The sequence below is a fragment of the Paramacrobiotus metropolitanus genome, unplaced genomic scaffold, assembly GCF_019649055.1.
Source record: "Paramacrobiotus metropolitanus isolate TYO unplaced genomic scaffold, Prichtersi_v1.0 Parri_scaffold0000176, whole genome shotgun sequence".
NCBI lineage: Eukaryota > Metazoa > Tardigrada > Eutardigrada > Parachela > Macrobiotidae > Paramacrobiotus > Paramacrobiotus metropolitanus.
This window is the reverse complement of record NW_026570396.1, coordinates 127,204-196,317: the sequence shown is the minus strand read 5'-3', so window position 1 is coordinate 196,317 and position 69,114 is coordinate 127,204. Positions and strand designations below refer to the sequence as shown.

The 69,114-nt window shown below is 44.2% G+C and overlaps 9 protein-coding genes across 11 annotated transcripts; 4 read left to right on the top strand and 5 right to left on the bottom strand.

The window, feature by feature from the left end:
* Positions 1–11,428: 11,428 nt before the first annotated feature.
* Positions 11,429–12,940, bottom strand: LOC129600424 (uncharacterized). The gene is made up of 2 exons (XM_055498921.1): positions 12,553–12,940; positions 11,429–12,220 (listed from the first exon to the last, which is right to left on the bottom strand). The coding sequence occupies exons 1-2, from the start codon at positions 12,662–12,664 to the stop codon at positions 11,754–11,756; spliced, it is 579 nt and encodes a 192-aa protein (XP_055354896.1). The 5' UTR covers positions 12,665–12,940; the 3' UTR covers positions 11,429–11,753.
* A 665-nt stretch (positions 12,941–13,605) lies between these two features.
* Positions 13,606–15,314, bottom strand: LOC129600422 (uncharacterized). The gene is made up of 2 exons (XM_055498919.1): positions 15,070–15,314; positions 13,606–14,362 (listed from the first exon to the last, which is right to left on the bottom strand). The coding sequence occupies exons 1-2, from the start codon at positions 15,176–15,178 to the stop codon at positions 13,896–13,898; spliced, it is 576 nt and encodes a 191-aa protein (XP_055354894.1). The 5' UTR covers positions 15,179–15,314; the 3' UTR covers positions 13,606–13,895.
* A 473-nt stretch (positions 15,315–15,787) lies between these two features.
* Positions 15,788–17,703, bottom strand: LOC129600419 (uncharacterized). The gene is made up of 2 exons (XM_055498917.1): positions 17,421–17,703; positions 15,788–16,635 (listed from the first exon to the last, which is right to left on the bottom strand). The coding sequence occupies exons 1-2, from the start codon at positions 17,530–17,532 to the stop codon at positions 16,130–16,132; spliced, it is 618 nt and encodes a 205-aa protein (XP_055354892.1). The 5' UTR covers positions 17,533–17,703; the 3' UTR covers positions 15,788–16,129.
* Positions 17,704–17,979: 276 nt separating this feature from the next.
* On the bottom strand, positions 17,980–19,735 carry LOC129600412 (uncharacterized). 2 transcript variants are annotated; one of them, XM_055498908.1, is made up of 2 exons: positions 19,400–19,735; positions 17,980–18,949 (listed from the first exon to the last, which is right to left on the bottom strand). In XM_055498908.1, the coding sequence occupies exons 1-2, from the start codon at positions 19,545–19,547 to the stop codon at positions 18,441–18,443; spliced, it is 657 nt and encodes a 218-aa protein (XP_055354883.1). In that variant the 5' UTR covers positions 19,548–19,735; the 3' UTR covers positions 17,980–18,440. The 2 variants fall into 2 exon arrangements, with proteins under 2 accessions (XP_055354883.1, XP_055354884.1); XM_055498909.1 differs by having other exon boundaries at positions 17,984–18,949; positions 19,415–19,735.
* Positions 19,736–24,227: 4,492 nt separating this feature from the next.
* Positions 24,228–27,014, bottom strand: LOC129600410 (uncharacterized). 2 transcript variants are annotated; one of them, XM_055498905.1, is made up of 2 exons: positions 26,737–27,014; positions 24,228–25,192 (listed from the first exon to the last, which is right to left on the bottom strand). In XM_055498905.1, exons 1-2 carry the CDS (start codon positions 26,873–26,875, stop codon positions 24,648–24,650), a joined length of 684 nt encoding a protein of 227 aa, XP_055354880.1. In that variant the 5' UTR covers positions 26,876–27,014; the 3' UTR covers positions 24,228–24,647. The 2 variants fall into 2 exon arrangements, with proteins under 2 accessions (XP_055354880.1, XP_055354881.1); XM_055498906.1 differs by having other exon boundaries at positions 24,234–25,192; positions 26,764–27,014.
* An 873-nt stretch (positions 27,015–27,887) lies between these two features.
* On the top strand, positions 27,888–29,237 carry LOC129600409 (uncharacterized). The gene is made up of 3 exons (XM_055498904.1): positions 27,888–28,154; positions 28,231–28,495; positions 28,618–29,237. Exons 1-3 carry the CDS (start codon positions 28,050–28,052, stop codon positions 28,944–28,946), a joined length of 699 nt encoding a protein of 232 aa, XP_055354879.1. The 5' UTR covers positions 27,888–28,049; the 3' UTR covers positions 28,947–29,237.
* A 689-nt stretch (positions 29,238–29,926) lies between these two features.
* LOC129600413 (uncharacterized) lies at positions 29,927–31,846 on the top strand. Its single transcript, XM_055498910.1, has 2 exons — positions 29,927–30,358; positions 31,001–31,846. The coding sequence occupies exons 1-2, from the start codon at positions 30,250–30,252 to the stop codon at positions 31,528–31,530; spliced, it is 639 nt and encodes a 212-aa protein (XP_055354885.1). The 5' UTR covers positions 29,927–30,249; the 3' UTR covers positions 31,531–31,846.
* A 1,079-nt stretch (positions 31,847–32,925) lies between these two features.
* On the top strand, positions 32,926–34,353 carry LOC129600408 (speckle-type POZ protein-like). The gene is made up of 2 exons (XM_055498903.1): positions 32,926–33,037; positions 33,426–34,353. Exons 1-2 carry the CDS (start codon positions 32,934–32,936, stop codon positions 34,240–34,242), a joined length of 921 nt encoding a protein of 306 aa, XP_055354878.1. The 5' UTR covers positions 32,926–32,933; the 3' UTR covers positions 34,243–34,353.
* A 10,267-nt stretch (positions 34,354–44,620) lies between these two features.
* LOC129600418 (uncharacterized) lies at positions 44,621–46,655 on the top strand. Its single transcript, XM_055498916.1, has 2 exons — positions 44,621–45,294; positions 45,806–46,655. The coding sequence occupies exon 2, from the start codon at positions 45,853–45,855 to the stop codon at positions 46,438–46,440; it is 588 nt and encodes a 195-aa protein (XP_055354891.1). The 5' UTR covers positions 44,621–45,294; positions 45,806–45,852; the 3' UTR covers positions 46,441–46,655.
* The last annotated feature ends 22,459 nt before the right edge of the window (positions 46,656–69,114 follow it).

The window sequence follows — 69,114 nt, the reverse complement described above, 5'->3', positions numbered from 1 at the left end:
GTTACTCCGAGCCGGCCCATTGTTGGGTGGCGTCGAGTTTAGCGACTGGCGGGACGGCAACGGTTCTCTGTATGCCGGGGAACCTTGTTGGTTCCCGCCGCTATTGTTGCGGTTTCCGCCATTCCCCCGCCCGGGCGACCGGTTTCCATTGCCGGGACTGCCCGAGCCACCAGCCTGTTGCTGGCGAAGACGTGGCGGTGGCACGATGTCCTTCCAGAAGGGATTCACCGAGCCTACCGGGCCATTCGTCGAGTATCGGCGGTACCAGTCGTCGTACCACCGAAGGTTCGGATTGTTATCCGAGCCATAGATGCAGCGCGACTCGTCATGGTTATTGAACATGCAGTGCCTGCACCGGAAGGTCTTATCCTTCGTCCACTGGAAGAAGGCCGCTTCCATCTTATCGACGTACGATGTTCCTTGCCGAGCACTTTGTTGTGCCTGGGGAGGTCGGTTGCCTTGTGGGCCGCCGCCTCCGCCGCGGTTAGAAGTTCCCACGGCCGCGATTCCCGCCGCCGCGCCCTTTTCCGCGACCATAACCTCCGCCGCCGTATCCTTGTGGGGATACTGTCCGTATGCGGAGTACCCCTGGTTCGAAGTTCTGCCCGTAACCAAAACCTGTGTTGTTTTGGTTACCGCCCGAACTATAACCTGGGCCGCCGTAGTTGTTAACGGGGGCTCCAACTCCAGGTGCTGGGGGGTTCAGGTTCGCTGCTGCCGCGCCTGCCCACGTCTGTTGCTGGACTGGTGCTTGTTGCACCGGTGGCGTCGGGGCCGGACTTAGTTGTCCGTACTGTGCCGTTGAGTCTGGTATCCCGGCATCATGTGGCTGATATCCGGTCTGTTGTGGTATCGCCGGAGGTGGAGTCGGGACAGGTGCAGGTGTTGCTGCCCGAACTCTAGCGTAGTCGCTGTCACGCGACTTGCGTACCTCGTACATTTCCTTGCCGTTGACGAAGTCCCGTAAATAGTCGCGGAACTCGATCGGCGTTGACGGCATCCTGATTTCCAGGGCCGCCCGCAGTTGGGGCTCATGAACGTTCTCCTTAAGGTGGTACAGTATGATTTGGTCTGTGACCGTCGGGACTTGGGACTTCATGAACATCATTGCGTCGTAGTATTGTTCCGGCGTTTCTTCGCCGAAACGGAATATCCGTTTGTTAATCCTGGATATCATGTTCACTTCTTTGTTTTTGTCCGCAAATCTCTGCTCGAATTTGGTCAGCCATAAGTTGACTGGCCATCCGCCGAGTGGTTCTCCGGCGGCTTCGAGAGTATGCCATTCTTTCGCTTGGCCGTCCAGTTCGGCTATCAAGTCGGACATGAAGGTCTGATCGTCTTCATACCATCGTTGGGCTTGACGATACAGGCTTCGGATTTGCTTAAGCCACCCATGAAGTTTGGTGTGGTCCCCGTCGAACGGTGGTAAGGGTTGCCGACGTCCGTGGGCTATTGCTCGTACCAAAGCAACGTGTGCTGGGTTTTGCTCCAGGGGGATTGGGTGTGCCGCCGGCGCAGCTTGTTGTGCAGCCGGGGCGGGTGGTGGATTGACGTATGGCATGTGACCTTGTTGGTCTTCGTACGCCTCCTGTTGGTAGGCATCGTCGTCATGGCCTTCGTATCCGTCCTGTTGCGGATGCCGAGCCTGAGCCTGGTCTGCGTGGCGAGGCTGTTGCGGCTGTCCTCCATACTGTTGTGGAAGGGGCGCTCGATTTTGTCTCGGCGCCGGCGGATAAAATCCGCTCGGTTGATCGTAGACTCTTCCGTACCGGTCGGGCTGTGTTCCTTGAGCTGGCATCCGACTCTGTGTAAGTCGGTTTGGAGGCCTCCGGCCTTGTTGGTCGGAGCTGTCTTCTCCGTTTCGTCCGTCCTGCTGCTGGTCGGCCGTGTTGAATGACCGAGCTCGCCCGCGTTCAAGGTCGAACTGCGGGTTCTGGCGGAGCAAGTTCGGGTTGGAATTCGTCCGTGGTGGCCGGTATGCCTCCATGCCAGGTCTTGGTGGCTGGATTGGGAGGCGTTCGGCGTCCGTTGTCCAGTCTCTCCTGGCGTTAGGTACCGGCGCGTACATTGTTGTCCGCGTCGCGTACGAGGTGCTGGTATACGCACCGGCCGACGTCGTTGTCGCCACGTTCGTCGTTGGCACTCGTGGTGCCGCAGTCGACGTGTTGTGTTCCGGTTCCGGAGCACTCGGTACTGCTGGTGGTTGTGGGATTGTTCCCACACTCGGGTCGGTTGTTACGACTCCGACGAAGTAGGAGGTGTTGTTCTCCTTCTTCACCATTTCCTGGGTCGGGTTAATTCCCCACAGGATGTCACTTGATTGTTCGTGACGGCTGTTGATCCTGTGCCATGGACGTCCGGTATGAGGGCGGTTCAACCCGACTATGTTCCTGGTATGGGGGAAGTTCGACCTGGCTTTGTTCCAGGTGTTTCTTTTCTTCCCTCAGACATCTTGTTTCGATGTCCATTTCGTCCATTTGCCGCATCATATCTGTGAGATTGCGGGCGGCCTGTTCGCCGAAGTCGTACAGTTCGACTTCACGGGCCTCCAGGTAAAGGATGCGACTGTGTTGCGCCTCGTTTACCTTTTGGGCCTCGTTCAGGTTGTACTCGAGTTGAGCTCGGAGTTTCTGTTCCTCCTTAAGGACTTGGTTCAGTCCATGGACCTGGTCGGCTAGCTGGGCGTTTGCTTCCACCAGGTCGACGTCGGCTGTCCTTTGGTTAGGAAAGCCCATGTCCCGAGCGTTCGCGTCGATGAACCGTCGTCCCATTCAAGTGAAGACAAGTTCGATTTCCGACTCGAGCTCGTCGACTCTGTGTGTTAGGCGGTCGATCTCGTCGTCGGCCTTCTTCAGTTCCACCACGTATCTATCGACTTCGTTTCGATAGACCTCGGCTTCTTCGTTGGCCGTGTTGAGTTGCTGGTGGAACGCTCCAGCTGCCTGCTCCGACTCGACCAGTGCGGTCTGTACGTCGGCCAGGTCTTTTTGGGCTTCTTCGAGCGCTTTGTTCGCTTCGGCGAGTTCTCGGTTCAGCTCGTGAACCGCATCCATGGATCGATCCAACATGCCCTTGAGTGTAGTGGCTTCGTCGATGTCATGCCGACACGGTTGGTCGGTACGCTTCAGTATGGCATTGAGCCGATCGATCTCGCGTTGCTGAATGGCAATGCCTTTGTTGGCATCAGCCATATCTCGTTCCCACTTTCTTCGTTCGAGTTTGTGGGTATCTGCCGAGTTGCGAAGCGATCCTTCCGTCGAGTTTACAATTTGGTCTGCCAAAGCGATCTGTGTGATCAGCTTACGGCATCTCGCACGGAGTAGGTCGACATCTTCGATCTTCTCGGGCGGTGTTGCCGCTATCCACTTCTTCGCCGTGTATTCGAGTGCACTGGCCTGGTAGGTGAGGTCATCCTGGTTGGACTTCACCGGTGTTGTGAAGAATCCGTCCGCACTGTTCGGTCTTGACACCTTTGTCGTGTCGAAGACTTCGTCATTCGGTGTCGGGGTTCTCTCACTACCAAGTTCGCCAGGTTCGAACATCAACGGTGAAGGTCGGATCTTCAGGTCGACAGGTCGGCTTTGTGTCGCCTTAGTCGGCTTCGCCGTTTGTTGAGCTTCAGTTACTCGAGTCGACTCGCTTCCTGTTGGCGAAGGTCGGCTCAACGGTGAAATGATCCGTTCGATAGGCGCCGGTATGCTGGTCGGTGATCCAGCTGGGCGAAGGCCGCTTCGTGGTGGTACCTCGGAATCTTCTGTTCGAGTTGGTAGTTTAGTCGGCTGGACGGCCACATCCGACTTTGTGTCGGTTGGTTGCCGTCCCAGGGAAGTCGGTTGCTTATTGCCGACTTCCTTTTCTTCGACCTCTGAGGTCGGCATCTGTTGACCGTCCTTCAAGGTCGGCGAGATCCTTCCGACCTGTGTGGTCGGTTGGACTTTGCCAACTTCTGATATCAGTTTTTCCATTCCGGTCGAGGTCGGTTGTTCGACCTCCGAAGCTGCTGGTAGGTCGACCTTCTGTTGGTCGACTTCCCTACTCGGAGATTTTCGCTCGGCCTGTGTGGTCGGCGATTTCCTTCCGACTTGGTTAGTCGGTATGTCCATGTTGGACGAGGTCGGTTTCGGCACTTCTTCCGTCCTGTTGGGTGATTGCCGTCCGAGCTCGGTGGCTTCTGTAGCCGTTACCGAGTCTTGGGCTCTTTGTGAGCTCTGCTCCGAGTTGGCATGAGACAATGTGGTCTCTGCCTGCAGCTGTTCCGCATCCCCCTCGGTCGGGTGGGACGGGGCTGCTACGTCCAGGAATGTTTTATCCCTGGCGTCCTCAAAACTGTCATCCGAGGTCGGATTCGAGTCGGCTAGGAGGATCCGTTCGTTACGTCGCTCCCTTGCCTCGGCCGACTTAGTCGAGTCGGTTGAGGACGGTTGACTTTTGTCCTGGCCGGCGTACCTGAGTGAGTACTTTCCGGTCGTGTTCGCACGCCGAGAGTAGTCCTTGTTGAACTTCTTGGCGTATTCGTTCTCTCGGGAGTTCGACATTGTTGTCGACTCAGGTCGGCTCTGGTGGAGCCTTAAAGGTTTAATAGGATAGAAAGAGAAAATCGAACAATCTTCTATGTGAAGATGTTCGGTAAAAATAAAAAAGACCAGGAACGTCTTTTTGTTCAGGAACTTCCAAGGGTCAGGAACGTCCGGTGAAATGTTGTTGTTGCTGATGTGTCTGTTGGTGACTCAGTACACAGGGTATTAATATACAGTACGATGGTACAGTACAGTACGTAATAGTAGTACGGTGTAGTACGTCCTATGTTACTGTGCTGACCAGTGTGACGTAACAGGTTAAGTGGTCTTGCACTTCTGCCTACGTCACAGAATGCGAGCCGCGTGCAAAATTTGCAAAAAACGATGAATCACGCCTATGTTAAGCTATGGGAACTTTCCCCTGCACGCTGATTGGCTGCCTCTTAAGTACTGATAAGCGGTCGTTATGACGTCACAAGGAAGTTCGAGAATTTTCGCGCTATTTCCCGCGAGAAAAACAAATTATTTTAGGTCGGCTAGAAAGTTTATCTAGTCGGATTTTGAAGTTTTTAACCGTTAGAAATTAATTTTATTAATTAAGAAAATTTTCTGGTGGTCGAAACACCGTTAGAAATCAAAATGAAGAGAATTTCCGACCTGTTGCCGGTTAGCCTTTGTCTAACTGTCTAGACAGGTTCGTTGACCTAGCAGGTCGGTTCTCGACCAAAAGCAAAATTCCGAGTCGGTTTCTCCGTCGAAAATTACTTTTTAACCGTTAGAAATTTAGATCTACGGCTAGAAATAGTTTTCTACCGCTAGAAAATGAAAAGCCGACCTAGTTTCGGCTGAAATCGACCTACAACCGTGACTTTACCAGTGTCGGTGTCGGTGTCGGTTCCACTCGATTTCCTCCGTCCGAGGTCGGAAATCCGTCGTTTCCGAGCTGAAATCCGCGAGTAAAGTTGCGGGTCGCTGTTCAAAGCGAAGGTCCCCGTATGATTGGAGTAATCCTATCGCGCTGCAGACTCTCGTTCGAGTCTGATCCGTCAGTTGGGAGAAGAAAAGTCCGTGCTGTTGGGAAATGAGATTCCGCTCTTCAATGTGGAAGAGACCAAGGAACTGTGCTCACCAGCTGGGCAAGAATCACTTCAGTGATCCTCGTTTTCCTCAGCTGTAAGACGATGCGATCAATCCGATCAAAGTCAAGGGCAGAGATTGCTTCAGCAATCTATCTGACAGTGACTTTCAGGTTCCTCACAATTTCTCCGTGAATTGAGCCTTCACCGTCTCCTCAAAGGGTCCGTTGAAAGAAAACCAAACGATTCTGCTTACCATGTAACAGGCAAGCGCGAGGAGATCACGAGTGATGCTTTATTGTACAAATAAAGGAACAAAACTGCGTAATAGCAGGGAATGCAAGAACAAAGCACTGATGGCTAAACAAGCAAGTGAATGCTAGAAGAGCTCTTGAGCGTTCGCCAAGGCGTGAAAGAAGCAACTGGCGGCAAGCACGTGCTGTGTGCCATCAGCTGTGTGATGATGCGCAGACTGGACTCAATCCAACGCGAGCGTATGAACGCTGAGTCATACTGCGAAAGAGGGACGAGAGAGCAAGTATGCTCAGTGTGTGCGCCGCGTATATCCGCTTCAGCGGATATGAGTGCAGTGCAGCAGCACACGTACGTACAGCGAGAGAGGCGATATGGCAAGCATGAGTGCAAATACGTCCATGGTGGGCCGTATGCACCAGGCGCAGTCCTGTGCCTCTGACAGCAGTTTGTATTAACGCTTTTTAGGTACAAAAATTTATTATAAGCAAATAGGATTAATTTTGCGTGGGACCGTCAATGTTTTTCGAGACCATATCAAACCTTTCCCCCAATTTACGCTGCACTGAAAGAATCAGTCTGATTTTTCCAATACAGCATGTACTGGGTCACAATGTAGTAAAATTCGCAGTAAATCCCAACGTCACGGTAAAGTGCACCACCGGGCACTAGCAGAGGAAAAAGAAACGCAAGAAATGCACATTTCTCCGCCTAAGGTGGAAAGACAAGCCTGTGATTAGTCAGGAGTGGCGCGAAGATCGCCGATAGAAATTGTTGTATAGACAATTTCTACTGTATAGAAAAGTAGTAGACGGTCACAATTCTTCGATTATTCAATCTATCACGCAGCACGCGATTAAGGTAGAAGCACTAAACTAACATGAAATTACTCGCCCAGAAGACATGCAACTGTTCTCCCAGAAAATATTTGCGCCACTCGCGGACAAACGAAAAGATCGCTGAATACATCAGATGAACTAAATTCATGAATTCATCGTTACGAATCGATCGGTTCCATACTGCAACCGGTTTAATCGCGTTCCTCCTTCCAGCCTTCGATGACCTTCCTCTCTTTGCTTAACGGTAACATTGATCGGCAATTTCGTCGGCGTTGTTCTCAGTTTCCCGTTTATGCAAATAGTCAACAGTATATAACTATCCAAACACAGCGGCACAGCATGCATGACAGGAATAGAAAAGTGTTGTACATGCGGATCACCTTTACTGACTTGCACGACGGCCACCGGTTTTTCACGCTATGTTCTTACGATACATCAATCGAGTATGCTTTTGCTATGAGCTGCATGATGACATGATTCAAGACATGCCGCATGATAAATGAGATGCCAGCCCTATCTGAAAATTGAACAGCAAACAACACGTAACTAAATTATTGCCGTTTCAAAATCGTGGTCTTTAACTAGCGAATCAAATTACCAGGAAACGTTTTCTCTTATGGAAAAACTAATTTTTTCTCCTGTTTTGTATTCTCCGTTTCAAACATGGAACATTTTATTGCAGTACGCAATACCGGCAGCAAGCTAAGAAAGTCGGATGTCACGAGGCGATGGCTCCGCTTCTGGATCGGAAAAGAATGACGAAAGCGTGCTCCCCATAATTCATGCGGTATATGTGCTATCCTGAAATCCAGTACCATGAAAAGCTTCTCAATTTAGTTGCGTAGAATGATAAAATCGAGCAGTGCATTCCAAAATCTCCTGACACGGACTTTTAATGGCGTACACTGCCTGGCGAGAGCATGTGTCGGGTCCCTAACACCAAGCAGACTGTAAAGGAAGAAATGCACAGTTTTCTTTGTTACAGATTCCGTAGCAAGTCGTGGGTGTATTAAGGCACATGGGTGTGTTGTACGACTACATGTCCGGAAAACGAATTTTTTTGCGGGAAACACTGTTTCATCGGGCGACATGCACTGGCTGATTGGGTGATGTAAACTTATCACATTAAATAAGAGGCGAGACTAAAGTACATACAGATACTACGGTACTTCTAGAAAACAACCAAGCTTATCGGAGCTGGAGGGAGTGATCTATGGCTGCACAATAAAATACACTACTCTGTATAGTACAGGTACCTAAACCGGGCTGTTTTCTTGTACATACTGTACGAGCCGATACTAATGAGTACTGACTACTCCACCACAAGCTGCATTATTAATAATGCAGCTTATCGTTTTCCTACGTCGTTTTCCTAACGGACTACCGTAACCAACCACTGTAACAGGCATATGTAGCACATAACGGCAATCCCGGAGCAATACGGCGACGAAATAGCGATACATAACAATGCGCTATGTTCGTACTTTCCATACGGTATCCTTACAGAACTTACTTGATCCCAGCAGTTGTAGTCTACAGGCATAGCAGTAACTGCCTTGAGTACTAGTAATCGTATATTTTATTATGTATGACATTACGTACGAACGTAATGTCATATAAAACGTTCGTTCTCAACATCCGTATGGTACACATAACTAACCAGGTATGGTAAGAGTGGTATACGCGATAATGATAATGAGCATTTACTCTGAATCAATTTCATGATCACATTGTCGAATCGTCGAACGTTCCGTCTCTAAAACTAAAGATGCAAAAAGGTGCAGAAGTGAAGTGATTTATTAACACTGCTGAAAGATGCACACGTTGCACAGCGCAAACATAGGAATGGTAATAATGGGCTTGTTTAATGCAACATTGACAGTCCCATGGTCATCACCCTTATGGCATAGGTCACTTTCGCAATCCTGAGTCGTTGAAGTTTTTCGTTTTCCTAACTGAAACGGGTATGGAATTTAGCGTTTCTCGGCCTAGCTTGCAGCGATGAAGTGCATCAGGGGATTGAATACAGAATATGAACACATCGGTGTCATGCTACCACAATTTTGGTCGCGCTGTTTCTTGCGATCGATGATCGCCGTTCTCTTCTTGGTGATGATACCGAGAGAGCTCATGAACGAATTCCATTTGCGTTAAGCTCTCACTTTCAGTTTGAACAAATAGTTTACATAATTATTGACACAGGATCGCAATGGAGGGTGGCCAACTTGCCAAGTGGTTTGGACGTTGTCATTGTATACTTTTCGATGTTGCCATGTGCACAAAACGCACTGGGACGTTGGTGCAACCAGGAACGTAATCAACTTATTAAGAAATCCATTACTGAAATGATCGTCACGTATTTGTTGTTGTTTATGGCATTGTTTATTGTGCCGGAAAATATTGAAACGCCACTGTAAATTGTACAACATTAAACGGATAATATGTGCAGTTTCATATCGCGCCCTAGCGAGTTCTATGCCGCTGCAGCTCATCGCGATCACACTATCTTTCGCCTGGAGTCCCTAGCACTGTATCGTGAAGCATCTCATGTGTACAAGTCCGCAGTCGATGTGTCGATAGATTTTGCGATAGTATATTTCAAAAACTGTTGCTGGTGTCACGTGGTGATGGAGGTTGAAACTTGAACGCAGGCTGAAATCTGAGATACTGGCATTTTTGGTTATCTCTTGTTCCTCATTTTCAGTATCACGTAGCGTAAACAGGTTCTATTGGCTTATGCTAAAATATTATTGGATCCTTTTGGATATTGGACCGCGTACCCGCGATGGATCTCCATACTTCGCTGGGGCATCCCGATATACCATTATATAAAAGCAAAGAATGCGCCTGATGCCCTGTTATTCCAGCCGCTAGGATCGAATAACGGTTATTGCGAGCAAGTTCATAACGTTATGACCTACTCCCAATACCCTTTATTTCATTAACGGAGCACATACAGGCGAAAGTTAAACTGTGATGTCACCGGGAGAACGAGTGGGTCACGGGCAACCGGGCACAAGAAAATTATTAAAAGAGATGGGCAGGAGCGATGTGCATGTATTTCAGGTGCAACCTTTCAGCGGATGAACTCCGTATAAGAAACTAAATCGGGATAAATTTCTGGAGATAGGTTGTCAGCGGCCGGCCGCATTTGAATCAGTTCTGTGTTACGGTCTGCATTACCTCTCGTCCACACTCAACAGCGCACACACCGGTCGTAACGGTACCAACTAATGCATTTTTTTTAGTACTCGTCGAAATCTAATCGGTAAATCTACTCTAATTGTTGCTACATGCTGCTGAGCCTTTTATCGTGTTATCCGATGACAAGTTGTGCGAATGTCGAAACTGCTTTTCTACAGTTTCGCGATGAAGAAAATTTTCAGGATATTCAGCTACAGTGCCGTCACGACAAAACACGGTGCTGGATGATTGAGAATCGGGAAAATGATTCAGAATCATGGATTTCAGTTTAATGATTGTCAATTAATGATTTACTGCTGGATACTCCCGCGATGACGAAGGCAGCAGAGTCTGGTGCCCTTGCAAAGTCAGCACCGGAAGCTGGCATTTGGTTGTATTCCTCTCCCCAGCCACACTTTTTTGATGACTGATACGGTCAAGATATCAGTCGGCCAGCGACTGGGCGCAACCATCTGTGAGCCACATCCGTGTGCAAAGTGCCAAAAGCCTGATGATGCGTATGGCCATCACGGTTTGTTGTGTCCTTTTTCCGCTGGACGACATCCCCGCCATGACGGCCTGAACAGTATAGTGTGCCGAGTCGAGTCCCGACCGTTAGTATCCACAGGCATCCTGCAAAATCCCATACTTCAGGCCATCGTCTGGATGGGTGCACCACTTTTGCTTGGAAGCGCGGTCTGTGCTTGGCCTGAGACTTTAGCAGTGTGGACACTCTTGCTCTGTCCCACCGGAAATTCAAGTTAGTTTCTTGCGTGATCCGCCGCCGCGCAAGTGGAGGATGAAAAGGCCCGACTGTATTCGTAGGTCCGCTACCAATAACTGCAACATGCCCACATCTAATGCACCAGCGCAGCATCACGAATCATCAAAATAAATCGGGTTTAACTAACACTAAATTCAGTCATGTATAATTAACAAAATGTGTACCAATGCCCAGGTATTAACAACAACAGGACTCAACAAAAGCAACACTACCAACTGGCGCGCTCCCATACCCAATATTCCCTATGTATGTGGCGCATTACACTGTACGACTGAAGTTGCACATATATAGGGGGCAAAACTAGGCATCCTCCACAGTCCCCCTGTACTGCTGCCGTCACCCGACTGGGGTTTGACGTTGTGGCTGAACATGGCGCTTACGTACCGCGTCAGATTTAACTATATGTACTGCCGTAACGTCACACCAGGCAGCAGTACAGGGGAACGGTGGAAGGCGCCTAAATTTGCCCCTTATATTGATCAGCGATTTGAACTAGGTATGGGTCAGAACAACCAACGCGGGACCATTTCGTGTTACACTGCAAATATGTTGAACCCAACAGACAACACTGCTTCCGCTTTAATATGCCGTTTCACCTTAGCTTTGATTAAGGGATATGAATAATGTGTTTAGGGCGCGGTATACCATAGTAGTACCACTAGCAGATTTCTCTGCCAGCGCAGGCCAGGGTACGCATAATGTTTACCACGGAACAAACAAACCTTGAAGCATAGCCTAATTAATCTGAATTTGATTTACGTATCACACAGACCAGACCAGCCACACGGCACGTATTGATTATTAATGCAAGGAAAACCACAAAACAGGTTAATAACAATACGAAAATAACGTGCCAGGCACATTAGTGACACCTTGACAAGCGCGTTTTGCCGGGACCTGCTAAAAAGATTGGATATAGCTGTATGGCTGAGGTTATTGAAACACAAACCAAACGAAATATATAATTAGGATATTAAAGACAAACAGGGAGAAACTCAATGTCTATATTCTGATTATTCATTAACATAATCGATATTCGTGTTCGCTTTTTTCGATTGTACGTCTTCGCAAGCCGGTTGGGAACAGTGTGTATCTATAGGTGTCAGTGGAATGCGATTTTCTGCGGCCGTTTCCGTTTCCTTTTCTTCCTTTCGGCGACCGTTTGCTGGGGCTCAGCGGCCCTTTCCAAAGCATTTTCCATTTCAATAGTCGTATAAAAGCGTACGAGCGCCAGTATGACGTCGTACGAGATGCGTATAATCAGAAAATCTGCGGCAAGCGGAATTAGACCGTATGCACGCAGAATTTCTGCCGGCACAAGCTTTTCTTGGCTAAGGGTCATCCAGCCCAGGCCAGCTACAATCCACAACGCCTCCATTCTGGCCAGCGCTAGTAGGACAACATTCAGCAGAAGGACCCACAGGAACATGGCAGGCTGTGATGGTCCGAACAGGAATCGCCGGATGCCGAAGTGTCGAAGAATACCCGAGCAGAGTAGAATGATTGCAGCAATGAGCTCGAGGGCCCTGGACATCACAAAGCGGAGATCAGGCTGGCTGCCATAACCTACTGCAAATAAATTTGAACATTGTAGCCGGCGTTTCAAAGTGAAAATAGCGTAAAATACGGTATACGTTACAACTTATTAGTTTGCTACTCTTTTATAAATCTATCGGTTCCCTCTTAGTAACAATTAAATATTTCAACGTTAACACCACAGTAATTTTGGAAAGCTTCTGTTAACAAAGAAGACCATAAAGACAATACGAACTGTCTGGAACAGCCAGAAATAAAACCAATTTTGCTAGACTTGTCGTTATAAAAAAAATAAACGCTGAAAAATCGCACGGCTTTGTACAAATTAAGCTGCAAAATGAATAAAGAGACCGTCAGTTTCTTACGTGTTAACTTCCACACAGTGAAGCCGATTAAATAACATCCCAGTAAAATTTCCACAATGAATATGCAGAGGAGCTTCGAGATTTCCAGCACAGTCAGCCATTTTCCCTCCATAACGAGCCTTATCGAAAACCAAAACTTGGTATACGGGTGAGCTGCCGAAGAGCGTGTCTGTCAAAACTGCTGAAGAATTTTTCCCGTCAGAACTGCTTTTTTAACGAACCCTGAGTGCGCTTGTAGTGCGATAAAAGCTGGCCTCCGTGCTGGATTTCGTCAATAAAACCTTATGCGAGCAGCACTAACGCCATTACTGATAGCACTATTTACGGTACTGCTATGCAATGTGGCTGCTATTTCCGCTATCTGACGGCGTTTGGCATTTCGGCAGCCTTTCCGGTTAACCGCATGTTCTGTGAAAACGGTACGGGAAAAAGAAGAATGGAAAAGTAATGGAAAAGAAGCTGGAAAGAAGCCTGCACGATAAGAATGAGACGAGCATCTCGGAACCGATTTTGTAGAACAACTTTATTTCAGGCAGAAATATTACGATTATGTGCTTCCACCGTGAAACTGGCCAGATGATAGTTGTTTTTCGTATGCACTATACATAAACTGTTTATATTGCTTACGGTAGTTCGGCAGTAAAATTCCGGTATCTACACTTTGCTAGTGCTGACTTTTACTGCTTTTCGGGCAGCCACACAGTTCACTGTAAAATGTAGCCATTAATGGAGAGAAAACACTAATTTTATGGTTAGTTACGTCATAATATTTCCTGGCGGCGATTATTGAACTTTATACACGAGCGTGGACACATGGGCAAAGTTTTCAGCGTTGGATGTATGAGTGGCAGCAATCAACGGAAACACTAACATTCACCGTATGGAACTTGCCTTGTACCAGCTGTAAGCGTTTGCACAGAACTACATCATATGATTTTAATAATAAAACTTGATTATAATATGACATCTAACTTTATAAAATATGCGTACCGTTTTGGAACAGAAAACGAACCTTTAAGGTATTAAGACTGCAATAACTACTACTGAAATACTTGAAATTTTAAGAAGTTTTATTAAATCAAAATACGAAACTTGATTTCACTGAATAAAAACTGCAATAATTATAGAATATTAGTTTTATAAACCGCAAACTAGCGTACAAGACATTTCAGTGCAACACTATATAAGCGGGGCAAGCAATAGAGGTCAAAAACTAATCAGGTAAAATTCTGATTTCTTGCATAATCAATAATATTGAAGGCAGCTTAAGCAATGTGGAATTCTTTTGGTGGTACCCGTTTCAGTCTTTATGGGCATAGCATTTATGACAAACAGCACAACAATTACGGTTGCTTATTCGTATGCCCGGCGGCGGTTTCATCCGTTGTCACGGCCCGTGTGTATGGAGGAAATGCGTTGGGGGCTAGATGATCGCGGATCATTATATCCTCCTGGTACTCATCGACGACATCGTCGAGGTAGTTTACGGTTTTGCATACAGCAAGGAACGCAAATCCTGCAACTAGAAGGTCGGTGATAACCGGGAATATTAAGTACATCCACATATCCACTTGGCAAGACCATTCCATTTGACCGGAGATGACGCGGGTGAGGCCTTCCTGAAGGATGTACCCCACATCTTCCATGAAGAGCGTTAGCACGACAATGTTCAGGCCGGCCGGTGACAAGAATATGCTGGCATCGAAGGATGCGCGTGTTTGCCTAATGACGAACAGTCCCGCAGTGCCGGTGGCAAGCAGAACCGCGCTTCCGGCTAACTGGGGTATCACACGCGCCAGGAACAGAGAGCCTGGAACAACAGCTGCTATCAAGACAAACTACAATACATAATATTATATAAATGCGGTGTTTAGCAATTACGTACATAGCACCTCTAATCTTCTGATCGAAATCTGCTGCACCGTGTGAATTCAGTGGCGGTACGATTCATGGAATAATTACAACAGTTGTCATACGCGTTACCAAGTTCGGGAAAAACAACATATTGCCGTTCAAAGGTGCTAAATAGGGAATTCTTAATAATTCGATTAGCTGCAAAACGTTGCTCGTTTCAGTTATGAACAGCGCTTTTGTTATACCCTTAGTGCATAGCTGTATGAAGTTGTCGACTGTGCTCATATGTACTAAAAAAAGTCAAATATGACAGTAGCACATTGTGTTAACATGCATCTTTCAAAATGCAAACTTAAATTTCTCCACGAAACATTATTACATATACCTGTTTGCTACCAATATCTTACAATCATATTGCATTCCATGTAGAACCTACGTAGTATGCACAGTATCAAAATCTTCCATAGATACGTATCAATATTAAGCACTCGTATCGCGTGCGCGGTACGAACGTATATTTTGCATGTTGTATAAATCATACAATATAAAACGGCGAAATACTTTGCAGTTTCCCCATAATGTGAAATACGAAATAACAGTAAGTGAATTGATTTTACAACACTTATAAAGTTTCTGCAGTTTGACTGATTGTGAATTTCTTACCGTTAGCTTTCCAGAAATTATAGGTAATCGTCAGCAGCCCCAAGCAAATTTCCACAATAAAAATTTGAAACAACTGTCTCAATCGTAGGTTTAACCGTGGCACCTGCATGTTTGTTTACCTAATTCTTTTGAAGGTCGCTACCCGCCGATAACATTTCTAACGTTTAACGCCTATATAGCGTTGTTTAGTATATTTTCTACTCTGCGGAAAGACTTGGAATTTCAAATAAGTGGACCCCTCCGCGTTAATCACTACATCTATTGAAACAAACTTTGTACGGATGAATTATCATGATGAAAGTGAATTGCAAGCCGTTATTTGTAAAAGATATGCTGTACTCTGTATGTAAAACATACGGTGAAACGTAAATGCGATAAGCCCAACCTATCATGAAAGATACGGGTACTGGTAATGATTACATGCCGGGCATTTCATTGTTGTGCTGTCGCATGAATGCCTGGCACTGTTTTTTATTTGATTACACCTCCTTTGCATGGTGATTACAAAAACTAATGGCATGTACTATGCGGTGCTGTATAATTTGCACAAACTTGCATAAACTTGCATAATTTGCATAAACTACAGACAGTGACGAATGCGGGCACAACGGTTTTCCATCTTTTTCCTTGTCTGCTTCTTAACAAAGAGTGAGCTTGGATAAAATAGGTAGATCATTCTTGGAGTTCCATTGATGGAGCATGCACCAAATACGCTTAACGTAAAACAAATATTCCGTTTCTTTCTTTATTTGCACAAGTTTTATGCACTCCTCTCGGAGGCCTTTCGAAAATTTAGTGACCTAAGAACCCAAAAATTTAGTAAGTTTAATCGATATATACGACAGTTTTTACACATGGAAAGATATTTCTTACTTCCGGTAAAAACTTCAAATCTTAGCGTCGGTCAACGGCAGCAAAAACGCAAAAATTCTAATACAGTATTATTGAAGCCTGCTATCCGAATTCGAAGCAGGTCAAACGTAACAGGTGGAGTTTCTGATTAGATGATCAGTCAATTAAGGATTACGTGGAAATTTCGAAGATCTCTTGGTTTTAGATTTTAGTCTTCGTAGACATAGGGTGAACTGGCTATGAGCGACTGCCGATTACTGTTTTCGGTGACCGTTTCATACGCTGCCAAAGAACGCTGGTAGGGCTGCTCTGCATTGTCGACCAGACGATAGTGAACTAAAATATCGTCCTTGTACACTGAGGCGTGGCAGCGTAAAGAAATCCTCACAGCACGATACGCGAATCCCAGAATCAGAAGGCCAGTCGTAACCGGAAATACAAGGTACATCCAAAGATTCCAACCAGAATACCATCGCATTTCTCCTCCGTGGATACTAACGGTTACATCTGCTATGATCGCCAACACATCTTTGCTGGATATCACTAGCATGACGACGTTTAATAAGGCCGTCCAAAGGAACATGGTGGCACGGACTGATCCCGCGCGCGATCGCTTTACCACGACCTGTCCAAGGATTCCGGTGCTGAGTAGGACAAACATTTCGTTTAATTCGATTAGAAGCAGCGCCATGAGGCTAGCGTGATTGGAAATTCCTGGAATAGCGATGATATTGAATGTAAAGTGCAATGAACGGCAAATGCAGTTTCTGTCATCTTCCCTACATTTTAAGAAATTTTGAAATTTTTTTATTTTCCAAAAACGCCATGAATACTTCGGTAAATCTTACATATGGGCTCCCAACAAATTACAGTCGCACATCTGGGCTCCCCGATAAATAAAATAAAGCCGTTTTAAAAGCGGGCAGTCCACGTATTTGACTGTAATGTGTTGGAAGCCCATTACTATATACACTATACAGTATAAGATTTATCGAAGTAAGGATTTTGTTAAGCTTTCTCTTCACTGCGATGCGCTTTTAGCATAGAAGATTTTAAAAAGATTGTAACTAATATTGTAAGAAGGTCTTATAATAATCTAGCTTTTGGTGGACGACTATACGGTTAAACGTCTTGTCTATTTTACTTTGCCCTATTATTTTAGCAACAGAACTTGGCGCGCACAAAAGGTTTTCGAAAAATGCAAGAATACAAATATCTTTTTCTTATTGCGAGATAAAGCAATGCAAACTGTCTTTCTTATGCGCGAAAGTGAAGGTTTCATATAAGTATAATATGTACATATATGAAATCAGAAATACGTACAAGACTACAAGATAACCTTCTTTAATAAATCTGCAACTGCAGTTTGAAAACAAAACGATGATATGAGGTCTTTGACACGAATAAATTCGATTACCTTGCAGTAAATAGAAAGAATTACATATTAAAGAGTCACTATGACAAATTTTATAGGTACTGTCTTACTGTAACTCTTTTACCGATTAAATTCCAGGTAACCGCAGCAATTGTCATCAAGCCCAGCAATATTTCACCTATAGAGATCCAATACAACTGGCGCAGACCCGGCAGGATTAGCCATTTCTCCTCCATGCTCAGGAATGACAAAAGTTGTGGTACGTTTCAAGCGTTGTCGATAAAAGGAAGGGCTTTCGGAGTTTGACTGAATTTCTTCTGCATAAACTGTTTTGACAGAAATTAGGCATCTTCAGATTATTTATAATGAAAGTGGACTAGAAGGCTGCTGCATTCCACGACAGATGACTAACATGTAATCAGTCAAAATGAAACAATCAGGTCTTGCTGTAAAAGGTACGAGGACAGATATGAAAGTAAATGTACGCGAGGCAAAGGGTATTGTGTTTGTTATCACACCATGGCTTGAAAGGTATTGTTTTCTGTTTGATCACTCCTTTTTGCATGGTGATCGCAGTGACCTCTGGTACGTACTGCCGCCACTCATTCACAGAAAGACAGATACAGACAGTAGAAACTCCCACTGACTTCCATATGTATTGGCTTTTGCACCTGAGGGATTTTTTAAATCGAACACTTGGTTTGTTGCGGTTGATGGACAGAAAACAGGTCAGATATAATACTGTACCACGTGAAAATTTGATTTTCGGTTCCTTTCGCACATGTACAGACATTAAATTATGTATGGAAGCAGTAAAACTGGTTGTAGCCAAACGATTACTACAAGGATGTTATCATGTGGGAATGTGGCATTAGGTATTGTACCGAATTTCTTCCTTCGGGTGAAATATGTCTGTACATATGGCAAGTTACATAGCATTTCCTCACAAGCCGAGTAATAGTCGAACTCATAAATAATTCTAAAGCAACAGGGAATGTGGCCGTAATTTGGTAACGAAACTAAGTCAGTCTTGCTACAGCAGAAATTTTCGATATTCTCGAAGACTTCCCTTGGATTCCTCAGAAAACCGGTCGATATTCTTTTCGTTCTGGTGGTAGTTGAAATTTCGTCTGCACGGTATGTCCTAACCGTTTATAACGTCTTCGTAAGCCGGTGGTGGCCCGCATGAAACTGCCTGCGAAAGGCGCTCTTCAGCAGCCACCTCGTCCATTCCCCGTTCCTCTCCGAATTCCTCCTCTTCGTCGGCCATGGTGAAAGCTTTATCTACGCAAACAACCCTGTAACAGCGATTGCAGATCTTTATGGCGCGGTACGTGGTGCCCATGATCACCAAGCCGAGAACGATCGGAACAACATTATAAGTCCACATAAGTTCATCCAAGACAAATTCGTCACGGCGCAGAAATCTGCGGGTCTGCCAAACTACTTGGAAGAACACCGTAATGCTGGAGTGCGTCAGTACAATGACGTTTAGTAAAATTTCCCATAAGAACACGGTGGCTTGTGGAATCCCAGCGCGGGACCGGCGAATGGCGTGCTGTCCGGTGATACCCGTGCAGAGTAGGATTACGGCCGTGGTTACATCCACCGTCTTATACAGCATATATTCGAAATTTATCTGGTCGCCTGTACCTACAAAGTACATCATAGGAAATTTATGACGCCGGTATGTCACAGCAGACAAAGCTTGCGTGTATGCACGGATGCGAATAAAATGTAAACCATCGTGTATGGATTACGATCTCACTCATCTCAGTCAGACAATCACACGACAGCTACATCATACGCCAAAAATCTGGTACTATTAGGAAATACTTAAGTGTTTGTTTTGATGAGCTCTAACTGAACAAAAAATTGAAGTTCATGTAGAAAGAATTTAAAGCTTTTACATTTTCAAAACTTCGTAGATACTTATTGTCAAGAGAAGTAGAGAAGCCCGCTGTGAGAACCTAGTGGTCTTTTGAAACGCTACCATAATAAATTTCATACATAAAAATCTTAAAATGTTTATCTCAAAATGTTTAGAAAAATCTTAAAATGTTTAGCCCCAGCAGGCAGGATCTTCCGATATGACTAACAAACCTGAGAGTCTCTTACGTATTATATTCCACACTTCGAAGGCGCTCCAAATCAACCCCAATACAATTTCCACAATAGTAATCCAAAATAACTTACGGAGTGCTGAGGTAGCCAACCATTTTCCTTCCATGACAGTTTTTGTGGAGATCATAAAATTGATCTAACTAACTGGCAAATTGCCGGTAGGCAATCAACTTCGGAAATTTTTCTTTTCACCTGACTGAACAATGTATGCTGAAAGCGGTCCTCTACACCGGTTTGCGTCAACAGAAATTTGATAAACAACAAATAACGCCGTTAACGATAAGCCCATCCTATTACTAAGAAATCTGACCGCAGTCTTCGCTACCAGAGCATGTCTGCTAACCCATAGCATTTGCTATTTGATAACGTTATTTCTAAACGGCAAGCGCAGCAAATGTTGGGTTAAATCTGTTATCTGCGTACGTTTCCGTAATGAGCAGACTACGGCAGCCATTCTGCTAATCGGTTTTGTTTGCTTTTGCGTTCGCTGATAAGAGGTCATCTACAAACTATTTAAACAGTGCGCTAGCGGGTGTTTTTCGCGTGTAAAATCGTGCGTTTGAATAACCAAACTATGTACATACAGTACAATGGAGCAGGGTGTTGTGTTACAATTATTCGCCATGACCTTCGAAATACTTCCGGTTTACCGGCTTTCGGCGGCCAGTTTTACCGAGTAACTTAACGTGCAATCTAAACCAAATCTAATCCAAACAATCTCGTTTTTAGTTCCGAGTTATAGGTTTCAATTCCTAACATCTAACCTAGGATATTCTCTATTTTAATTGCAATGTTAGATGTCTGTACAGAGTTGGACAAACAACGTTATAAGTGAAATTAAATAAAGTGTTCAGCTTAGAAAACCTGCAACAATTCCTAATTTTAATTAAAATCAGATCAAAAGTTTGCACATACTGAGAGAAAACCGCTTCACCCTTGATGTAAGAGTATATATTGCGGCTGGATGCCCATATTTTGGTGGTGATGGAGAAAGAAGACCTTGGCCAGTGCCGCTCTACAGTAGTATAGGCTTCTGGCGAAGGCTGCGAAGCTATAGTGTATAGCTTCGCCAGAAGCCTGTACTAGTGTAGAGCGGCACTGCCTTGGCTCTATAAAACAGCCAACTTTACGTTGCGCATTATGCCGTAAAGCCGATGCAAACGCTCTACTTAGGCCTTTTTCAGTGTATCGAGTGAGGGCGGTTGAAACCACAAGAAGTGTTTGTTGCGGGGAGGGGGTTTCAAATGTTTCAAATGTATAGCGCGCTTAATGACGTTTCGGTTTTAATCAGATTCGTGTTATTACCCATGAATTACATACGTATTAGCAACAGCAACATTAATAACGCCCATGGTTGTGGTCCAACTTAGCAGCACAACAAACTAAAAAAACGAATGCGCCGAAATTTGTTAGACGTCACGGGGCGTTGATTCCAGGGGAGGGGGGAATTTTAATTCAAACGCCGAAATTGTTTATGCTCGGACGTTAAACCAGCAAACCATAGAGCCATCTAAATACAGATTTCTAAAATTCTGAAGCAAGGACGAGTTTTAACGCTGCTGAAGGAATATTTTATGAGTTTTGCTGTGATTGAGAGTTTTTAACGAATTAGCGAGATGAACATTACAGCCAGGAAAGGGCGACAGCTTATGCAATCCGTTGGCGGCGGCCGTATCCAGAGTTTTGAAGAAGTTGTCCGAACCTGGCTACGCCTTTCTACAGCACCACTGTGTACCCCATCGCGAACAGTGTCATCACTTCCTTCGGTGCCTTACAGCGATCACACTGCTCCTTGGTTACAACGGAGGCATCAGCATGGTCTGTTGCGTTCAGGCAGTTATCTAACATGGTAATCGCTATGTTCAAGTATTCTGGACCATGTGCCTGTCGCCTGTCCCAGGCGTCGTTGAGCAGCCCCGACCAAGATTCGACCTGCGCACTGGGCCAGGCACCCCGCGCAAACTTGAACAGCACAGCCTGTTCGGGATGGGTTCCACAGATGACCTTTTGGACGCAGGCAGCAGAGTAAAAGATATTCACCAAGAGCGGCGACGTGCAGCAGGGGTGGATGACCATGCTCGGTCTACCCTCGTCACAGTACGGTATAGCTGTCAATAAAGGCGTACTATTATAGTGTACCGTTTTAGACGTGACTTTGTAGTTAATCAGCTTGAATTCTAATTGAAGCCAGTGTTACTTAAAACTAGTTTAGTACCCTATAATCCTTTTTCCGTCATTCACTCAAACAACCGGTGTTCCAGCCACTTGTGTTGGCTGACCCACACAATCTTACGCTTAGAATTAGGTGGCTACGCGTTTAAGCGCTAACAAAATGTAGCGGAAATAAAAAATGTACTGTATAACTTATTAGTGAAATACACAAATGTGCGCATGTTTCATGGTGGAATTACGATGTCACTTCACTTACTTGTCCCTGGTTTCTTTGGATCACGAACATAGCCGGGTGTTTGGGTCCAGTTCCCGTCAAAATCATATAAATAGCTCTTGTCATTGATATCGTCCCTGTTGATCGTCTCCAACTTCGGTAATTCATCATTTGGCGATTTGCAAGTCTTCCAGAAACGGCTCAGAGCGTACATCTTATATTCACATGCCATTTCTCTGTAAATATCCGGGCAACACGCACAGTCCCTGTCGGGGGTACACGTAGCGTCCCTCGGCTTTTCCGAGCACGTTTCTGGAGAGCACATAGGCTTGACGGGGCGGGAACACTAAACAAGCAGAACGACCATACGGTCCATACCAACACTTTTCAGGCGATAAGTAAAAACGAAGCATCTTAAGCATTTTAGCTTGGATAGCTTATTCAGCGCTAAAATCGAATTTGTAGCTTTGGCACATGATGAAAGGCCTTTATTACAGCTGTGACTGGGAAGTATGCGGTCAGCAGGATCGAAAAAAACACTGCATCGGAAACTTAGTTGAGGAGGCAGTCATTCGTCCCGGAGTAATGAACAACAGCAGTACATAAGTCCGAAGTATAATAGCGTAAATAGCCTGCACTGTATGGGTAGACCTACAGTGTAACGACCTACAGTGTAACTGACATGGTACGTTGCATTGACAGCACTTCCGGATTCCGTTGATGCGGTACTCAGTTCGGCAATCTTCGGCTTATTACAGTCACTGTAATCTGTAGCCGCTATCTTCGTAAACAGTTCATCTCGTTCCGTGCGACTGAGCGAGCACTGCGAAAAGTACAAAGAATAACAAAAACCTGGTTCCGGAAAATTTGTCCCGTTTCCGGTTACTAGTGTAAGGAGGAGTGGCCTCTCCGTTCACCCGCGCACTGGCGGCTGCTAGGTTGTTTTGCTGTTTTTGCCGTGTTTTCTCCATCTACCAGATTCTAAATCTGGTAGATTCTTCAGTTGCTAGATTTCGTCGTCTGAGCTGGATGCTTTTCCCTTTTGGCCCCGCAGCAAGGTGCTGCGGAGGCCTTTGATGTGTTGTATGTGAGAGCGATAAAGTGTGCAGTGTGTTGGCGTTCAGTTTCCGTTTCTGTTCGCGCACAGGGGTGAACTAGCCGTTCATCCCCTGTTAGACTAGTATAAAGTGTCACCTCGTAAGAATATTCCATCAGCGTCGGGTCAGGAAAATCAGCGGGACAATATTAATCGAGTTTCCCGGAAATTTTCAATGTCAAAACGTTCGGCATAATGCCGAGGAATAGAAGAACTGTCAACGGCAACATCATTACTAGGCACAACAAGCTACTTTATCGTAACACCGATGTCTGAACCAGATTCCGGGCGGCTTAAATATGAATTATGCTAGCGGCTCTTGGTAAAGGGAGAAACCGGATTAAGGTGCCATTTCGAGTGGTCAGCAAAGTATTTTCTTTAAATTTTGCTCACTTTTTCCAGCTTTCTGGTTGGTTTCAGGTAATCTTGCACTTGAAATATGCACACGCGAGGACCCGACAAAAAACAGCCCACTTCACTTGGCTTTCGCTTGCTGATTTGTTGCATTTCTGTAAACGTTTCCACCACATGTTCTCTTAGCGATAATCCTGCGGTTTTATTCAGATAATGTTTAATAATTTTTAATTTTTGTTGACAGGTGTCGGATCAGAAGTCTGTAATTTGCCAGGATTTACAGTGGAAGGATGGAATAGTTAAATAAAAAACGACCGACGAGTTGCACGTTCTGGGTTGCGGTTTGTAAAGAATCTTCTTGCTGCCTCCAAATACCCGCAAGCACAGCAAAACAGAATTTGCAGAAATTGTACAACAGCAGTTACTTTGCTGTATCGTAGCAGATCGTTACAAAAATTTTCTTTCCCTTTTGGCTTTTTTTTCAGCAAAGTGATCGAGGTTTTGGCGACATACCGATTTGGTTTGACAGCAATGTGTGAGTACAAACTACTGGAATATATCACCAAATATAAATGTTGAAAACAAGTTGCTGATGCGCGAAGAGTGAAATGTTGACCAAACATACAGAACTTAACGTACTGTGAATGGGAAATTTCAATAAAATTGGATGCTGGCTGAATTACAGTATTATAGTGGGCGTATCACCAGGGGCTGCGAACTGCGAGAAGAGGCCCCGGTTCATTTTCTAAAAACTAAAGTGCAGATAGTGTAACTGTCGCCAGCTGCTCAAGTACTTAATCAATTTTTAACAATCGAAATCAATTCGTTGCACTTATGAAGCAATCGCAAGGCGAGCGTGAAGGTTCCGGTTTCTGGATCGTTGCGCAATATCTCGTTTGCAGCGTAGCTATACCGAAAACGAATGTCTTGATTACCTATTCAATTTACTACAACTTCGCTTTCCTGCGCACTGAAAAACGATTTTTCGTAATATTGCGTTGTTCTAGAGGACAAAATGATTTGTGCTACAGGTGGCCATTACAACCATTTGTACGCATCTACAAATAATTTCTAAAAGTCGGCATGCATCGGCAATATGAAGTTGTCCTCAAACAAACGGAGCACCCAGTGTTAAACAACAAAACCGATAAGAAATTACCTACACCGTACACACTCACAGTACGTACTGAGCCAAGATAAAGACTGCGCAGTCTGCATAACATCTGTTCTGTCTAACGCATGAAAGCAGCACAAAAGATTAAAGACCACTTATAAATGGCAATTCGCTTGGAACGCTATAACATACAGAAAGATTTTCTTAGCGCGTTTCGATAGTTAGCCCGTGCCTGAATCATGAAAACAAGATCTAGGTAGGTGAACTTCTAAATTATTCAGCCGGCCCGTCGATATTCTTGTTCGTCATGATGATTTTGTCCAGCGTTTATAACGTCTTCATACGTCGGTGGCGGCAGGCTGTGTAAAAGTGTCAGTTGAACGTGGCTTTCGCTGGGCGTCTCATTCGCCACCATCTCCACCCGGCATTCCTGCGCTGCATTCCCGACCATGCTCAACGCTTTGTCGATATGAGCAGCAGCAAAGCAGCGTACGTTGATCCTTAAAGCGCAGTAGGTAATGATTATTGTCAATAGGCCGAGGGCAATCGGAATAATGCGGTTTAGCCACATAATATCGTCCAGCACAAGTTCCTCCGGCAGAGAGAGCAGCCGTCCTATGATCATGAAAACCGCTATGATGCTAACTGTCAACACGGAGACGTTTAATACGATTCCAGCCAGGAACCAGGCCGTCGGTGATTTTCCGGAGCGGGATCGCATGATGGCGTGCTGGCCAATGATAGCGCTGCCGGGTTCAGTTATGCTTACATATTCGATCGCCCTTGCCAGAACAAAGCGGGAATATCGATAATCGCTATAACCTTCAACGATAAGAACTGATGGTTAATGAAGGCATTTTATATCTCTCTATATAGTATTTTATATCTATCTACCCGTAGAGACCTTCAAGTGGCCACCTATGTTAAGTCAATGGACGACATACCTTCAAGTGGCCAGGCATCAGTTATTTGGCCCCAGAACCGATTTTCTTCCCGTTTTTTGGTACAGCGTGTTCAGCTAAACTTGCTCTTCACAGAGTACTTGAAAATTTCCAAATCGGTTGAACCGTTTTTTAGTTATTTACGTTGAAAAAAACCAGTGACGAAACGCTTAAGCCACGCCACGAGAGCCACTACACTACGCCAGCTTATTTCACTTATCAACCACACATGTGCGGGTGCAGCAAGCACTCGCTTTATATGAGCGGATATGAGCACATTGTCGTACTGCTAATCGGTGTCTATTAACCTGTCAATTTTTATTTTCACTAACCTGTGATTTTTCACTTGCTCAATAATTTGTGATTTTTTTTGTTTTGATTTCTGTTTGTTTGGTAAATTTTAATGACTTTTTTAAGACATAGTTTGATCCCGGTTGCCTGTGTGCTCATATCCGCTCATATAAAGCGAGTGCTTGCTGCACCTGCACATGTGTAGTGGCTCTCGTGGCGTGGCTTAAGCGTTTCGTCACTGGTTTTTTTCAACGTAAATAACTAAAAAACGGTTCAACCGATTTGGAAATTTTCAAGTACTCTGTAAAGAGCAAGTTGAGCTGAACATACTGTACCAAAAAACGGGAAGAAAATCGGTTCTGGGGCCAAATAACTGATGTCTGGCCACTTGAAGGTACGTCGCCCATTGACTTAACATAGGTGGCCACTTGAAGGTCTCTACGAGTAGTATTGCCAATTTTTGCAATTGCAAGCGGCCAACCCGATTAACGGGACTTCAGTGTCTGGTCGGCACATAAGTAAACAACATAAGATTGTCAATGGATAAACATTACTAATTATATTGTTATATTATAGCAGCGAATATCTATGCAAATACAACGGGCAAACGCGATTTGTGTAATGGGTACGCTCCCCTATCAGGATAGCATAGAGGAAGGTTTTCTGTTATAATGACGTTCTGTTTTGGTACTAAGTTTGTACTTGTACTACGATACTTATTAAAGGTTCTCATTCCATTATTATTATTATTATTACGTTAAGAACAGACAACCGGATTCATGGGACGTTAAAATTTTTAAGGTTTTAAAATCGAAACTAGGCACCGCACATATCGATACGCAAATTATTACATAACGATGGTGTGATAATCGTTTTTGTATAATAATTATTACAAGCTGGTATCACCATTATTATTTCGCTACAGTCAAACAAGAATCTACATTTTTAATTTTAAATTAACTGAATTGGCTTAAATCATAGGAATTTAGATAGAGCCTATAATTATAACAAGGTAGGTACGATATCGAGAAAAATAAAAATTTTATGTGTTTTAAGGTAGTAGTGCTGAGTGCATGACGTCTTGTACGGCCAATTTGAAAACCCAAGAAAGCATCCATAAACTGTATCTCGTACAATTTAGTGAAATTGTGAATTTCTTACAGAACCCTTTCCACATAATCAAACAAGTCGCCAGGACTCCTAGTATAATCTGCACCACAGAGATCCGAGATAGCTGCTTGAGATCCCATGAAGTTAACCATTTTCTCTCCATGGCCAAACATTAAGAAATAATAAACAAACAGCCTTATTGAATTTTCTCCGTTCACGAACACAGCTTTTGCACTTTATGATGAAAAATTTTTGCTTGCGCTGATTTCGGCACGTAATGATATTTTACATGGAATGGTTTACGTTATCGTACTAATGATAATGATATGCCCATCCTGTTTGTGACGAATATGGCTGGTGTTTCTGCTATCAACATTTACACGGCGACCCGTAGTATCGATTGCTGATAACGTTTTCTGTCACGGTCAGTGTATGGAGGCAGGGAAATTTGCATATATGCGCGCTGTAAGAAAGAGTGTATGGCACATGTTCACATCCGTTCTGTTCTCCATTTTGTTTTTATTTGCTTCCAGTAATTTCAAAACCGAGCATTTTTTTAACTACTTCCAGCTTATGTATCGTTACTGATCTTATTCCAATTAATTTTTACGGCCGCTAAACTTTAGTATAAGGCTATTTCAATTAAAATGGAAAGTGAAATTAGGATTTCTGGATTGCCCCCATTTTGCGATATTTAATGAGCACCGAGTGGAGATGCATTGTGGATAACGTTTTCATCATTTGAATAGGATTGTACAATGTAGGACTAAATGGTCGCATAGCCCCATACCCAGCATTCTGTACGCAAGCGGTGCAGTGCACTTGTACGAAACGGATATTTTGAACTCAGTCGTACAGTGCACTGCGCTGCATTCGTACTGAATGTGGAGATGTTGGGTATGCGACCATTTTGTCCTAAGCTGTAAGTTTATGTGAGTACAGATAGTCGCCAAAAACAACCACGTGCATTTTACCGCAAACGTCCTATTATACGAGTATAGTTTCATTGAAATTGTCTATGCTTAAACAAGAGACACCACAGCTGCTCTATATCACATGCGCCATTTGCAAATTTGCGCATCAAACAAAATAAGGACAACGTGGCTGGCGGTAAACACAAGAGTCTCCAACCCAAAGTGTCGCTGACAACAGCACTTTTGGGTGATTGTTCGAACGTCATATTGCCAGCCGGAATTTCAAGTATGCGTACGCAGCGACATAATTATCCAGTTTATTGCTATACAGCAGCCCGTTGCACGTATACATACTGACAGCAGCAGCAGCAGCCGCATAGCTTCTGTCATTGCAGTTAAACGTTGCACAACTTGTTATTCACAATGCGCGTATCTGTCTTATCTTTATTTCTTGCTATCGGAAGCTGCTATAGCCAGTGTCCCAATGTGCCGATAAATCCACCAGGACAGCCCATCAGAGTGGAAGCCGTAAATAATTTTTTTTGAATTTCGTGATTATTGTTGTTTTATTCGGCAGATTAAGGAAAATCTTTATTTTTTTTAGACAGCGGGAATTTGGTATGAATACCATTTTCGTAACGGCCCAGACCCTGCCACAGATGAATCCGGCCAGAATGTTGTAATGAATGTGACCGTACGCGATGCCCTCCCTGGCGGTCGGCAGCCCAGTTACGTGGTGACGCGATATTACATGTTTCTATCGGATTCGGATCCCAAGAAAGCGGAGTGTGCGTCCATTAACCAGCTGGGCAACTGGACAGCGGATGGTGTGCGGCAGACGCTTTCGGATTTTGGAGATGGCACAATTGGTACTAGTACAGATTTCTAATTTTCTAATAATTTTTTTATACATATTATTATTTTATCTATTGCTTAATATGGTCTGGCATTGCACTTGCAACTTTTGCATTATTGCTGTCCTCTTTTACAGAGAACGTTACTTATATAAATCTTTTTACGGACTATAATCTGCTACAAATCTTGTACCGGTGCCAGACGAAGAATGCCGATGGAAAGCGCTGCGATCTCCCGTACATGTGGATCAACACCCGCGTGCCACCGCCTCAGCTGAAAGACTACCAGAAGCAATACATAGAAGCGGCTTCCAATTACTACTTGGGTCAGGTGTGCAGGAAATTCTCCGATACCAGCGCCACACCCTATGATGTTACGCTCACCAACAACTGCAACGTAGATCAAGGAAAACCGGCACCCAGTGCGAATTTCGCTGTCGAACTAAAAAAGTTTGGTATTAAATAAGCAGGTCATGCGCTGTCAACTATACGCAACTACGGCCAGTGCTTTTACTTGTCGGGCATGCGTTGTGCTTTGACCTATCACTCTGCTTGGTTTAAGTTGTAGCAAATGCATGTGGTTCCAGAGTTTGTTTCTTAAGCAGTTTTTGGCTGCACTGTTAACTGTCCGTTTGCTGCGAACCTTCAAATTTAGTGTAGAAACTGCTGGTGTTGCGCTTGAATAACACATTTCTCACGCACGAGAACCCGTCGTGAAACAAACGACCTGTAACGCGGAGCAAATTAAAAACAATCAATCCGCTACAATGTAACGTCCAGCGCTTCGTTTATTTGCGCTTGATTTAAGCAGAATACCGTGGTGAAATCCAGTACAAGCCCTGTGGCGTTTTATGCCGTAGACTACAACTGACCGATTCGCACATTACGTCAAGTCACATAGCACGTGGACTTTGGCGTGACCACGTGTAGATCCATGATGTAGCCTAGTGATTTATTGAATCCAGGCCTGTTTGAAGCTATGCCCTTGACGACGAATTGGAAGATCTTTTTACTGCTTAAGCACGCAGACGATAAATATCTCAGCTGATTTTTTTTAAATGAGTAAATATTTACTTTCAAGTCGGCAGTCGGCACTTGTTATTGATTCTGGATGGCTAATATCAATAAATATTATCTGAAGATGTTGGCATCAAATGTTTCGGTCCTGGGGATTACGTTGGCAGAAATAGCACTGAGAAAATCAAACTGAAAACGGTGCAAGTAGCCATTTGCGTAGCCAGAATAGCAATATCTACAATTTTTTGAGCGGCAGCGGATCTTTGTATTTGTGGGTGGGGCCACTTTGCTATCGAGGCGTCTTCCTTGTATACTTGTACCAATAATGCATTAATTTGTACATTGGACAAGTGCGGTAACGCAGACCTGCGGGTCCGATCATGCCATGATAATAGTGTAATCGTGCCGGTGATACCCATCACTTTTCCACTCAGTGTACAGAGAAAATGCGAACAACAGTACCGAAGTACTCTATCTGTAGTCAGTAGAAGCTGCCTGTGATTCGACACGGCCAGGCACGCTCGGCTTCCGGAAACAGCGACCACATTTTCCTCAAGCTTGATTTTATCATAACTGACGCCACTTCCTCGAAAAACAGCTTTATTTGCAACAGCGTCCTGGGCCATCGCTATTAAACGTCAGCGGTGTCTTGGAAAAAATTTTCTGTGTGTTGGAACTAAAATTCCGTCGACAACTTGTCAGCAACCAAGGCGTGCCTTTATTAAACCGTGAATTCTTCAGCAGACTGGATAATGGAGGCAGAAGATTGGAAATGGCAACTGGAAAACTTGCTCTGGGCTTTATATGGGGAAATACTACTGGGAATCGTGTCGGCCATCTACTTAGTGGTGCGATCATTATGTAAGAAATCGACAGTCTTATTTATCAAGATCAATACATTTATATTAGCCTGAGAGTCTCAATATGCTCTTTGCATTAATTTTATTGTGGGATTTTTATATCAATTTGTTTATTTTATAAAGCTTTAACTACAGACTTATTACTACAGGGGTCTTGACAACCCACAGCCTTACATGCATAACGCTATACATACAGGTGGGTATGCACTATGCAGTAACACATTTCGAAAGGCAGTGTATTTCATGCACCCTGTACTGAGCTGACAGGTCGAATTCATGCATATTTTTGCAAAAGGAGACTCGAAATAGTGACGCAAACTACGCAATAAAACGTTAGTTCTTACCTGCAAGCTCAGTTGCACCATGCATGCGTGCCTTTCATTCATTAATAACAGAATTTTATAAAATAAACTTAAGATTACAATAATGAGAAGCGTTAGGCGGAACCTATCGCGTGATTAAAATCGTGATCAGATATTGTGATTTGCAACACGCTTAACTCGGTTGCCTCAATAAAGAAGTCGAACCAGCAGTATGTGCTTTGTAATACGATGCCCGAGATTTACAATTCATCATGTACGACGATCGCGTCTGCAATTTCTTATCCTGAGAACAGGTATTGCATAATTTGCATTTATTGCAGTTTGGTGCTGCCAGCTCAATCTCTTCGCTGGACTTTCAAATGCGTACGAGGCGATTGCTGTAGCAATTTTACTCTGTACCGGCTGCTATGGACTGTACGCAATCTGGCGAGCCTGCCCCGGCCCAGCACGGACTACCATGTTCCTATGGACAATTGTACTGAACATCATCGTCCTGACAATGTTCAGCACCCTGGTGTGGTGGACTATATCTTGGGTGATGTGCATGTTTTTCCGTGGTGAGGCAAGCTCAGTGGACGCGACCATATGGATGCACGTCATAATTCCTCTTGCCCTCGGCACACTGAATATGGGGATCGCGGGCGGTGCTGCAAGGATCACCGTGGACTGTTATTCGGCCGCAGTGGAAGAGCAAGTAATCCTTACCGAGACCAACCGCTTGCGCGCTGCGACTGCTGAGCTAAAACGCGTAACGGAGACGGCGCGGGAGGTGACTGAAAAGATCCTTCAACGGCAGATTTTACCCAGTTCCCCACCTGCTTACGACGACATTAAGGCAGTAGAAATGTAATTCCGACCGTCCGATGCGAAAATACTGGCTGGGAAGTTGGAAACGATTTACTCCTTTATGATATATAAATCGTGTAATACAAACCGCTTTCCTTTTGGGGTGTTATTTTATTTGTAACCTTTGATGTGTGTTTAAACACACCCATAATTTCATCTGTTGAACCTTATCAACCGATGTTTGGCAAGTCTCTTGCTTTTATGTGCGTTGGAACTATTTACGAAAGCTCAGATTATTGGGTTAGGTTTTTCATCTATTATTAAAGCGTTCTAGTGTTATGATGTACCATTTTAGAAGCTAATGCTCCTCGCATCCCGTAATTAAGTCATCCCCATTCGACCGAAAAAAGAATTAACCGGCTTTATGCCCGCTGTGGTGCGCAATGGAGATCATACGGCGCTATGAGCGATTACTGTATATCATTACTACTGCTAAACAGGAGAAATTATTTATCTTGACTTTTTATTGCACGAATACATTTAGATTGGACGATGATAACAGCGGTCACAACGCGCCGTCAAATCGAGCTTCGCCGTCGGAACAAACCAAGTTCGGGATGGATTCAAAGATTGAAGGCGCTTAGTGAAGCGCAAACCTTCTATCGTTTCCTTTGGTAGCACTCGTTTTTCTGGGTCTTCTTCAGTTTTCAGCTCACAAGGCCGCTAAAAATTATCACGATTCGCATCCGTTGTTGTCAAAAAACAGTGCATATACATGTAGTAAAATCCCGGAAAAAAGTACCGCAGAAACGTCTACAGCGAAAATCAAGTCATAACATCCAAATGCCGCTAAATGCCAAATAATAAACATTTACACAACTGAGGGCGCGTTTTTCGGACCACGTCGAATAAATGCAAGATGGCGCCCACAGAAAGGTCAACCAATAGCTTGCCGAGGGGAGAGATGCGGATAAATCGGAAACATTCTATTCGCCAGCGTTTCTCTTGACTGCGTTAAGCAAAGTTAGCGATAGATCGCAAACTGCTATTGTCGGTCATCCACAGCTTGTTTAACCATGAATTCGAGATTGCCCTAGATTCTGTGAGCCCGTTCAAACGAGATTATTTGTCTCACATGATATTGCAGTGCAAAATAAATTTGCTTGTTCAGCAGTGTCCTTCATTACTCTGTACAAAAAAGATTCCAGCACAATATCATTAGTATTCCTTTCAATTCGTTGAATTTTGGAGCCATGGACAATCAGCCTGACGTGATCGTGAGAGAGATTACAACACGCGGGACGGTCCGCTTCACTCTGCAGTGGACGATCGAAAAACTTCAGTTTGCTGCGCAATAAGCCCGACTGTCTCTACACCGACGGGATGACCTTGAAGGAACTCGGAGCGGAGAGCGATCATCCAGCGCGCTGGCGCATTGCGATCAAACCGTGCTGCCGCAGCAATGTGATGGACGAAGAGGTCAAATCCCTGGGCGTGTTTCTGGCTCTGACGGATGATGACTGCACGAGATTCACGGGACAGCAGGAAATCAGCGCCGAGTTCGACTTAAGGTATGCAGCCAGTGGTCATTCAATTTAAACTGAAATGTACATGCTGTAATATCGTGTTTAAGCAGTATGGTTAATGATTCAGCGCTAATCTAGGCTGTTCATTTTTAATGTCGGATCTACGTGATTTGTCACTGCGCTAATTATAGTGTACATAGTGGCCATTATTCTATTCTTCCATTCGCGCCAGTTGCTCCACGTGAACAGTGCAAGTACCTCTACACGCTGAGCTTGTCGACAGGGTTGTATAGTTAACCAGCAAATATGTAGTTAATTAGCAAACAAATCGAAAAAGTTTTTAAAGTTCGTGAAAGCGACAGGGGTATAGACGAATTTGCCCATGTACCGGACTACAAATTTTCTCTTAATAATATTATGCATTTCTTTATAGTGTGTACTCGGGGAAGGCGACGTCTACCCTCCTGCAGAAGGGATCCACTAAAGCAACGTTCACGAAAAAACTTACCGAAGTCGGATTTGATAAGTTGGTTCTGCATACACAGCTGTTCGATGCCGAGGACAATTCCAAAACCTTGCGCGATGACTACATCACGATTACGGCCAATGTTCTCATGTACACCAAACCAAACATCGTCCGACTGCCGGAAACTGCAAACTCACTGAAACGCCGCCAGACATTCGCCGCCAACCATCTACAACGCCAGGCAAACCTTTTTGCGTCAGAAAAGCATGCCTTTGCTACGGATTTTATCCTGTACTCCAATGACGGCCAAGAATTCCGCACCAGTCGCTTTCTGCTGATGGCGCACTCGCCGGTCTTCGCTGCCATGCTGACGCACGATCTTCAGGAAAAGCAACAGTCTCTCTGCAAATTGGCAGACGTTGATCCGGAATGTGTGGAGATTCTGCTGGATTTCCTGTACGGCTGTGGCGTTGACAAGATCACCGCAGCCAATGCAGAGAAAGCGCTGATCATGGCGGATAAATACCAGATGGCAGATTTGCGACGAGCCTGCGAAGATGTCCTTCTGGACAGTGTTAACTCCGAGACTGCGGTGCGCTACTTGATTTTAGCTCATCAGCGCGGGCTGGACGTGTTGAAGGAGGTGGCGCTGGGAGTCATTCCGAAAAATATGAAGAACGTGCTGACGGCAAAAAACCTGGAGGAGGTGCTGCAGTCGCATCCGGATGTGGTGGAGCTGATTATGGAGCACTGCTCCAAGCGTATGCGAACGGCCAATGAATAGTGAATTCGGGTGCACTGGGATAACAATTACACCGTATTTTTCGTGCTATGTTTTGCCTTGTGTCAGGGTGTTTGTAGGCTGTTCTGAACCACATTACGTCATATACATGTATTTTGCCAGAGCATTTTATGCAAATTATCCTGGCTGCTTTTCTCCCCTAATATTTTGTCTTGTTTAGACGCATTACTTATTTACTCGTACTAAGCAATCTGATATCGTTCTAGCTCCAATTTTTTTTGTTTTTTTACCGTGTGCGGAGCCGCATATTTCTGAGCAGAATAAACGTATACGAATTCGGTAAAGAGACCGAATACCGGCATTTCCAATCCTTAAGTGTTGAGAGCTGCCCCTTGTTTGAACGTTTTGCACTTAGTTTATCTTGTTCGGCCAAAATAATTTTTATTTCGTGGAAAACTATTTATTCTTGGATTGTTTCCTGTCGTGTACGTTGCTTTCCTAGCAACTACTGTTTTACTTCACGAAGTGGCTATGCGCAGGAGTTTCGTACTGTGGTGCTGTACTGCGCAACGTACAAGTACGTTACATAGCAACCATAACAAAGTGCAACCGTACCGTACTGATTGCATGACAGAGGGTGGGATATGGTAAGTAAGTACGCTGGATGACAGCATTGCTTGATTGCATAGTTATCCTATAGTTTTTTTTTACCTTCCCTGAAATTTGTGTGGCCCCTGGGGGTCGGGGGGTGTTGGGGGTCCCATCGCTGTCTGATGTAATATCAGGATGCACAAAAAATGATTAGATTTTTCACCACATAATAATATGTGCATCGCACTACGGTACATGCGTTTTGATTTTTTTTACAAGTTTGCAGTGCACATTAATGCAAGCCATCTGATTAGGTACTGTACTGCGAACTACTAGAAACATTACTTACTACTAGCAGGCCCGACCGCTGGATTCCTACTGTCGGTACCTAGCAACATACTAGCGAATTTTAGATTTCACAAAACAAGCTCGACTTGCGGGTAGGAGTTGACGTTACGGGTTGATTTACGTCCGCTTGCGACGTAAGGCGCCGTAACCCAACGTCGTTGGCTGACGCGTAAAAACTATCTGCCTTACAAAAGGTGTCGGGGATCACTGGGTGCTGATGGTGCGGAAAGATGGTTAGCCGTTTATTTAGACTCTCCGCTGCAGGAGAAGCTCTCGGTAAGTACCAGTTCTGTCGGCACCACTGGTCAAGAAAGCCTTGAGATAAACCGGAAGCGAGGACACCGGCATTTTGCTTCCGTGCGTGCAGCAACAAAGGGATGGTCATAACTGTGGAGATCGCATTTGCTGCGGAGCTCAGCAAGTGAAGGTCCGAAGATGTTAAGTTCAATTTCACAAAATAAGGTCGCATTTTAGTGATCCATTAAGTGCCAATAAACTTTGCTTGGCGTTTTTTTTTCTGCCGATGGTGGCAGGAACAGAACTGAAAAAGAGCCGCTGGTGGCAACATTATAACAAATAAATTGAAAGGTGGTTGCAATGGCCAAAAGGGCGTGTCCGTGGTGATGAGAGACAATAGTCAAAGGACGTGTCTGTTTCATTAATTTTGAAAAAGGGGTGACAATAGTTAAAACAGCATGCAAGGGGGTGATAATAGCCATTTCCTTGAATTATTTATAAATGGTGTGCTCAAAATAGTGACGTATCCGAAAGGTATTATATCTGTACTCTCATATATTTAGTATTTTATTTAAGTATTATATTTAGTATTTTATATAGAATGTTTAGCAATTTGAACAATAAAAATAAGCACCGGCTTCGCGTGAAACTTGCAATTGTGTTGTTTTTTTGGCTCTGTACATGATACATCATTCTTGACCTTTAACTTTTACTAAAAGAAATTTGGAACCATTTCTACTAATTCTCAAGGAATTTTTGCTGGAAAAACGCTCGCTGGCTTCGCCTGAAAATTAACAATATTTTGATGTACAGTAATTGCCGAAAATTGTACTCTAATGTTTCTGCAGCGCAATATACTTCACCATCCATTAGGTTTTTTGATTCAAAGTGTTTCGTCCAAACGATTCAAATTTCCCTACCGCACTGCCCCACCGCGACGCTTGAAGGTGCAGTGGTGAATAATTTTTTTCGTATTTGATTTAAGTAAGTCTTTTAATGGAATTTTAAATATGGATAAGTATTCAGAGCATTATCTGTACTAATGCAGTTTCGGTATGGGGAATTTTTATTACAGCAGTTACCAAAAGAAACTGGTGTAAATACTTTAATGTCGATATACGTTTGCTGAGCGCTGATTCAATGCTTTAGGCTAGTAGAACATCCAGTATCTATGTGCACCATCTTTGCTCGTTATAAAAGCTGCTTTCTGCTTCTCCAAACATCAGTTGCACCACACTACGGTAGTTGTACCGTGTACAAAGGTTGACAAAGCAGAAAGCTCTGAAATATATTTTTAGGTCGATGGTGCGTGCACGGGAAAACACGGGTGTGCACGGAGTTCGGATACGGGCGTTGACTGTGCCGTCTGTGCGCACGGGTGTCTACGCGGATGTTGGCTGCGCGCACGGCTTTTTAAATTTGAACGTGTTGGCTGATTTGATATTCGAGTTTTCTTACTGTGGCTTTCAAGTAATTCACAGTGCTGCACTAATAAGCATTAGCTGGCAACACAGTACTTTTGAAATACTTACTATACGACAAAACTTGCAGTGCCCCGGTTCTGCGACAAGAATTGTTTTATGTATGTCAGACATCGTCGGAGCACAACATGCCGTATTTAAAACGGAATTTTTCATTATACTTATGAGTAATGCAGGCCGTTTTAATGCACATTTTTGCTTTTAAAATGCACGAACATTTTTTTTCGAACGGAACCGGGTACTGCTGCGTAACTGTATTTTTGTTAAAAAAAATATGGATTTTGTGAAAAGTTTGTGTAGTAATTTATTTAAAAAAACTGCGAAATAAAACGATACAATATAAGAAGTTGAATTATTAGTAAATAAATTTCAAATAAATAAATTTAAAACTAAATAAATCACTGGTGCACGCAGCCAACGCTTGTTTCCAAACCCCGTGCCCACAGTCAACACCCGTGCGGACCCGAGAAGGTCACCCGTGTTCATCCGTGCACGCGACCATAATGTAATTTTAAATATTTGTTCTGTATATTATCTCGAACTTTTGGGCAACCTTTGTTTTATTTCCTCTATTTTTTTACATATTTAATTTTTTGAAGTTTTCAATCTGTATTTTTTATGGTCAGTGCTATGCGCTAAGAAAATTCCTAGCGCTTAGCACCATAGCACTTTCAATTTTTTAAATCATCGCGAGAGTACTGGCTGGTGTTTTCGGCTTAACTGTATGGCTGAAATCATTGCTGCCCTAAAAGAAGTTTTCAGTCGTACAGATATGCTGAAAACACCAGCTTAGCTGTACGTGTTTAAGAAACCTTACTGACCTTCATATCCAAAAAAAGAAGTCTAACGTGTTTGTCGTTCAGTGCTCTTGTGAAATACGGCAGTTGTCATGGAAATACTTACATCCAAATGATCCAGCTACTGTATCTGTACAATACTACGTGCACTGCTCTGTAACTTGTGAATTGGTACATTACCGTCATTACGATTTACGCGTATGCTAATAAGTGTTTTGCTTCAACGGCGCTTTGGCAGCTGTAGCGCAGGTAGAATTGCGACGGCAACTTTTTGTAGGGTCTAATAACCGGGAGATTCTCATCCAGCTGAACTTTCAGATTGCCAAAAAGGCAGACACGGAATTCATAAAAATTAAAATAATCTACAAACAAATTGAAAGTTGAGTAGCCGTGCGCAGGAGGGCCTGTTCATGCAAATGACCAGGGCTATGCATCACATGCTCCCGGCTCCGGAAAAATTCTTTTTAGCAGGAAGACGGGGTACACCTTGGTGTACCTAAAAAATATTTTCATCGTCCATAGTTAAGTGGGCGTGGCTAAATTTATTCCAATGGGATTAATACTTGCAGCACTATGTATTGGGAATATCGTAACAGCGCCCAGGGTGGCGCAAAATGACGCTAAATGGACACGAACAGGGCAGCGTACAAAGTCAGACAGTCAGCGGTTGACAAGAAATACGTGTTATCAGTAGCCCGATCCTTTTTAATTCCATTAAAAATTACTGATGTTAATAATCAAGAAAAATCAGAAAAATTGTGAAGCTAGTGGGTAGCGATAACGCGTTATTGTACTCGTATTTGTGCCAACGTGTATATGATACTCTATGGCGGGACGTTTTTCCATTTTCCAATCAGCTAGTACTGCATATACAGCAATTCTTATCGGTGATTTACTTAACAGTAGTAAGTTTTACAACATTTGTCAAAAAGATCTGAACACGAATCTGTGAAAACATGACATTTTACGGTACAGTATTACGGTATTCCCTTAATAAATATAATAATAAATATATTAATAGCACTGCGTGACAGTACGTGTATTCCCATTGGAATTTTTTTTTGCCACGCCCGCTCAACCACATGGCCGATGAAAATTTTTTTTAAGTGTTCCCAAGGGATACTTTGTCGTCCTGCAAAAAAACAAATTTTCGGAGCCGGGAGTAGCGAAAGTGCTTCGGTTCGTTGATAATGTGGAAGGACCCGTATATGTATATAAAAAACTACCTACTACCTAGTGATGTACTGTATACCGATGCTGGCTGGCACCAAAATTAAATTATTATTAATACTCCTGTTATTGTATATTGTAAATATTATCATTAAATTTCCTGTTTTTTTAACGGTCTCATTTTGTATTAACAAATCCCTATACGAAGTACTCGGTCAAAATTTTTTTGAACTGTCTTTTTTATAATAAATCTTTAAATTTTGAGATTTTAAAATCTTAGGTAATTCACATAATAATTTAGGTTTTCAGTGATGTTTTACAATAATTTTATCTCTAGCGTTGGGTTAAGTACATCAGGCTTTCCAGCCGATAATAGGACGATTCGGCAAATCGGGATTGGGCCCGGTACGTAGCACCAAACTCGTGCACATTCACAGGAGCTTTCGCTGTCGCGCACTACCTAAGACTTTTTTGCATTGCTTGATGTCATCTGGCAGCCCAAGGACCAAAGTGTACCAAAAGCGACTTTATAAACCAATCTTAATGAAATTCGGCTAGCAGATGACCATGAGTGTACAAATCGTTTGTACACCGAACCAGAGCTGCACCATTTTTTTTAAATTTTAAAATAAATTTGAAAAATTTAGAAATCCAATAAAAAAATTCTAGAACCGGGTTCGGTATTAAAACGATCCTCATGAATATGATAATTGTGCATTTATATGCAAAATTCAAATATCGGTCCATAATGAGACTTTTGGTACATCTGAATGCATTTAAACTTTTTGGAATTTTGATTCACCCAGAACTTTCCAACCGGATCGATGTTGCGCGCGCAAACGGATTTGACGCCTACGTATAAAAATCCGTTGGCTGCCAAAATTAATATCATCAAACAATGCATAAACGTGTGTGGGAGTGCGTGACAGCAAACGTTCCCGTGGATGTACACGAATCTGGTGTTCCCCGTGGATGTACCGGGCCAAATTTCTTAAGAGAAGCTTAAACGTCTCGGGTCATATAGTACTAGGTACGATATCATTCAAAAATGGGTGGCTATAATAAAGAAGGTGCGAAAAGTACAGTAGTGTATATGTGTATATAAGAAACAAGGGTTTTAGGTGGTGCCTATAAAAGGTTTCCTTTTATTAATTGTGTTTATTATTATCAAAATCAAAAACTTAGCACCATATGGTAGCTTAAAATTATTACTTAGTACTTTGGTAACAGACGTTACCCATGTGCCCGAAAGACCGACAGAAGTTCTGTTTTCTTAAACACAGAAAGTCTTCGCTTTGCTTTGGTGATTTGCAAAAAAAAATCCACCAATGTGCCACACTAACCGGTTAGGCCTACTATACCTTTGCCGCCCTTTTGCCTTTGCCGTTTCAGTTTGCCTGTTTCAACGTTACCTTTACCTTTACTTCGCCGCCGTGAAAACCTTAACCTTTGCCTTCACCGTCCTAATTTATCGTTCCAAAAAAACCGTTTCGAAAGCTTTTGCCGTTGCAAAAAACCTTTTCGAAAGCTTTCGCGAATCGCCGTCTCGAACGCCGTTTCGAATCGCCGTTAACACATTTCATTTTCAAGACATTTTACCTGCTGCATCTGCTTCAAAAACTTTTCATAATTATTACATTGTGTGATGTACATACTAATGATACTACACTGTACATAGCTGTGCAGTATGCGCTTAAGAAAGTTTACACATATTTTGAATACAAATTTCTACAAAAACGTGCTGATTTGTAAATTTTCATGTTACTGATTTGTTCATGATTCGGCCCGTTATTTCTTACTGATGCGGCCCGTTATTTTTCGTTTCTTCTTTTCAGATTGCTAAATAAGCCTTCAATTTAAGTGCAGTCGCGGATTCGCGTGATGTCTAAAACTGATATCTAAAAGTTTCTAGTGAGCAGGGAAAAATATTATGAACGGCAATTTGTTAACGGTAATTCGATTTTTTACGGTTAATTAACGTCAAAGGCTTCTCGAAACGGTGTTTTGAAACGGTGAATTAGGACGGTGAAGGCAAAGGTTTTCACGGCGGCAAAGGCAAAGGTAAAGGTGAAGTTGAAAAAGGCAAACTGAAAAAGCAAAGGAAAAGGGGTGGCAAAGGTGTAGTGGGCCTACATACAGTAACCGCTGTGACGTCATCGAAAAATATGGAAACCATAACAACACTTTCAGTCAAATGCGACGTACATCTGCCCATCCGTCTGCAGATGCCTGAAATACGGCCTAATGATTTTCCTACGACACTTTCAGCTTGATAAGTGCGTAATAATGCCGTAATCTTTCGGTTTTGCATCCTCGTTCTTCTATATGCATAAATGAACCTCCATCTTTCGAACTCGAAGTGACGTAGACGGTGTCGGTATTAGCTTCATATTAGTTCAAGCCATATACATATATTCTTTAAGGTACAAAATAATAACTAGTGATAACTGAGCAAATGTTTACATCCTTTTGCTTCATATTATAGTATAGGCGGATGATATGCTCAGAACTTTCTGTATACGAGTACATTAAGAATATTATTTTTTGAATTTTTGTCACCTGTTACTCCCCAAACGGATGTTTCCGCCCGAACAGTTTCCACCTAAATGTGTTCAAATCCGTTGACTACGCAAAAGCGTGTTTGGTGTTGCGTAGAAGCAGAAGCTCCCGTTCAAGTACCCGCGCTACGATACGTGCTTTTCTGTGCAACTCCCGTTAATATCTAATGAGGAAGGGGGTCTAGCAATACACATAAATTAGACGACTACATAATGCCATTGCCAAACCCTGGATTCCCTTTAAAATTTGTATTCAGTAAACATTTGGTCGATAATATGAACTATATTGAACTTTCACATGATCACTCAATCTTCCTTGACAGTACTGGGAGTGCTTTGCATAATTAAAGTACTGACTTTTCACCGGTTCACGAATTCACGCCATGTAGTAGTATAAAGTACTGGCAGTACTTTACATAAAGTACTGAATTTTCACCTATTCACGGAATTAGGTATACGTGGATGGATGCATACTGTGCAGTACTTCAAAGTTCACACAAAGTACTGAATTTCCACCTATTCACGGAATTAGGTATACGTGGATGGATGCATACTGTGCAGTACTTCACACAAAGTACTGTCTTTTCACCTTTTCACGGAATTAGGTATATGTGGATAGATCCACACTGTGCAGTACTTTGCACACAGTGCTGAATTTAAAGACGAATTGAAATTGCTGGCATACGGGATTGCTTGTAACACAAGAGCATTTGGATTCCAAATGCTCTTGTGTTATTTTGGATTAGGTGCTGTACAGGCCAACGTGCAGTGCGCAGTACCTGCAAACATTACCTGTACCGTTCACGTACTTAGCCAAATAATGTACATACGAACCACAACGCAACGCACATATGAATTATTGTACTAAAATTCGTAAGTACACTGCAAACTGAATTTGTACGACTTTTCAAATGCAGATTTTGGCGTACAGAGTTTTCTTAAAAATGAAAAACTCCTGCGCATAGCATTGACCTTTACTTCATACGTCTTCCTGTTATATTCCTGTCATTCTACCTGCTGCGCAGTTCCTGTTCACATCATTAATTATGTAGTATTAATTAACTATTAAAGCATTACTTATACAATACTTCACATTGGCGTGAAGAATTCGAATTCATGCTTACTAATGTCTCCTACGACTACACTCTACGGTCATAATCTGCCATGGGAGGGATCCGATGCCGATTCCGCATGCACTCGCCTGGCAGAATGCCACCGCCCCACACCTGTTCGGCAGCGGATGCTCTGCCACCCTTTTCCCCACGATGCTGGTGGATATTATTTACTGCTGGTACCGCCCTGCCAGTACCATAGCGCTACCACTGGATCTTCGTTCCGGGTAGTTGCCTGAACGTGCATTGCCAAACTGCTCAACGTAATGCCAATCGTCCTTCTGGATGATCTGGATGGAGCGAATTCTTCGTTAACGCCCTGATGACCTTGCAGAGCGCTTTTTCGCACTACACGTCATTTTCGGGAATTTCCATTCAGTTGCTGTTGGTTGTTGTCATGGCCTGCCTTCACCATTGTTCATTGCAGCGTTTGCTCTGCAATCCAGTAATTCCGTACAGTATGTATCCTTGTTTACCTCCTTCCGTAATCCACAGAGCAACCTGAACGCGTTATGTACGAATGTACAGTACGTCCTGTCCTGGAGTACAATACACAGTATCGTACAATGTTACACCGTTATTCGAGCCGACTACGCAATGGTTAAATCCTTCGTATGGCGCCTTACACTTTGAAGTTGGATAACCTTGCTACTACGGTTCGTATGGTTTACACCGTATTTCCTGCACTTGGATGATGCGATGAATTCAACTCGCATTCCTGTTGCCGTTCCAGTTCGGTTGCCTGGATCCTGGATCGTACTCCTACATGCACCTTACAATGCAGTGCAATACTTTTACTTATACGATTAATTCTAATAGCTACTTACTTTCATAATGGTACAGTTCGCGTACGCTACTATAATTACTTCCTATTTTACATTCCGTGCAAATTCAATGTACGTATAAATTACAGTTCCGATACTTAATTCCGTATCACTTTCGATACGTGGGGACGAGTTGTCGTGTACGTTGCTTTCCTAGCAACTACTGTTTTACTTCATACGTCTTCCTGTTATATTCCTGTCATTCTACCTGCTGCGCAGTTCCTGTTCACATCATTAATTATGTAGTATTAATTAACTATTAAAGTATTACTTATACAATACTTCACATTTCCTTTCCCTTTGTTCCGAAAAATTTGGTGTTGATACGAGTTTTCTTCCTTAATGAATCCCTGAATTCTACATTCGACTGTGGGAAGTTATCATATGACATCTGTGTTGGTCAAACCGATTCGTGAGCCTACGGTCACCACCCACGCTAACTACGGTAAATATTAAGGGAAGTGGCCCGGTACATGGTACCAGAATCGTGTACATGCAGGAAATATTTCACTTTTGCGCACTCCCAAACCCTTCTTTCTCTTGTTTTATGACATTCTGTAGCCAGATGATTTGTACACACAGGCGTGAAAACCGTTTGTGCGCGCAACATCCGGTTCGGGAGTTATGACTTACAAAATTCCAAAAAGTTTAAATGCATTCAGGTGTACCAAAAGTCTCATTACGAACCAATCTCTTTCAAATTTTGCACGTAAATGCACATGGCCACGAAGATCGTTTTTACACCGATCCACTGTTCTAGCATTTTTTTTCAAATTTTAAAATGAATTTCAAAAATTTTAAAATTCATTTTAAAATTTGAAAAAAATCATGGAACTCTGGCTCGGTGTAAAAACGATCTTTATGGCCATGTGCATTTACGTGCAAAATCTGAAGGAGATCGGTCCATAATGAGACTTTTGGGACATTTGAATGCATTTAAACTTTTTGGAATTTTCTAAGTGCCATGGCTCCCGAACCGGATGTTGCGCGCACGAACGGTTTTCTCGCCTGTGTATACAAATCATCTGACTACAGAATGTCATAAAACAAAAGAAAAAAGGGTTTGGGAGTGCGCGAAAGTGAAAGATTTCGTGCATGTACACGATTTTGGTACCATATACCGGGCCACTTACATGGTACCAAAAAAAACGACACAAATTTATCGTCATGTCGAAATAAGGCTGCGCTTACAGATTGGTTATTGAAATATGATGCATACCGTCAGCACATACCCCTTTTAAGGCAGACATGCCGAAAGATAAACCTAGTCCCGAGCAGATTTACCGTTCGGCATCGTTGACTTATCCATTCAGTCATGGTTCATAACGCAGTTTGATACACGAAGTACAAGAATTTCCCACCATTTAACGCTTGCATAAAGAAATCTGCTAAAATCTGTTTGCACTTACACAAAACTAAATGGGATAATACAGTTACACTTTTTTCAGCATTCTGGAAGCGCTAACACTGAAATTTTTATATTTTTATTTGTTAATAAAATAAATGGCGACTGCATCTTCTAACGCTTTGGGTACCATCCGTGCAGGGGATATTTTACCTGCTACTCTAGCTGCCAGTGCGAGCAATAGTGACTCTGGATCACCAGCAATACCGAAAAAAACCGCGAGCTCCGAAACATATCTGGACGGATCGAGAAGAGCCATTTTTAGTAGAGTGGCTGCAAGACCATTCCAACTACCAACAGTAGAAATGCGCGGGAAAAACGGATCCAAACAGCCAGACACAGCAGACAAGCGGTAACACAAAAGCCCACGTTGCCAAAATTATTACCAGATACTTGGTTAGCAAATGCGGTCCCCACAACAGAGAGCGCCACGTCAAAAACATCAAAGAAAAAATCAAGGGCTTTGAAACCAAATGGAGAGATACGAATACCTGGCTGAAAGGGACAGGAAATGGGATTATAAAGATTGGGGAAGATCGAGCAGATCGACTTAAGCGGCAAGCGGTTAAAGGTAAGATTGTCAATTTTCACTGCGATGTAATGCTATTTACGTATATGAGTAAGGCTAAGTGCTGTATGTGAAGACTGAGGACATAATTATATGCCAGGCTGTGTGCATGCAGGCATTTAATTAGAGTGGAAGTCACCAGAACGCGAAGTTGAGACAGACTCACTCCATTAAAGCATTCCCTCACAGCAGCGTGGCAGCTAATGCCATGCCTCTGTAATTAACCCATGAGTCGGACTGTGTGTGAGTAGCTGGCCGTCACGTCAGCATCTGAAATGCTCGTCCCGTTCTGTTTAGTGCCGAGATACTAAAAGTTCCAGATGACAAAAAAATGGAAAACATGTGTTTACATGTCAACAACCTGTTTTTCGAGAACCTAACCGCACAGATCGCTTTGATAAATAAAAACATAAAAAACGAGTTAGGGCAGAAATCTGAAAAAAGTGAAAATTTTCATTTTTACTACTTCACAACTCATTTTTATTTATTCTTGCTGATTATTGGCTTTTTGTAGACGAAGTGCTGCGGCAGTTCAAGTATTTCTTCGATCTGGACGCTGTTATGTGGGAAAGAGCTGCGAACGAACCAGCGTATGTTTCGAATACAGGCCACAATATTAACAGCGGTGCCAATGTCATGGGCGTTTTGCGCATGGAGGAGGGCAGCGGAGGCGATCCCGATGATGAAGGTGAACACGATGCTGGGGCGGTTGCGTTGGGCAGTGGCAGTAATGTTGCACACATGGACGGAGACGAAGAGTTTTTAAGCCATCACGATCGACGACTAAACGGGTACAGCGATATGGAAGTCGAGCCGCTCTCTGTTGATCCCGGGAACATTGTGCTTTATAAGACTAAGAAGCCGGCTGATAAACCAAAGAAAAAGCAGAAGACGACAGAGTTTTCTGATACACTACTGACCATTGAAGAGAAAAAAGACCGCCGTTTCGAAGAAGAACTGAAACTTGCCAAACTGCGGGAAGACCGGATGGAGAAAATGCAAAAACGACAGCTCGGCTTCCAGGAAAAACAGCTGAACATGCAGGCCGATGAATTAAATATTCGGCGTATGGAGGCTGAGAATCGCCGACTCGGGCTTCAGTTACGACTACGCAGTAACGGAAATGCGGTAAATGACCAGTTATTTTGAGTGTTTTAATTTCAACAATCACCATCCAATTTGAACTTCAGTTATTGCCACTGCCATCTGTACATTCGTTTTTTATTCTCTAATACTTGTTAACACGTACTGCATAATACGCTCGCGCTTCCTTTGTCCGTCTTCGTTGTGGCGTACGTGACCGTTGTTCTCTTCGTCATCGTTGTCATTATCGATTGCCTCCCAGTCGGGATCAAATGCATCAGTATTTTCTACACAAATGTTATGTAAAATACAGCAGCATCTGAACCAATAAATCGCTCTAGTGTGGTCATCAGCGTCATTAATGTAAATTCTTAAACCACGTAAACACTGAATTCTGCCTTTTATGTGGCCAATGGTGTGTTCCGATAATGCCCGGGCGCTGCAGTGGCGGTAGTTAAATGTGCGATGATTACGGGTTGCAATTTGGTTCTTCCGAAAAGGAGGAATAACCGTCGTAGTGCAAGAATAAGCGCTGTCCCCCAGTATGTACAACTCGGAATGTAGATTCTCGAGGTGTGATTTCTCCTCGTCTAAGCAGGCGTTCTCCGTGCTTAGCCTTTCCAGATCCTCGTTCAGTTCAGTAATACGTTGGGTGGCCGCCTGGTAATCCTTGACCAGGCCGGCATTGTTGGCCTCCAAGGTGATGATCCGGTCATGTTGGTTCTGGATCACCTGTTTAGCTTGGATGAAAGCCCGCTTCAGTTGGATAAAGTTCTGATGTCCAATGGCGCTGTTCTGGTCAAGTTGGACCCGAATGGTTGATTCGGTCTTGAGCTGGCTCTGGAGGGCAACGATCTGTTGCTGGAGTTGCATGTTCTGAGCTTCCTTCTGTTGAACCGCTTGGCTTAACACTTCTCCCTGTTGGATCGTCTGCATGAGGTTTTGGTTGCTCTCATACAGCAGGTTGTATCCATTCCGCAGGCGGTTGATTTCGTCCTGCAGGTTGGACATGTCGTCGGTAAGACGTTCATTTTCATTCAAGAGGCGATCCGAATCGGTATCGTCAATTGTGGTCCGGGCCGCTTTCAGGTCGTCCTTGGCTTGGGTCAGCTCAATCCTCGTTGAGGTGAGCAATGACTCTGCTTTGGATGCGAGGTCCCTGTATTTGTGGACCTCGTCCTGCGTCAGCCGTTCGGACGCCAAGGCGGCTTCGGATACAGCCTCAAGCTGTTTGGTCAGGTCCCGTATTTTGGTCCGGAGTTGGAGAATTTCGTCCATCTCTTCGGGCCGGGTTACCTGGATCAGCTTTTGTGGGCTGGATTTGGCGCGGCTCGTATCCCAGGTGAGCTGGTTCAAGTCCATCCTGGATGTGGCCCTGTTAAGTTGAGTCAGGTCCGCAATTGGCTCTAAATCCGGTTTGGACTGGCCAGACGCGCCGATGCCGTCATTGGTTGGCGATGGCGTTGTGTGGGTTGAGCCATCGACTTCAAACATGATGGGCGACTGACTCACGGGCTGTTGGCCCTGGGCATGTGCCTTTGGACCAGCCCTTTTGGCTTGGCCCTTGGCCTTGCGTCCACCTTTGGCCACCGTTGGTGCCTCAGGTTGGATCTGGTCCGAGCCCGATAGGGTTGGACTTGCTATCAGATCCTGGACGTCAAGGTTGGCCCGGGCCAAGTTATCAGCACCGGGTCCATCAGTACGTGTCTTATCCTCACCTGTGGCTGCCGTTGGCGCCGCAGGTTGGACTTGGCCCGAGCCAGGTATGGCCGGTTGTTGCGCCCAGTCCCTAGGGACACTGTTGGCCTGGGCCGGCTTGTTGGCGCCAGGTTGGCTGTCTTGAGGCTGGTTTGCCTCAAGCAACCCTTCGGACGCTTCCAGGAATGTGTCGTCCTGGGTGGCGTCCAAACTTTCATCGCTTGTCTCCAGATCGGCCGGCAGGATTTGGTTGTCCCGCCTGGCCCTGGCCTCGGCCGAACTCGTAGAGCCGGCCAAGTTTGGCTCTTCGGGGTTGGAACTGTTCTGCCTGGCGTTACGAAACCCGTAAGGTCCCGTTGGCTCACGCGTGGCGTAGTTCTTCCCGAGGGGCCTGGTATATTCGTTTGGCTGGCGTCGGTCTATAGGACTGAGCAATCTCCGTTAGAGTTGCTCATGGCTGGTGTATTGCATCACCTTGGCCAAGGCGCTGTAAGTTTGGCCCATGGCACCCGGACTTAGAAAATTTTCTTGGTCTTTGGTCTGGACCGGAACATTGAGTTGGATATCGGGTCGGTGCTGGTTAGGTGCGCTAGAGCTTAGGATTAGCTTTAGCTCCCTATGGCCCTATGCTACGTTACTGACCAGTGTAACGTCAGATACTTAGTGGTCTTGCAATTAGCTCTACGTCACAAGTAGCGTGCCGTGAGCAAAAAGTATGACTCACTACGAGTCTTATAACACGTGTTCTGATTGGCCAAAATTTGATGGAAAATCACCACGCTGACGTCACGCGACTTTTCGCGAAAATTTCTGGCTGGACAAAATGGCGGATGTTTTTCGCCAAAAATTCGTTAAAAATCGGGTAAAATTTTCTTGAGAGATTCGTTACACAATTCTAGTGTAGAATTTCGAGAGGAATCCGGAAATGCTATTTCTAAGCAGATCGGTTGAACGGTTCAAAAGTTATGGATTTGCAAAGTTTAGGTTCTACGAAAAACCACGAAATTTTCGAAAGTTCTACGAGAAGCCTACGCGTCACAGTCTGGTTTTACCGAGTTTTTCTCGTCCAAACTGCTGCTCCGTCGTTCTACTTCGCCCTCTTCTACCGTGAGGGCCGCAGGCTTACTTATAAGCCCGACCCGTATCAACGCAACCCGGTAGGGTGCTTATTTTGGTCAACAGGAACGTACCCAACGCAGTTTTTGCGCGGGGAGCCAAGCTGCGGGTGGCTTACTTATAAGCCCGACCCATATGAATAATCCGTCGCGCAGCAGGTTTCCAACGAAACCTGTATGATGCAGTAAAGATGATGGTCGCGGGTTGGCTGGCCTACTTTTAGGCAATCAGCGTAGTTCGACCGAAATGCCTTCACTGGGGAGCAGAGGTGTCGCAGGAAGGAAAACCGAGCGAGTCTGCTACCATGTCAGATATGACACAGAAGCAGATGGAAAATGGGGGCAAATATGCCTTTATTGTGGTAACAATAAAGCAACAACAAAAACCAACAGAAAACCCGATGGGGAAAAGCTGTGGAAAAAGTAGCTGCAAGCGCGCTCGTAAGAATCGTGATAATGATTCAGCGTGCTGCAGGTATGCAACAGCTGATGCCGCAAAGCATGGAATCTCTCGTAGGCGCTGGGCTACGCCCCCAAGAGTGCTGCGATGCGCTGATTGGTCAGCGAGACAAAGTGAACGCTGAGTTAGCAGCGTAATAACGCGGCACGAATGGCGTGGCCATGTGCGGGCGGGCGACAGAGCAAGCCACAAGAGGTGTCTACCGCCTCGAGTGAGCGGTCTCTGACACCTATGTATACTGAAATCATTTTGCTACACAATGTCAAAAAAGCAACACAAAAAAGTGTTTGGAATTGCACGAAAGCGCATATTCCCGTTAATGTACCTATAACGAATTTAGTGCAAATATGTGCACGAATTTAGTACCAGGCTAAATCCTTTAATTGTTTACACCAGAATTGATGTAATTATTGAAGCACAAAGCAAATTAGGAAAAGAAGCTAATTAGTTATTATATTAATACGGAAAAGCTATCAAAACGTTTAGATAATCCTCAAGCGCTTCCTGTAGATTGCGTTTTGAGTTTCGGCATTTGTTACAGATATGGTTACGGCTGTTTTTTAAACATTCCCCGTAAGCTGAGAGAAAATAAAGATTTAAGGTTAAAAGTTCAGTATAATTTGGGGATTTAAGGTTTAGATCTTATTAAAGATTAGATTTGAACTTTTATGTAGTGAGCCAGCGCTTGCAGTTCTTATGACTTGGATAGCTGCTTTTCGTGCATAGTTTTAATTTTTTTAAATATAATGTGTTGCCCTAAATGAGACGATGTATGTCTTTAGCAACAAGCTAAAAGGGCACTGATTTATACGGAACCCTAAAAATTATTGATTTGTGCGGCAACGAATCGCCATATCTGTACATACAGTATTTGTGGGTTCGGCCATTCGTGCTATTTTCAACTTGTATGCTTATTAGTTACTACTCTAGTACAAGTTATTACACGGTATACGAATATGAAAACGACGCAAACCCCGGAGCAGGTACCAATCGTGAAACGATAATAACACACGTATAATCATGCCAACAACTGTTGCATTCAACTACTCTCGGATTTCCAACGCTTAAACAGGTTTTTGTACATAGTTCGCATTAGATAAAGGCTGGTAACGTACATCCGCGTGTATGCCAGCGTGCGAGAAAAGCTGTCCGTATACGTCAAACATGCATCATTTTTGCCGCTCGGTGTGCAGAGAAAATGTTAACAACAGTAAATAATGCGCGCGGTGCGACACGGCCAGGTACGCTCAGTTTTCGGAACAGCGATCACATTTCTCTCAAGCAGGAAATGATAATCTCATGATTGACGTCACTTCCTGGAAAAGGCTTTATTTTACAACGGTGCCTTGGGCCGCCGTCCTTAGACGTTAGCGGTGTCTGAAAGACACATTAATTTTGTAAACTAAAATTTCCTCGACAACTTGTAAGTAAAAAACGTTTGCCATCATGTCAGGCGGCTCGATCATGGAACCAAAAAACTTGAAACTTCGAAAGCTTCTCTGGATTTCCACTGTGGAAATTTTGCTGGGATTTTTGTCGCTCCTCTCCATAGTTTGGCGGATATTGTGTAAGAATTTATTAAAGAGTTTTTATTTAGCGATATTAATGCATGCGTTTTGCAAAAGTTTTCTTCGTCAGTATTTTATAACAAAATCTGACAAGCGTCAACTACATTTCCTGTAGTGGTCTGGTCCCTCTGGATAACACGAATTTATGGATGGTTTTGCAAAAATGATATCTAAACTTATGCAACGCCAACTTCTTACTAAAATGTCGATTTTTTTCGAAAGCTCAGTTTTACAATTTCGTATAATTGACAAATGTTTGGACTTATTCATACTTTAATAATCGCAGGCGTCATGTCATACGTTTAAAAATCATGAGTATTTCTTATTATTAACTTGCGCAATTTGATCTACAAAGCAGCCGAGTCAGCAATTCCTTGTAATAATTCTAATGCGCTAAATTTTTAAAGTTTTAGTGATCAAATCTTCGTCAGTGAACTAATGTGAACGCGTCTGCTTTTTGTTCATTCAGCGGTTATTTTCCATTAAAACAATACAGTAATTGCATGTATTTGTAGGTTGGAATTCCCAAAAATAATATCTTCGTTGCACTTTCAAGGACGTTCGAGTTATCTGCTGCGACAGTTTTACTCTTTACCGGCTTCATTGCATGCTTCGCCATCTGGCGCTCCCTCCACGCACCGTTACGGCCTACCCTTTTTCTCTGTGCAAGTGGACTGAACGTCGTGGGGCTGACGCTATTCAGCACACTGGCTTTCTGGATCGGAGCTGCATTGGTCGGGATGTTTTTTTGCCTTAGTCCGGTAGACGGATGTGGGTTAGACTCGTCTGTATACGTCTATGGCCTAATTCCGATGCTGCTGAGCATGCTGATTATGGGGACCACGGCCTGCGCATCAAGGACCTGTGTGCGCTGTTATTCGGCTGCGTTGAAAAAGAAAATAACCCTTAATATGCACAACCGCCCAAATTTTCGTGCCAGGATGGATCGCATAGAGGAGGGTTTGACGATGCTGCGTGAGGTGGCTGAAAATCATATTCAACAGGAGCTTTTGTCCAGTCCACCACCGTATTACGAAAACATGTAGGTCGGACCCTCTGACGTCATAAATATTGGCGGATAGATGAAAAGTTCGCAAAATTACACTCGTGTGTTTCTGACAAACGAATCCTGTGTGTTAGTTTTGTATATTTTTCCCCCCATTTTCGTTTTTATCGTATTGATAAATTTCTGTGTTCATCTGTTTAACTTTAGTCAGCCTATGTTTGGCAAAGTTGCCGCTTTTTTCGTGATCTGACTGCTTGCCGAAAGTGTGGTTGTATAATAAAAAATATACAGTCCGTTAACAAACTGCGCAAGTACAGGGGTGCTAGTACGCCAATTTGGGGCACTTTTGTAAAACAACTGCCAAATACTTCCATACGTTGTTTCGTTTTTGTGTTTGATTTTGTATTTTCCCTGCAACTTTTTATTGCAAATCCAGAAAAGCTAAAACCGGCGCCATTTGAGCTGTCAGTGGCGGTGGCGAGCGTTGATTTAGTGGAAGAGGTACATAGTAGTCCTTTTTGGGCTGCTTACATCTGCCACTCTAACAAATTCGCCAATCGATATTTTTGCGTGAACTTTTCTGTTAACTGTTGAGTGACCCAAAAGGTATTTGTCACGGCCAGGACAAAAATTTTTCGCATTCAGTGGCTGACTTAGTGCAGAACCCGTTCTCACGCTCTGTAGGATTCATCTTATAAAGCTGTAAATTATATCGCATACGCCCTTATTTTACCGCTGTCTTCCTTATTAATTTTAATTCAAATCAATGTGCAGTTCGTGCAGCAGGAACACATCCAGTGGCAAACAATCAGTTTGCACAGTAAACAGAAAAAGGGCCAATTTGCGCAGTATCTTTCAAAACGAAGCATGTACGTACGTACTATTTCCTGTCATGTACACAGTTCAATACAACGACAATATTCATTTAAATAATATTGGCGTTGTGCTATACTGTAGTAATACTACAGTTACAAATTAATTGCGTTACTTGGGGTTTTACTAACAGAGAAAACAGAATGTGTTGCTTCTTTATTAAAAATGGGTAATACTAATGAAGGCTGCGCGCGGATGGTACACGGCTAGGATTTAGAAGGGGCGAAACCAAACGCGTTCGACCGTTCCCCTGTACTGGTGTCGGCACCCGCTCGAGTGTAACGTTATGGCTCAACATGGCGCTTATGTACCGCGCCAGATTTTAACCATAAGTCCAACTCTGTTAACGGAATAATGATACGGTTCCACGGGACATCTGTAACCTTAACAGAAAGTAGACCGACTATATACTTTTATTTTAAGCAGATAAATTCAGCTTTTAGTCGCACGTTATCTGCATTTGTTCACAGATGCAGTAAATTAATATTCAGTTAAACATTCCAAAATCTGGTAAATTATTAAGCATAGAGGCAGCTGGGGATCTCATAAGTCATCATTACAAAGTAAATACGATCAAACAATTTTGCTCCAGGGAATAGATATGAAATCAGAAAGTTTAATAAAGCAATCAATACATGGAGGCGGAGCTAATTAGTCAAGCCAAAAGCAAATTAGAATAATAAATCCTAAATATGACAAATTCAAGCCATACTTGAGTTTTTACTCTGGAAGCGCTCAGATACTGTTTTCAATATTTATGCCATTCTGTGGGCAAGTTATTTGTGTGCATTAGCGTGAAATTCGTTTCTGCGCGCAACATCCGGTTAGGGAGTTACGGGTGAAATAATACGTATTCCGAAAAGTTTCATTGTGTTGAGGTGCCTAAAATCTTAGCCGGTTTCTTCACGCTGGACGTAAATGCGCACCCATATAAAGATCGCTCTAGCACCGAACCAGAGCTCCACCGTTTTATTCGGACTTTTAAATGAATTTTAGAATTTAAAAAAGTGCTAGAACCTTACCTCATTTTGAGCATGATCTTCTTACAGATAATGAGTGTTACAAAAACAAAATTCTAAACAGATCGGTCTGTGCAGAGACTATTAATTTTGTACATCGTCAAAGGTTTAAACTTTTAAGGATTTCATTTCGCTCATAACTTTCCAACATGTGGTGCCAACAAACGGATTCCATGCCAAAGTATACAAATTCTTTGACTACAGAATATTGTAAAAGAAGGGAAAGATGTTTGGGAGTGCGCGGAAACGACAGTTCGCGTGTACAGGGGTTTGGGCTTGTACGCGAAAAGGGTGTATATATGGGTAGCAAAATAAAAAAGGCTGATTTCAGTGAATCACCAAGAAAACACAGCTGTACTTTGCGATTGCCTTTATTCGGCTAGTTGTTTCGAAAACGGCTCGGTTAACATCTTCAACAATGCATTAATAAGGTGACAGCGAGCAATGAGCAAACGCGAGCAAACACGAGCGAGCTAGCAAAAGCGAGCGCCAGCTTCAGTTTAACGCGCAATGGCGCTAACCGGCTCGGGCAGAGTAAGACGTTCAAACAACCATACTAAGAGAATTCTAAACAGGTAGACAGCAAGCACATCTCTAGCGAAGGCGCTACTCCTCTGCTTCGACTGATCTCCCTGTCTCCTTCCATTTGTCAGGATGGGTGCTGCGGAACATCATAGGCCTTTCAGTCCAAGCCGTTACTGAGTAGCTAGGGTGGTATTGTGATCCTTCGTCTCCCGTGCCCGTCTCATTGGTGGTATTGCTGCCTCGGCCAAGCACTTCGCAGTTCGGGCACAGGCCTTGCGGGCCGTGCACTCGCAGCATGAACTCAGAGTGGTCACCCATCCAAGTCTAAACCGCGCATGTGGGTTGGGCATTGTGCTGCGTCTATCTAGGCGTGTTACTTGTATGCTCAACATGAAAACCCCGGAGAGGGTACCGATCATGCCATAATAATGCGCATATACTCGTGCCGACGATATCGACGATGCGTGCGGTTCGACGCGGCGTGGATTCAGCAAGTAGGTTGATCTTATCATAATTAATAATTTGCGTCACTTCCTCGAAAAGGCATTATTTACAACACCGTCCTGCGCCGACATCAAACGTCAATTGTGGCTGAGCGAAAAGTTTCTGCAGCTAATATTCCGTTGGCGAATTGTCCATAAAGCACGCGTGAGATCTTCATTCTGTTCGATCATGGAAGCAGAATTCTTGAAACAGAAACTTCGAAACCTCCGCTGGATTTCCACTGGAGAAATATCACTGGGAATATTTTCGATCATTACCGTAGTGGGGAGAACATTATGTAAGGAAATAACAGACTTTTTTATTGTCATGTGCGTACAGTACGATGGCATATTGAACTGTACAAGAATTTTCTGTGCTGCAGTATTTTTTAACGACAAACGTTGACTATATTTCCTATACTGGTCTGAATATCACGAATTTATGGACGTTTTGTAAAAAGAATTTAAAAATAATGTAGTGCAAAACTTCGTACTAGAATGTTAGTTCTTGTTCAAAAGCTCAAATAAGGAAAATATCCCTGATACATAATTATATTACATAACGCCTAATTCATGTACTTGGACGAGAGCTTTCAGTTTTGCAGCCCCACTCCTAATTACTAATTTATGGGTTTTTTTTTTATTCTTGATTGTGCAACGACGGCCGTAGTAATATGATTGAGATGTGATTGATGACTGTTACCGTATTTTTTGTATTTGTGGCCTCCTCTATCGTATAAGCCACCCCAAGCTTAGTTCGAACAATTAGTAGCCTCCGTATTAGAAGCCTCTCTATATATACGGTGTATAGCTATAACGCTAGTTTAAAAGCTTCGAAAATTTCAAAACCTCCTCCACAATGTAAACCTCTTCTGCGGTATAAGCTTCTCCCCGAGCACCTTTGAAAATGTAGAAGCACAGGGCTTCAATTCGAGAAATACGGTATGTCGTGATGTAAACATTAATTAAAATCCATTAACACTTTTTTTAGTTTTTAAGACATTTTTTAGCCAAGTGAATTAACCACGTTCGCTTGAAATCCATTATGTGCGCAGTATCTGTTCAGAAAGTCTCGGGTCAAATACTCGTACAAACTGAACTAATATCCGAAAAAGTTAAAATGCAGTAAGATATAGCAAAGGTCTCGATATAGACGTTTGGAGCACTTCTAAAAGTTTAAGCTTTTTGGGATATCATTTCCCTCAACCGACTCTGGCGCGCACAAACGGTTTTCACTTTTCATGCCGGTGTATAACTGTATATAAACTGGTTTTGGGTTGGCCTGGCCCGGGCCGTCATTTAACACAGTGTTATTTTAAAATTGTCGTTATGCAAGCGGCTACCGAGAGTATCTTAACAGAAAACTGGCGGATATTCACATAAAAACAGACAACACTGTGAAATTATGAAAAACTCACCAAAAATACGAACTTTCGGCTAACTATTAGTACTCTCCATGATATTTTTCGTTTTCTAAATCAGTTTGTAAAGACTGATTTAGAAAACGGAAAATAGCATTGATAATAATTAACTGAAAGGTATATGCAAAGAGAACGTCCACTGCGAGCCAGGAATCGGCGCAGACCTTCATAAAGGGTGGACCGAGTACGCCTGGTGGGGCCGGGGCGGCCCAATACTGATACAGATCATGAATTATTTAACGCGTCAGAGTTTTTCAACGTTTTCCGGCGATAGCTCAGCGGCCGCATATTGCGAGCAAATTTTCAATGGAAAATTAAAATCGGTATAATTTAATGAATCAAACGATGAAAACAGCAATATACTCGTAAATCGTACACTATACAATTGTTTACGAGTCCAAAGTGGCATTTGTTCTTGTAACCGGGGTGCAATTTGGTGGAAACTCGCTTTAGGTGATAAATGTAATAAATTTTAGATCGCTTCTGCGGGCACGGGTAAACACGGGGGCTGGATGCGTGCACGGGAGTTCGGACGCGGGTGTTGGCTGTGTGCACCGGTTCCTCCAAATACTTTTTCATCTTATATTTTCCCCCGTTTTATTGAATCACAATAGGTTTTTCACAATAGGGTGAATCACAATAGGGTGAATCACAATTATTGAATAACAATCACTGCCGGCTTTCTGACATTATTATTCTTTCCAGGTGCCATAATCAGAAAATATTCAGGTGCCATAAGCAGAAAAAATTATTACAGAAATTCTCTAGTCTTCAATTCGTCTAAGTTTTACTGTGACTTAATAATATATATATACAAAAATTACTTCATATACTGCACTTACTGTACTATGTACAATACTTGCTATGTAAAACAAAATTTGTAATACTACTATGTATTTTGAACTACTATGTACTACTATGTATTTTGATGAACAGTTAAGGTTTATTGAGTGAGTCAAGTTTCCATAGTAATTACGTAAAAATAAATAAATTTTAAATAAAGAACTTTTAAATAAAATGAAGTACACTTGCACGCAGGCTCGCAGCCGACGGTCGTGCAGGAAACCCTAGCACGCAGCCGACAGTCCGACACCCGTGCGGACCCAAAAAATTCACCCGTGCACGCAGCCATAATGTAAATTTCAATGGATTTACTTTTAAAACAACACGTTTTGGAGACTTAATATTTAAGTAATAATGGAAAGTGCCAGGTGGAAAACGTCGATTTTTTAAAACCGTAGGCCAATGTCGAACCGCCGGCCGAATTTTGCGTGGTCAAAACGCCGGCCGAATTTTGCGTGGTCCAAACGCCGGCAGAAATTCTTGTGGAAAAAAGAACGAGAAATTTTCGTGGTGTGTGAGCTATGACGCTAATTAACACTAAAAATAAAATTTTTTTTAAAAATGCGGTAATAAAAATTAGCCAGCCAAACAAAAATATAAACCATTGTTAAAAACCTGTCCGCTCACTAGAAAATGCTGCAAAAAGCTTGTTCTGATTGCACAATCAAAATATGGGTCAGCCATAATTCTAAGACGTTACTAACGATCATACTCGTGTCATCAACAGCCAGCGTAACGAAGCAATGAGAAAGCACTGGACTGTGACTGCAGCATTATTTCACGAATATTCTCCCATCCGTCCCACGGTCAGCTAATTTTCGGCGCAAAACTTTAACAATCTTGGTAATAAATCTTGATGCGCAAGTTTTTTATGATTGAATTTTAAATTTTAATCTATCCAGTAGTGCTACCACTGCAACGTATCAAGGTAGCTTCTGCTCTATTTGTTCATACAGATGTTATTCCCTAATAAAAAGTTAATTGCATTCATTTGTAGGTTATGGTTCCCAGCTTAGTTTCCTCGTTGCACTGTCACTGACGTTCGAGATAATTGCTACGACAATTTTAATATGTACCGGCATCCTTGAATTGGAAGCCATCCGGCGATCGTCTTCCGGACCATCACCGTATACCCTGTTTTTCTGGACAGTCATACTGAGTATCATCGTATTGACGCTGTTCAGCACACTGGTTTTCTGCATCGGGGCTTGGGTGGCCGGCATGTGTTACCGCGGAGAAATAGGTGTGGAACACGCGTCTTTTTGGAAAGACGGCATGCTCCCAGTCTTCCTTGGTCTGGTGATTATGGTGGTTTCGGGCTGTGCTGCAAGGACCTGCTGGCGCTGTTATTCGACTGTCCTGTTGGAAAACACAATCCATACTATAAACAACCGCCTGCGGGATATTAATGTGGAGGTGTATCGTGCAGCGGAGGTGACGACGATGCTGCAGGAGGTGGCCGCAAATCAGATTCAACAGGGGTCTCTGAGCAGTCCACCACCGTATTACGAAAACATGTAGCTCTGACCGTCCGCACCGTGTGGGTATTGTCTGAATTAATAGAAACGTTGGAAGGTTTACGTGTTTCTGACATTTAAATAATGTGAAACAGTTTTACATCAGTTGCCCCTTTTTCTTATCATATTGATAAATTTCTTTGTTACTCTGTTTGAACATTGTTAGCCCGTTTTTAACACTTAACAGGTATATCGCTATTTCATGCTTTGACTCGTACTATACGGTTTGTACTTATTTGTTGTGGAACTGTATATGTTGTTATGTATATGTTGTAACTGTATATGTTGTTGTGGTTGGTTTAACTCATTATCCGTGAAAAAACGGCAAAGCGCTGGTGTGGGACGTAACAGTCGCCGATACGTTTGCACAGACTTATATTGGTGAGACATCCCATCATGGTGGTGCTGCAGCAGAAGCGGCCGAACATCGGAAGTGCGGCAAGTATGCTGACTTGGCTGACCGATACAATTTTCAACCCGTCGCGGTAGAGACAATGGGAAGCTGCGGTCCTCTCACAATGGATTTTATTAATGATCTAGCTAGACGCATCAGAGAGCAGACTGGTGAAATTCGCGCAAAGTGGTTTCTGTTACAACGTTTTAGTATTGAAATTCAGCGCGGTAATGCTGCTTGTGTCTTGGGAACTGTTGAAAAGCAGCATGAGTTGGATGGTTTATTTTTAGTTTGTGCATATTTTCCGTATGTACCTATTATGAAATCAATATTTGATGTTGTGGAACCAAGATTATGTACAGCCAAGAACGTCTCAAGTATTATTACAAACCGTTTAAGAAGTCATTGTTCCTCACATCGCATTCTCACGCCAGCACCATTCGACCCAAAAATATTGTTGTTACAACAATCCTCGATTTCAGGCCCCCTTTGACCCTCGATGAAAGAAATTCTGAGTATAACTGTTTCACCATGGTCCATGAGCTAATGTAAGCATAATCTCGAAAAATCGAAAATAATTATTTTTTTTTTCTTGCGGTCACTATGCGCTATCAAGTGTTTGTAACTAAGTCATATGCAAACAAAAACTGACAACATTGCGATTACATCGCGATCACTTAATGAGTTTGGAATTTTAAAATTGCTGTTATCATTGTGAAATTTTATAGCATAAAACAAGAAGCTTGCTCGCATGCTTTTCACCGTCCAGGTCTTAATAAAATCTTAACAAACAAAGCGGTAAATAAATCAAAGTTACGTTCTAAGGCAAGAATATTTTCTAACTAATGGAATGGGGGAAATTATCGGTTCAACGGCAACCGGTAGACGTCGAAATTCTGTGCGTTACGTTTCTATTTTCATTACGAGTATGCATTGTACATTTGTATGTACTCGTAGATGTGCGCTATCTCTGCCATTGTGCGGCGCATTCGCTTTTGCCTCTAAAAGAAACAATATTCGTTTACCGGAAGAATGATGCGGTTCTTCGAGTCATTTGCACGTGATCTTAAGGGAAGTGGCCGGTACATGCACGAAAGTTTTCACTTTCGCGCACTCCCAAACAATTTTTTGTATCGGTTTATGGCATTCTATAGCCAGACGATTTGTATACAGAGGAGTGAAAGCCGTTTGTGCGAACAACATCCGGTTCGGGAGTTAGGGCTGTAAGAAAATTCTCAAAAGTTTAAATGCATTGAGGTGTACGAGGCAAGTGTCCCTTAAATTAATAGACGCGTTTTGCCTTACCATAAATTGACAACCTAGACCGCAATGTGCGAACCTGTCAGCCACCATGGGCTGGCAGCGTATAATACAAACGGTTGACTGCATTACTGCCATTGACTTAACGTTAAAATAAGTTGGCACTCACACTCGCAAAAACCTCAACCGAACCTACAAACTTACGTTCCAAATGATGGAAAAAAAATCAGGGAATTTTTTGGTACCTTGCAAGTAAGTTTTCATGGCAAGCAAGGAAAGTTATGAACGTTTGTAATTCCTCGTAGACATAGCATAAGGTTCGTGCGAGGAGCCCTTGAAGAGGATCCTATGCTATGTCTACGAGAAACCATAAACGTTCATAACTTTCTTTGCTTGCCATGAAAACTTACTTGCTAGGTACCAAAAAATTCCCAAATTTTTTTTCCATCATTTGGAATGTTAGTTTCCAGTTGTGATTGAAGTTAAGATGAGTAAATGTCGATTCAGTTAACGTCAAACTCAATGGGAGCAATGCAGTCACCGTTTGTGTTACACACTGCCAACCCATGGTGGCTGCCAGGTTCGCACAGTGCAGTCAAGGTTGTCAATTTATGGTAAGGCAAAACGCGTCTATTAATTTAAGGGACACTTGCCTCGTACCAAAAGTCTCATTATGGACCGATCTCCTTCAAATTTTGAACGTAAATGCACATGGCCATGAAGATCGTTTTTACACCGATCCAGACTTGCATGATTTTTTTCACATTTTAAAATGAATTTTAAAATTTTTGAAATTCATTTTAACATTTGAAAAACATGCTAGAACAGTGGATCGGTGTACGTAACTCACATGAAAAAAAGAATGCGGCATAGAATGCCGTTTCTATGCAGTATGCTATGCCGCTGAGCGAAATCGAAGCGCAGTCAGAGACTACGTTACTATGCGTTCGCTATGCCGCAGGAGTCGTGTTAGCGCGATTCCGATTGGCTAGTACACGCCAGCCATCCCATCGGTAATCTGACAATTATGATTGGCTGAGCGAAGGTAACGCTCATTGGACAGTGCAGCGGCTCTTATTGGTCGAATTAACCAAAATGCTGTTTTCATGCCCGTTTGTATTGGTTTAATAAGGCTGTTTTCAGCCCGCTGATAAACAGTCGTGACGTTTTATTCGAGGCGGCAGCGATATCTTGCTCAAAGGAATTTTTATTGACAACACATCCGTTATAAACTAAACATTAAATCAAATAAGTAGCCAGGAATTCCAGAAAAATAATAAGTACATAACTGAGATCAGCAGAGCGCGTATTTCACCAGCGCTGAAACAGAAACACAGACTTTGAGTCTTGCACAACCACTTGCTATTAACAAAACATTTCACTGGGTTTCATGGAGGTTCTTCGAAAACAGGAACTCCCGTGTCTTCTGCAGTAAATCCACGCGCTCCGCTCTTCGGGGATTGCTTCTACACAAATCAGAAGCTGTATAAACATTGGGAGTATGATTAACAACGTAACGTTCGAAAATTTCTGAGATCAAAATACGCGCTGCCTGCAATAATAAATACAGTATCAAAGACTGCAGATGTTTTCTGGGGAATAACACCTTTTTACAGAAAAGATTTCTTACCCGTTGAAAATCGAACGGCGACGTTGCAGGTTACATCATAACAGGATAAAGCGATGGATACCAGTTCCACACTGGTTAGCAAATGAATTGAAGTCCCAAAGCAGAATTGCAATGATTCTCGTAAAGCATTGCAAACTGACAGGAATTCCCGATGGTCGCACAAAACCATGTAATTTTAACATTGACAGCAGATATAAAGGGTAATCCACTACTCCTGTGTGTCTAATTTGTTTATAGGAAAACTCAAAAAGTTTCTAAGTTTTAGCAGACGTTGCAGTTGCCACCGGCTCTGCAGACTGGAGTAGCTGGTGCACGCAGCGCGCTGTAGATCTGTACGTACGAAAGTTTAAGTGGGCAGTGCATGGCAGGCGCACTTGTGAGAGAGCCAATCGGAATTAATAAAATATTTCGCTAAGCGGCATAGTAAGCCGCGTAGTGTGCCGCATACTTTGCGGCACACTATGCGGCATAGTGGGCACTTATCGAAAATACTGACTTGGACCGATTTTCGTGTGAGCGTAAAAAGGTTCTTCGTGGTTATGTGCGTTTGCTTGCAAAATCTGAAAGAGATTGGTCCGTAATGGACTTTTGGTACACTTAAATGCATTTAAACTTTTTGGGATTTTCTAACAGTCATAACTCGCGAACCGGATGTTGCGCGAACAAACGGTTTTCAGGCCAGTGTATTCAAATCATTTGGCTATAGGATGCCGAAAAACAAGAGAAAAAAGGGTTTGCGAGTGCGCGAAAGTGAAAGATTTTGTGCATGTAAACGAATTTGGTACCAACTATACCATGTAACGGGGCCACTTCCCTTAGCAGAAAGTACAATGGAGCAATATATGGAGACGATGTTAACTGGTTAAGCCGAAAACAAATTAGAATAATAAAAACCTAATTACGACAAATTCAAGCCCTACGTACTGGAGTTTTTACTCAGGATGCGCTGAAATATTGTTTTCATTATTGTAAGCTATTCTGTAGCGAAATCATTTTTCTGCGTTAGCGTGAAATTCGTTTCTGAGCGCAACATCCGATACGGGAACTACGGGTGAAAAATATTACGAAAAGGTCCATTTTATTGAGGTGCTAAAAATCTCGGCCGGTTTCTTCCGTAAATGCGCATCAACATTGTTACAACAATGTTGACGATTTCTTTTACCTGTGTTGTACACTTGTACCTAATGTTGGTGTATGTGTATGCGCCCTATGTAAAGGTCAAGTATCTATACAGATTACAAATAAACCAAACAACAACTTCCTCCATGACTATTTATTGATAAATGACCATTGACCATTGCCCACTACAATATACTATTAGATGTGATCACTATACTGAATTATACTCGGCCTAATTGAATGCCTTTGAGGGGCTCTATAATTACATATATGGATCGGGACCGGTTAGGGTAGGATCGTGATGTCAGATATGACACAGAAGCAGAACGAAAAGTGGGGCAAATATCGCCTTTATTGGGAACAATAAAGCAACCACAAACAAACACAGAAAACCAATGCGGTATCACTGTGGAAAAAGTAGCTGCGAGCGCGCAAGTCAGTAAAGTGGTAATGATGCAGCGTGCTGCAGGTATGCAACAGCTGATGCCGTAAAGCATAGAATCGCTCGTAGGCGCTGGGCTACGCCCCCAAGAGTGCAGAAATGCGCTGATTGGTCAGCGTAGACAAAGTATACGCTGAGTGAGCAGCGTAATAGCGCGGCACGAATGGAGTAGCCATGTGCGGGCGGGCGACAGAGCAAAGCCACAAGAGGTGTCTACCGCCTCGAGTGTGCGGTCTCTGACATGCCTCTGGGCGGGAGTGGGAGCTCCTGCGAGCACCTTCCGACTCTGTCCCTGACCAACCCGGTAGGGTGTCAGGATCCGATACCCGGTAGGGCCGGATGCCACTTTGTCTCTAAACCCGGTAGGGTCGGTTCCTCCAGACCCGCGGTGCAATGCACCGAACGGCCGAAATCTGGAGTGCACTCTGGTTGCTGGGGGTTCCAGTGTGGTTTGAAGGCTTGGTTGGTCGAACAGGTAAAAAAATAAAGTTTATAAGGCTCATGGGTTAAACATCGAAATAGAAAAATCACAATTTCGGTGAGAATTTAAGAAAGTAAGATCATAGTTAGAGATCCCAAAGCCAATTCCTTTGGTTATTTGGCTAAATAAAAATATCAATTTCTTTGGTTAATAAAGTCTAGAAAAACCAGGTTTGGTTAAAAAACTAGACGTAAAATGGCTTATTCCGACTAGGGTTACCACAGGGCCAGGTTCTGTCCACACGGGTCCTAGTCAACGGTCCGCCTTATCCGATAGGATTGGTCTGGTCCTGTAAATCCGGGGCGACGGTTCCCAGAGATGTCCACAGGGGTCCAGTGGAGTAAATCCAGCGGTGCGGTATATGGAAGGCACGGTTGCATGCGCAAGGACAGGTTGTCCCCTTCCTGGTTTAAGTATGGTGGACCAAGCCCGGTTGGGCTGTCCATATAGGGCCAGAGTGATGCCTCTGGACAGGAGAGGTGCTCTTGTGACCAAATTATTGTGCTTGGACCAATTGTTGGGATGGCCATGCTTTGGTCTGACATGCCTCTGTTGGACCTGACCCGTTAGGGTTGTCCCAGGTGTGGCGGGATTGGGAGTCCTGTCGGATTCCTTCCCAATGGTCCAAATTGGTGCTTCGACCAGTCCCGTTAGGGTGGTTCATATGGGTCTCTAACCTGGACCGGTTTGGCCTTGCATGCCAGTTTGGTCATGCGCCTAGGTCCAAAAATCTTCTAAGTCCAAGAGGGCCACAATGGAAAAATTTTCTAAGTCCCGGGACCGAGGTGGTGTGATGGACCAAACCCGTTGGGGCGGTCCAAACTCGGTCTCTGACATGCTCTGGGCCGGGAAACGGGGTTCCATTGTGATGTGGCTCGCCTCCGGCTGGTGTGGGAAGTGGGGGTCCTGTATAACAGGTTTTGGCTCTCCGATATGGACTTAGTCGTTTTTGATGAGCCGCGTCGTTGGACGGGCCAAAAGACTTAGAAAATTTTCGGTCGGCCACGTCGTTGGACGGGCCAAAAGACTTAGAAAATTTTCGGTGGGCCACGTCGTTGGACGGGCCAAAAGACTTAGTCGATTTTTCGACTGTCCACGGTTGATGGCGTTCCAAAAGGACTTAGTCGTTTTTTCGACGGTCCGAGGTGTATGGCGGGCCAAAAGGACGTAGTCGATTTTTGGTGAGCCACGTCGTTGGACGGGCCAAAAGACTTAGTCTTTTTCGACGGTCCAAAATTGATGGCGGGCCAAATGGACTTAGTCGCTTTTTCGACGGTCCGAGGTGTATGGCGGGCCAAATGGACTTAGTCGCTTTTTCGACGGTCCGAGGTGTATGGCGGGCCAAAAGGACTTAGTCGTTTTTTCGACGGTCCATAATTGATGGCGGGCCAAGGTTGGTCCGTCTCACTGGCCGTGGGCCATGAGTTGGCTACCATGTCCGATGAGTCAGGCAGGTTTCCCTGAGACCGTGGCCATAACAAAATTAAGTGGCGTCTGACGAAAACATCAGTTTGGCCGGGCCAAACTCCAAAAAAATTAAGTTGTGGGCGCCGGTAGGCGTTTTCCACAAAGGAGTCGGTCTGCTGACTAGAAGCATCCTCGTTCAGCCTCGGGGCGGTGCATCTTTTGGATGGGCCTCTGGGCGGTCCGTGTTGAGGATGTTGGACGTGGCATGCAAAGTGGGTGTACCACAATTTCTATGTGGCTCCCGAACTCACTTGTCCCAGTTGCCTGGTATGGCAACTAAACTCGTGAGCCGCATATGGTCCGTTGGACACACAGCGGGCCTGGTCCAACTTCTATGGGCCAGGACTTGGCCTTGGCTTGTCGCAACTTCTATGCGGGCCAGGCTGATCCTTGGCTTGTCGCAACTTCTATGCGGGCCAGGATTGATCCACGGCTTGTCGCAACTTCTATGCGGGCCGTCGCCGCCTTCTGGGCGCTGGATCCTTTCCGTGCCGGGGAACTTAGCTCGCGCCAAGTTCGGTCCGGTGGACTCCGTCGGATGGTCTGGGATGGCCGAGCCAAATTCATGGTCCCACCCGCTAAGCCAGAGCCAATCCGGGGAATCCGGTTAAGATCCAGGGATTAAGGTCCGGTAAGGTAGACGATACATGGCTGTAAGCCACGTTTGTTGGGCGAGGGTAACAACCGTTGGGTTGTACCCACTATGGTGTTCAAGTCCGGTTCAGCCGATGCCGGTCCAATTTTAGGGCCGACATGCAGGAATGGCCGTTGGCCTATTCCTGCCCTCCTTGTCCGGCTTGGTCGCCGTCGCCCAACCCTGGGTTGAGTGGGTCAACGACGCTTTCCTCCATGTCCGCCAATTCCTGTTCAGTCAGGTTGTGTTGATGTTGGCTGGAGGTGCTGGTCGGCTGGACTTCTGGGCCAGGCTGTTCGGCCTGGATCTGGACGTGTGCGGACGATCCTGTTGAGGATCGTTGAGTGCGAAACTTCGTTGGAAGTTTCCGCGCTGCCGTTCGGTTAACGAACGCTTCCGCACCGTCATCGAAGTCCGTTGGATGGCGATAACGGTAGTCTTTGGCGCGGCTCCTGAAAACATTCAGGGCGCTTTGGATTTTGACTCCCGCCTCGATTTCATGAATTTGATTTCCTAGGAGGGCCACTTGGGTCAATAAGCGAGGAATAATTTTCCCCTGCCGATAGGCAACTTCAAGTTCCCAGTGGCACCGTAGGTGTCCGAGTCTAGCGGCGAAGATGCGTAACATCGTGCCGTTGTACGAGTAAATCTGCGTTTCCGGGTTATCCTTATGGTCAGCCGGTTTGCATGGGATTTCCATGGCGGCTCTGGCGGCTGCCATTATGAAACTGGCGTTCGCGTCCGGTAGGACGAACTGGGCCAGGTATTTGACGACGTCGAGTTGGTCGTCCTTTATGTGCAGTTGGCACAAGTCGTTCCAGTCCGGTCTGGTAACGGGCTGTCCAAGTAAATTCACGTCCGTGATGCTCGATAGAGCATTATCGCGGACCATCGGGTAGCCCTCACGGTTTTCGGTGTGTTCCGCCATGCTAAAAGCACGGGGCCACTCCTTTTTCTGCATTTCCATCTCGAGTCCGGACCGGATGACAAAGGTTTGCAGATTCTGGACCATGGCATTGACTTGGGCCCATCGATCCCTAGGGTATGGGATAGCGCCCATAATATAATCCGTCACCTCCCGATGGGGACGTGGCCGGATATTGATGCCCTGGTCCTCAGCATATTTATATGGGTCGAAGTCCGTGGCACTGACGCTTGCGTCTTGTCGGGCCGATGGGTCCGATGACGGCGGTGCGGACTCAGTCTCCATCGGTATCTGGATGCTGATATTGTGGGCCACCGAGCTGACGCTTCTTTCTGGTCGCTTGGTGGACTGAGCGACAACCAGATTGGACTCTGCCTCGCCCCGTTTTCCGGGTGATGTGCGCGTTTGGCGCTCCTCGGGCTGGCTACGGCGGCCAGTTTGGTCCTGGTTGCGGCTATGGATCTGATGACGTAAGTCATCTGGGTTCCGCGGTAGCGGTGCCAGTGGCGTACGTTGCTCTGTACGCGCTGGCTGATATTGGCCTTTCAGGGCGTCCAACAGTCCACCTTCCATCAGCTGTTTGGCCACCTGGTCAACCATAGCTTTGTTGATGTTTTCCAGGATCTGGTTATATGTCGTCGGTGTGGACATCTCATATCCGTAGGATTGAGAGCCTGACGATGGCCGTTGCTGGTGTCCATGAGTTTTCGGGGCGGCCGTTGGGCCGCGCCCTGAGGGCTGGTCAGAACCCGTGTTACGGGCTCGACGTTCCCGATCGCGTTCCTCCTTCCGTTCTCGAGCCGATTGGCTGAGTGGAGGAATCGGGGTTCCGGTACTGCTCCAACCAGGTTGTCGGGCGCCACTGCGTTGCATGTAGAGATCGTAGATCTCTATCTGCTCGTGGTCCCTCAGTAGGGGAAACAGGTGGCTTCCATCGCGGCTGGTCATGTGGCAGTATGCATCAAAATTGCCTCTCACCACTTCCAGGTAGAAGCAGTAGGCTCTGTCACTCTCATCGCGGAAGCCCGGTCGCAGGTGGTATGCGCAGGGGAACAACTCCCGTGAGGAATTGTCCCGGCGGTGAGGATATGTCAAGTTATCGCCGCTGTTGCGTCTGCAGTCCGAGCATCGCGGTTCATACTTCTGCTGCGGTGTAAGTCCCATTCTCTGTGGTAACAGAAATGAAACTTGCAGAATGGGGTTAAGTCCGCTTTTATGGCTGGTTCCTATAATAATTACGCCCTATAGTTTACGTCCCTATGATTTTACATGTGATTTGTTAACTAGGCTTTTCTTGCCCGGTGAATTATATCGGGATCACACCCTAGACCCTATGCAAAGTCTATGCCTAGGTCACTGATGGACACGTCGTTTCCTCTTGGACTTGGTTGAGGCCAAGGTGGCGGGTTCGGTGGGACGAGGGCCATATCGGTCCGGTGGGTTATTCTTCATCCGGTACCGTTGCTGCGCCTCTGGCTCGTCAACAGTCTGCTCGAGCCAGCCTTCACGTAGCATCTTCCTGACGATGTATCGCACGTCCTCGCTGAGATAGTACAACCCGTTGGGGCGACTAGGGGGATATTCATTCCCATCACTCAGCTGGGGATCGTACGTCGTGATGTGGACGTTGTATCGTCCAAGGAGTTGGTTGGCCATTTCGCCTCTTGTCAGGCCCAAGGGATGTTGCGTGGTGGTTAGTACCGCCAAGATGGCATTTCGCCATTCCCAGTAGCCTTGAGGCGCATTATCACGTCTTTCCGGTGGGAACGTGTAGAACATCTGCATGTTGGGCAGATGGGTCCGGAGAATGGCTCCTTGTTCGTAGGCCATTCTTATATACTTCATCACCTTGGACTTGGTG

Excerpts from the sequence above, each read along its gene's own strand:
- LOC129600418 (XM_055498916.1), top strand. The coding sequence starts at position 45,853 with ATGTGGGAAAGAGCTGCGAACGAACCAGCGTATGTTTCGAATACAGGC.
- LOC129600419 (XM_055498917.1), bottom strand. The coding sequence starts at position 17,532 with ATGGAGGAGAAATGGCTAATCCTGCCGGGTCTGCGCCAGTTGTATTGG. Across the intron at positions 16,636-17,420 it reads GGTTACCTGGAATTTAATCG|GAATTTCCAATCACGCTAGC; the intron begins GTAAAAGAGTTA and ends TCGCTATTCCAG.
- LOC129600412 (XM_055498908.1), bottom strand. The coding sequence starts at position 19,547 with ATGATCTCCACAAAAACTGTCATGGAAGGAAAATGGTTGGCTACCTCA. Across the intron at positions 18,950-19,399 it reads AATACGTAAGAGACTCTCAG|GTACAGGCGACCAGATAAAT; the intron begins GTTTGTTAGTCA and ends TGTACTTTGTAG.
- LOC129600410 (XM_055498905.1), bottom strand. The coding sequence starts at position 26,875 with ATGGAGAGAAAATGGTTAACTTCATGGGATCTCAAGCAGCTATCTCGG. Across the intron at positions 25,193-26,736 it reads ATTCACAATTTCACTAAATT|GTTATAGCGATTATCGATAT; the intron begins GTACGAGATACA and ends TTATCGTTGAAG.
- LOC129600409 (XM_055498904.1), top strand. The coding sequence starts at position 28,050 with ATGCGCGTATCTGTCTTATCTTTATTTCTTGCTATCGGAAGCTGCTAT. Across the intron at positions 28,155-28,230 it reads AGCCCATCAGAGTGGAAGCC|ACAGCGGGAATTTGGTATGA; the intron begins GTAAATAATTTT and ends TATTTTTTTTAG. Across the intron at positions 28,496-28,617 it reads TTTTGGAGATGGCACAATTG|AGAACGTTACTTATATAAAT; the intron begins GTACTAGTACAG and ends CCTCTTTTACAG.
- LOC129600424 (XM_055498921.1), bottom strand. The coding sequence starts at position 12,664 with ATGGAGGGAAAATGGCTGACTGTGCTGGAAATCTCGAAGCTCCTCTGC. Across the intron at positions 12,221-12,552 it reads CACTGTGTGGAAGTTAACAC|TAGGTTATGGCAGCCAGCCT; the intron begins GTAAGAAACTGA and ends ATTTATTTGCAG.
- LOC129600408 (XM_055498903.1), top strand. The coding sequence starts at position 32,934 with ATGGACGAAGAGGTCAAATCCCTGGGCGTGTTTCTGGCTCTGACGGAT. Across the intron at positions 33,038-33,425 it reads AGCGCCGAGTTCGACTTAAG|TGTGTACTCGGGGAAGGCGA; the intron begins GTATGCAGCCAG and ends ATTTCTTTATAG.
- LOC129600413 (XM_055498910.1), top strand. The coding sequence starts at position 30,250 with ATGGAGGCAGAAGATTGGAAATGGCAACTGGAAAACTTGCTCTGGGCT. Across the intron at positions 30,359-31,000 it reads CTTAGTGGTGCGATCATTAT|TTTGGTGCTGCCAGCTCAAT; the intron begins GTAAGAAATCGA and ends CATTTATTGCAG.
- LOC129600422 (XM_055498919.1), bottom strand. The coding sequence starts at position 15,178 with ATGCAGGTGCCACGGTTAAACCTACGATTGAGACAGTTGTTTCAAATT. Across the intron at positions 14,363-15,069 it reads TAATTTCTGGAAAGCTAACG|GCTCTCTGTTCCTGGCGCGT; the intron begins GTAAGAAATTCA and ends CTGTTGTTCCAG.